The sequence below is a fragment of the Oryctolagus cuniculus genome, chromosome 18 (genome assembly GCF_051225735.1).
Source record: "Oryctolagus cuniculus isolate XC-2025 breed Fujian yellow rabbit chromosome 18, ASM5122573v1, whole genome shotgun sequence".
NCBI classification, from domain to species: domain Eukaryota; kingdom Metazoa; phylum Chordata; class Mammalia; order Lagomorpha; family Leporidae; genus Oryctolagus; species Oryctolagus cuniculus.
This window is the reverse complement of record NC_142884.1, coordinates 34537195-34609283: the sequence shown is the minus strand read 5'-3', so window position 1 is coordinate 34609283 and position 72089 is coordinate 34537195.

The window sequence follows — 72089 nt, the reverse complement described above, 5'->3', positions numbered from 1 at the left end:
TTTCAGTAGTCTGCGTAAAAGAGAAGCAGCTTACAGGATTTCTGTACATTGGAAGTAGTGAGAGGCAGTTTACAGGAGTTTTGCATCCTGAGTGTAGAAAACACTTTATGGGAGTTCTGTAGCATGGGAGTAGTCTTACGCACTATGCGGGTTTTCAGTAGTCTGAGTAAAAGAGAAGCAGCTTACAGGATTTGTGTACATTGGAAGTAGTGAGAGGCAGTTTACAGGAGTTCTGCATCCTGAGTGTACGAAACACTTTACGGGATATCTGTAGCATGGGAGAAGTCTTACGCACTATGCGGGTTTTCAGTAGTCTGAGTAAAAGAGAAGCAGCTTACAGGATTTGTGTACATTGTGAGTAGGGAGAGGCAGTTTACAGGAGTTCTGCATCCTGACTGTAGGAAACACTTTACGGGAGTTCTGTAGCATGGGAGCTCTCTAACGCACTATGCGCGTTTTCAGTTGTCTGAGTAAAAGAGAAGCAGCTTACAGGATTTGTGTACATTGGAAGTAGTGAGAGGCAGTTTACAGGAGTTCTGCATCCTGAGTGTAGGAAACACTTTACGGGAGTTCTGTAGCATGGGAGTAGTCTTACGCACTATGCGGGTTTTCAGTAGTCTGCATAAAAGAGAAGCAGCTTACAGGATTTCTGTACATTGGAAGTAGTGAGAGGCAGTTTACAGGAGTTTTGCATCCTGAGTGTAGGAAACACTTTATGGGAGTTCTGTAGCATGGGAGTAGTCTTACGCATTATGCGGGTTTTCAGCAGTCTGAGTAAAAGAGAAGCAGCTTACAGGATTTGTGTACATTGTGAGTAGGGAGAGCCAGTTTACAGGAGTTCTGCATCCTGACTGTAGGAAACACTTTACGGGAGTTCTGTAGCATGGGAGCTGTCTAACGCACTATGCGCGTTTTCAGTTGTCTCAGTAAAAGAGAAGCAGCTTACAGGATTTCTGTACATTGGAAGTAGTGAGAGGCAGTTTACAGGAGTTCTGCATCCTGAGTGTAGGAAACACTTTATGGGAGTTCTGTAGCATGGGAGTAGTCTCACGCACTATGCGGGTTTTCAGTAGTCTGCGTAAAAGAGAAGCAGCTTACAGGATTTCTGTACATTGGAAGTAGTGAGAGGCAGTTTACAGGAGTTCTGCCTCCTGAGTGTAGGAAACACATTACGGGAGTTCTATAGCATGGGAGTAGTCTCACGCACTATGCGGGTTTTCAGTTGTCTGCGTAAAAGAGAAGCAGCTTACAGGATTTCTGTACATTGGAAGTAGTGAGAGGCAGTTTACAGGAGTTTTGCATCCTGAGTGTAGGAAACACTTTATGGGAGTTCTGTAGCATGGGAGTAGTCTTACGCACTATGCGGGTTTTCAGCAGTCTGAGTAAAAGAGAAGCAGCTTACAGGATTTCTGTACATTGGAAGTAGTGAGAGGCAGTTTACAGGAGTTCTGCATCCTGAGTGTAGGAAACACTTTACGGGAGTTCTGTAGCATGGGAGTAGTCTTACGCACTATGCGGGTTTTCAGTAGTCTGAGTAAAAGAGAAGCAGCTTACAGGATTTCTGTACATTGGAAGTAGTGAGAGGTAGTTTACAGGTGTTCTGCATCCTGAGTGTAGGCAACACTTTATGGGAGTTCTGTAGTATGGGAGTAGTCTTACGCACTATGCGGGTTTTCAGTTGTCTGAGTAAAAGAGAAGCAGCTTACAGGATTTCTGTACATTGGAAGTAGTGAGAGGCAGTTTACAGGAGTTCTGCATCCTGAGTGTAGGAAACACTTTACGGGAGTTCTGTAGCATGGGAGTAGTCTTAGGCATTATGCGGGTTTTCAGTAGTCTGAGTAAAAGAGAAGCAGCTTACAGGATTTCTGTACATTGGAAGTAGTGAGAGGCAGTTTACAGGAGTTCTGCATCCTGAGTGTAGGAAACACTTTACGGGAGTTCTGTAGCATGGGAGTAGTCTTATGCACTATGCGGGTTTTCAGTAGTCTGAGTAAAAGAGAAGCAGCTTACAGGATTTCTGTACATTGGAAGTAGTGAGAGGCAGTTTACAGGAGTTCTGCATCCTGAGTGTAGGAAACACTTTACGGGAGTTCTGTAGTATGGGAGTAGTCTTACGCACTATGCGGGTTTTCAGTTGTCTGAGTAAAAGAGAAGCAGCTTACAGGATTTCTGTACATTGGAAGCAGTGAGAGGCAGTTTACAGGAGTTCTGCATCCTGAGTGTAGGAAACACTTTACGGGTGTTCTGTAGCCTGGGATTAGTCTTACCCTATATGCGGGTTTTCAGTAGTCTGAGTAAAAGAGAAGCAGCTTACAGGATTTCTGTACATTGGAAGTAGTGAGAGGCAGTTTACAGGAGTTCTGCATCCTGAGTGTAGGAAACACTTTACGGGAGTTCTGTAGTATGGGAGTAGTCTTACGCACTATGCGGGTTTTCAGCAGTCTTAGTAAAAGAGAAGCAGCTTACAGGATTTCTGTACATTGGAAGTAGTGAGAGGCAGTTTACAGGAGTTCTGCATCCTGAGTGTAGGAAACACTTTACGGGAGTTCTGTAGCATGGGAGTAGTCTTACGCACTATGCGGGTTTTCAGTAGTCTGCGTAAAAGAGAAGCAGCTTACAGGATTTCTGTACATTGGAAGTAGTGAGAGGTAGTTTACAGGAGTTTTGCATCCTGAGTGTAGGAAACACTTTATGGGAGTTCTGTAGCATGGGAGTAGTCTTACGCACTATGCGGTTTTTCAGTAGTCTGCATAAAAGAGAAGCAGCTTACAGGATTTCTGTACATTGGAAGTAGTGAGAGGCAGTTTACAGGAGTTCTGCATCCTGAGTGTAGGAAACACTTTACGGGAGTTCTGTAGCATGGGAGTAGTCTTACGCACCTTGCGGGTTTTCAGTAGTCTGAGTAAAAGAGAAGCAGCTTACAGGATTTCTGTACATTGGAAGTAGTGAGAGGCAGTTTACAGGAGTTCTGCATCCTGAGTGTAGGAAACACTTTACGGGATATCTGTAGCATGGGAGTAGTCTTACGCACTATGCGGGTTTTCAGTAGTCTGCGTAAAAGAGAAGCAGCTTACAGGATTTCTCTACATTGGAAGTAGTGAGAGGCAGTTTACAGGAGTTTTGCCTCCTGAGTGTAGGAAACACTTTATTGGAGTTCTGTAGCATGGGAGTAGTCTTACGCACTATGCGGGTTTTCAGCAGTCTGAGTAAAAGAGAAGCAGCTTACAGGATTTCTGTACATTGGAAGTAGTGTGAGGCAGTTTACAGGAGTTCTGCATCCTGAGTGTAGGAAACACTTTACGGGAGTTCTGTAATATGGGAGTAGTCTTACGCACTATGCGGGTTTTCAGTTGTCTGAGTAAAAGAGAAGCAGCTTACAGGATTTCTGTACATTGGAAGCAGTGAGAGGCAGTTTACAGGAGTTCTGCATCCTGAGTGTAGGAAACACTTTACGGGTGTTCTGTAGCCTGGGATTAGTCTTACCCTATATGCGGGTTTTCAGTAGTCTGCGTAAAAGAGAAGCAGCTTACAGGATTTCTGTACATTGGAAGTAGTGAGAGGCAGTTTACAGGAGTTCTGCATCCTGAGTGTAGGAAACACTTTACGGGAGTTCTGTAGCATGGGAGTAGTCTTACGCACTATGCGGGTTTTCAGCAGTCTTAGTAAAAGAGAAGCAGCTTACAGGATTTCTGTACATTGGAAGTAGTGAGAGGCAGTTTACAGGAGTTCTGCATCCTGAGTGTAGGAAACACATTACGGGAGTTCTGTAGCATGGGAGTAGTCTTACGCACTATGCGGGTTTTCAGTAGTCTGCGTAAAAGAGAAGCAGCTTACAGGATTTCTGTACATTGGAAGTAGTGAGAGGCAGTTTACAGGGGTTTTGCATCCTGAGTGTAGGAAACACTTTATGGGAGTTCTGTAGCATGGGAGTAGTCTTACGCACTATGCGGGTTTTCAGTAGTCTGCGTAAAAGAGAAGCAGCTTACAGGATTTCTGTACATTGGAAGTAGTGAGAGGCAGTTTACAGGAGTTCTGCATCCTGAGTGTAGGAATCACTTTACAGGAGTTCTGTAGCATGGGAGTAGTCTTACGCACCTTGCGGGTTTTCAGTAGTCTGAGTAAAAGAGAAGCAGCTTACAGGATTTGTGTACATTGGAAGTAGTGAGAGGCAGTTTACAGGAGTTCTGCATCCTGAGTGTAGGAAACACTTTACGGGATATCTGTAGCATGGGAGTAGTCTTAGGCACTATGCGGGTTTTCAGTAGTCTGCGTAAAAGAGAAGCAGCTTACAGGATTTCTCTACATTGGAAGTAGTGAGAGGCAGTTTACAGGAGTTTTGCATCCTGAGTGTAGGAAACACTTTATGGGAGTTCTGTAGCATGGGAGTAGTCTTACGCACTATGCGGGTTTTCAGCAGTCTGAGTAAAAGAGAAGCAGCTTACAGGATTTCTGTACATTGGAAGTAGTGAGAGGCAGTTTACAGGAGTTCTGCATCCTGAGTGTAGGAAACACTTTACGGGAGTTCTGTAGCATGGGAGTAGTCTGACGCACTATGCGGGTTTTCAGTAGTCTGAGTAAAAGAGAAGCAGCTTACAGGATTTCTGTACATTGGAAGCAGTGAGAGGCAGTTTACAGGAGTTCTGCATCCTGAGTGTAGGAAACACTTTACGGGAGTTCTGTAGCATGGGAGTAGTCTTACGCACTATGGGGGTTTTCAGTTGTCTGAGTAAAAGAGAAGCAGCTTACAGGATTTCTGTACATTGGAAGTAGTGAGAGGCAGTTTACAGGAGTTCTGCATCCTGAGTGTAGGAAACACTTTACGGGAGTTCTGTAGCATGGGAGTAGTTTACGCACTATGAGGGTTTTCAGTAGTTTGAGTAAAAGAGAAGCAGCTTACAGGATTTCTGTACATTGGAAGTAGTGAGAGGCAGTTTACAGGAGTTCTGCATCCTGAGTGTAGGAAACACTTTATGGGAGTTCTGTAGTATGGGAGAAGTCTTACGCACTATGCGGGTTTTCAGCAGTCTTAGTAAAAGAGAAGCAGCTTACAGGATTTCTGTACATTGGAAGTAGTGAGAGGCAGTTTACAGGAGTTCTGCATCCTGAGTGTAGGAAACCTTTTACAGGAGTTCTGTAGCATGGGAGTAGTCTTACGCACTATGCGGGTTTTCAGTAGTCTGCGTAAAAGAGAAGCACCTTACAGGATTTCTGTACATTGGAAGTAGTGAGAGGCAGTTTACAGGAGTTTTGCATCCTGAGTGTAGAAAACACTTTATGGGACTTCTGTAGCATGGGAGTAGTCTTACGCACTATGCGGGTTTTCAGCAGTCTGAGTAAAAGAGAAGCAGCTTACAGGATTTGTGTACATTGGAAGTAGTGAGAGGCAGTTTACAGGAGTTCTGCATCCTGACTGTAGGAAACACTTTACGGGAGTTCTGTAGCATGGGAGTAGTCTTACGCACTATGCGGGTTTTCAGTAGTCTGAGTAAAAGAGAAGCAGCTTACAGGATTTCTGTACATTGGAAGTAGTGAGAGGCAGTTTACAGGAGTTCTGCATCCTGAGTGTAGGAAACACTTTACGGGAGTTCTGTAGTATGGGAGTAGTCTTACGCACTATGGGTTTTCAGTTGTCTGAGTAAAAGAGAAGCAGCTTACAGGATTTCTGTACATTGGAAGCAGTGAGAGGCAGTTTACAGGAGTTCTGCATCCTGAGTGTAGGAAACACTTTACGGGTGTTCTGTAGCCTGGGATTAGTCTTACCCTATATGCGGGTTTTCAGTAGTCTGAGTAAAAGAGAAGCAGCTTACAGGATTTGTGTACATTGGAAGTAGTGAGAGGCAGTTTACAGGAGTTCTGCATCCTGAGTGTAGGAAACACTTTACGGGAGTTCTGTAGCATGGGAGTAGTCTTACGCACTATGAGGGTTTTCAGTAGTGTGAGTAAAAGAGAAGCAGCTTACAGGATTTCTGTACATTGGAAGTAGTGAGAGGCAGTTTACAGGAGTTCTGCATCCTGAGTGTAGGAAACACTTTACGGGAGTTCTGTAGCATGGGAGTAGTCTTACGCACTATGCGGGTTTTCAGTAGTCTGCGTAAAAGAGAAGCAGCTTACAGGATTTCTGTACATTGGAAGTAGTGAGAGGCAGTTTACAGGAGTTCTGCATCCTGAGTGTAGGAAACACTTTATGGGAGTTCTGCAGCATGGGAGTAGTCTTACGCACTATGCGGGTTTTCAGTAGTCTGAGTAAAAGAGAAGCAGCTTACAGGATTTCTGTACATTGGAAGTAGTGAGAGGCAGTTTACAGGAGTTCTGCATCCTGAGTGTAGGAAACACTTTACGGGAGTTCTATAGCATGGGAGTAGTCTGACGCACTATGCGGGTTTTCAGTAGTCTGAGTAAAAGAGAAGCAGCTTACAGGATTTCTGTACATTGGAAGTAGTGAGAGGCAGTTTACAGGAGTTTTGCATCCTAAGTGTAGGAAACACTTTACGGGAGTTCTGTAGTATGGGAGTAGTCTTACGCACTATGCGGGTTTTCAGCAGTCTGAGTAAAAGAGAAGCAGCTTACAGGATTTCTGTACATTGGAAGTAGTGAGAGGCAGTTTACAGGAGTTCTGAATCCTGAGTGTAGGAAACACTTTACGGGAGTTCTGTAGCATGGGAGTAGTCTTAAGCACTATGCGGGTTTTCAGTAGTCTGAGTAAAAGAGAAGCAGCTTACAGGATTTCTGTACATTGGAAGTAGTGAGAGGTAGTTTACAGGTGTTCTGCATCCTGAGTGTAGGCAACACTTTATGGGAGTTCTGTAGCATGGGAGTAGTCTTACGCACTATGCGGGTTTTCAGTAGTCTGAGTAAAAGAGAAGCAGCTTACAGGATTTCTGTACATTGGAAGTAGTGAGAGGCAGTTTACAGGAGTTCTGCATCCTGAGTGTAGGAAACACTTTACGGGAGTTCTGTAGTATGGGAGTAGTCTTACGCACCATGCGGGTTTTCAGTTGTCTGAGTAAAAGAGAAGCAGCTTACAGGATTTCTGTACATTGGAAGCAGTGAGAGGCAGTTTACAGGAGTTCTGCATCCTGAGTGTAGGAAACACTTTACGGGTGTTCTGTAGCCTGGGATTAGTCTTACCCTATATGCGGGTTTTCAGTAGTCTGAGTAAAAGAGAAGCAGCTTACAGGATTTCTGTACATTGGAAGTAATGAGAGGCAGTTTACAGGAGTTCTGCATCCTGAGTGTAGGAAACACTTTACGGGAGTTCTGTAGTATGGGAGTAGTCTTACGCACTATGCGGGTTTTCAGCAGTCTGCGTAAAAGAGAAGCAGCTTACAGGATTTCTGTACATTGGAAGTAGTGAGAGGCAGTTTACAGGAGTTCTGCATCCTGAGTGTAGGAAACACATTACGGGAGTTCTGTAGCATGGGAGTAGTCTTACGCACTATGCGGGTTTTCAGTAGTCTGCGTAAAAGAGAAGCAGCTTACAGGATTTCTGTACATTGGAAGTAGTGAGAGGCAGTTTACAGGAGTTTTGCATCCTGAGTGTAGGAAACACTTTATGGGAGTTCTGTAGCATGGGAGTAGTCTTACGCACTATGCGGGTTTTCAGTAGTCTGAGTAAAAGAGAAGCAGCTTACAGGATTTCTGTACATTGGAAGTAGTGAGAGGCAGTTTACAGGAGTTCTGCATCCTGAGTGTAGGAAACACTTTACGGGAGTTCTGTAGCATGGGAGTAGTCTTACGCACTATGCGGGTTTTCAGTAGTCTGCATAAAAGAGAAGCAGCTTACAGGATTTCTGTACATTGGAAGTAGTGAGAGGCAGTTTACAGGAGTTTTGCATCCTGAGTGTAGGAAACACTTTACGGGAGTTCTGTAGCATGGGAGTAGTCTTACGCACTATGCGGGTTTTCAGTAGTCTGCATAAAAGAGAAGCAGCTTACAGGATTTCTGTACATTGGAAGTAGTGAGAGGCAGTTTACAGGAGTTTTGCATCCTGAGTGTAGGAAACACTTTATGGGAGTTCTGTAGCATGGGAGTAGTCTTACGCACTATGCGGGTTTTCAGCAGTCTGAGTAAAAGAGAAGCAGCTTACAGGATTTGTGTACATTGTGAGTAGGGAGAGCCAGTTTACAGGAGTTCTGCATCCTGACTGTAGGAAACACTTTACGGGAGTTCTGTAGCATGGGAGCTGTCTAACGCACTATGCGCGTTTTCAGTTGTCTCAGTAAAAGAGAAGCAGCTTACAGGATTTCTGTACATTGGAAGTAGTGAGACGCAGTTTACAGGAGTTCTGCATCCTGAGTGTAGGAAACACTTTACGGGAGTTCTGTAGCATGGGAGTAGTCTTACCCACTATGCGGGTTTTCAGTAGTCTGAGTAAAAGAGAAGCAGCTTACAGGATTTGTGTACATTGGAAGTAGTGAGAGGCAGTTTACAGGAGTTCTGCATCTTGAGTGTAGGAAACACTTTATGGGAGTTCTGCAGCATGGGAGTAGTCTTACGCACTATGCGGGTTTTCAGTAGTCTGAGTAAAAGAGAAGCAGCTTACAGGATTTCTGTACATTGGAAGTAGTGAGAGGCAGTTTACAGGAGTTCTGCATCCTGAGTGTAGGAAACACTTTACGGGAGTTCTATAGCATGGGAGTAGTCTTACGCACTATGCGGGTTTTCAGTAGTCTGAGTAAAAGAGAAGCAGCTTACAGGATTTCTGTACATTGGAAGTAGTGAGAGGCAGTTTACAGGAGTTTTGCATCCTAAGTGTAGGAAACACTTTACGGGAGTTCTGTAGTATGGGAGTAGTCTTACGCACTATGCGGGTTTTCAGCAGTCTGAGTAAAAGAGAAGCAGCTTACAGGATTTCTGTACATTGGAAGTAGTGAGAGGCAGTTTACAGGAGTTCTGAATCCTGAGTGTAGGAAACACTTTACGGGAGTTCTGTAGCATGGGAGTAGTCTTAAGCACTATGCGGGTTTTCAGTAGTCTGCGTAAAAGAGAAGCAGCTTACAGGATTTCTGTACATTGGAAGTAGTGAGAGGTAGTTTACAGGTGTTCTGCATCCTGAGTGTAGGCAACACTTTATGGGAGTTCTGTAGCATGGGAGTAGTCTTACGCACTATGCGGGTTTTCAGTAGTCTGAGTAAAAGAGAAGCAGCTTACAGGATTTCTGTACATTGGAAGTAGTGAGAGGCAGTTTACAGGAGTTCTGCATCCTGAGTGTAGGAAACACTTTACGGGAGTTCTGTAGTATGGGAGTAGTCTTACGCACCATGCGGGTTTTCAGTTGTCTGAGTAAAAGAGAAGCAGCTTACAGGATTTCTGTACATTGGAAGCAGTGAGAGGCAGTTTACAGGAGTTCTGCATCCTGAGTGTAGGAAACACTTTACGGGTGTTCTGTAGCCTGGGATTAGTCTTACCCTATATGCGGGTTTTCAGTAGTCTGAGTAAAAGAGAAGCAGCTTACAGGATTTCTGTACATTGGAAGTAGTGAGAGGCAGTTTACAGGAGTTCTGCATCCTGAGTGTAGGAAACACTTTACGGGAGTTCTGTAGTATGGGAGTAGTCTTACGCACTATGCGGGTTTTCAGCAGTCTTAGTAAAAGAGAAGCAGCTTACAGGATTTCTGTACATTGGAAGTAGTGAGAGGCAGTTTACAGGAGTTCTGCATCCTGAGTGTAGGAAACACATTACGGGAGTTCTGTAGCATGGGAGTAGTCTTACGCACTATGCGGGTTTTCAGTAGTCTGCGTAAAAGAGAAGCAGCTTACAGGATTTCTGTACATTGGAAGTAGTGAGAGGCAGTTTACAGGAGTTTTGCATCCTGAGTGTAGGAAACACTTTATGGGAGTTCTGTAGCATGGGAGTAGTCTTACGCACTATGCGGGTTTTCAGTAGTCTGAGTAAAAGAGAAGCAGCTTACAGGATTTCTGTACATTGGAAGTAGTGAGAGGCAGTTTACAGGAGTTCTGCATCCTGAGTGTAGGAAACACTTTACGGGAGTTCCGTAGCATGGGAGTAGTCTTACGCACTATGCGGGTTTTCAGTAGTCTGCATAAAAGAGAAGCAGCTTACAGGATTTCTGTACATTGGAAGTAGTGAGAGGCAGTTTACAGGAGTTTTGCATCCTGAGTGTAGGAAACACTTTATGGGAGTTCTGTAGCATGGGAGCTGTCTAACGCACTATGCGCGTTTTCAGTTGTCTCAGTAAAAGAGAAGCAGCTTACAGGATTTGTGTACATTGTGAGTAGTGAGAGGCAGTTTACAGGAGTTCTGCATCCTGAGTGCAGGAAACACTTTACGGGAGTTCTGTAGCATGGGAGTAGTCTTACCCACTATGCGGGTTTTCAGTAGTCTGAGTAAAAGAGAAGCAGCTTACAGGATTTGTGTACATTGGAAGTAGTGAGAGGCAGTTTACAGGAGTTCTGCATCCTGAGTGTAGGAAACACTTTACGGGAGTTCTGTAGTATGGGAGTAGTCTTACGCACTATGCGGGTTTTCAGTTGTCTGAGTAAAAGAGAAGCAGCTTACAGGATTTCTGTACATTGGAAGTAGTGAGAGGCAGTTTACAGGAGTTCTGCATCCTGAGTGTAGGAAACACTTTATGGGAGTTCTGTAGCATGGGAGTAGTCTCACGCACTATGCGGGTTATCAGTAGTCTGCGTAAAAGAGAAGCAGCTTACAGGATTTCTGTACATTGGAAGTAGTGAGAGGCAGTTTACAGGAGTTCTGCCTCCTGAGTGTAGGAAACACTTTACGGGAGTTCTATAGCATGGGAGTAGTCTCACGCACTATGCGGGTTTTCAGTTGTCTGCGTAAAAGAGAAGCAGCTTACAGGATTTCTGTACATTGGAAGTAGTGAGAGGCAGTTTACAGGAGTTTTGCATCCTGAGTGTAGGAAACACTTTATGGGAGTTCTGTAGCATGGGAGTAGTCTTACGCACTATGCGGGTTTTCAGCAGTCTGAGTAAAAGAGAAGCAGCTTACAGGATTTGTGTACATTGGAAGTAGTGAGAGGCAGTTTACAGGAGTTCTGCATCCTGAGTGTAGGAAACACTTTACGGGAGTTCTGTAGCATGGGAGTAGTCTTACGCACTATGCGGGTTTTCAGTAGTCTGAGTAAAAGAGAAGCAGCTTACAGGATTTGTGTACATTGGAAGTAGTGAGAGGTAGTTTACAGGTGTTCTGCATCCTGAGTGTAGGCAACACTTTATGGGAGTTCTGTAGTATGGGAGTAGTCTTACGCACTATGCGGGTTTTCAGTTGTCTGCGTAAAAGAGAAGCAGCTTACAGGATTTCTGTACATTGGAAGTAGTGAGAGGCAGTTTACAGGAGTTCTGCATCCTGAGTGTAGGAAACACTTTACGGGAGTTCTGTAGCATGGGAGTAGTCTTAGGCATTATGCGGGTTTTCAGTAGTCTGAGTAAAAGAGAAGGAGCTTACAGGATTTCTGTACATTGGAAGTAGTGAGAGGCAGTTTACAGGAGTTCTGCATCCTGAGTGTAGGAAACACTTTACGGGAGTTCTGTAGTATGGGAGTAGTCTTACGCACTATGCGGGTTTTCAGTTGTCTGAGTAAAAGAGAAGCAGCTTACAGGATTTCTGTACATTGGAAGCAGTGAGAGGCAGTTTACAGGAGTTCTGCATCCTGAGTGTAGGAAACACTTTACGGGTGTTCTGTAGCCTGGGATTAGTCTTACCCTATATGCGGGTTTTCAGTAGTCTGAGTAAAAGAGAAGCAGCTTACAGGATTTCTGTACATTGGAAGTAGTGAGAGGCAGTTTACAGGAGTTCTGCATCCTGAGTGTAGGAAACACTTTACGGGAGTTCTGTAGTATGGGAGTAGTCTTACGCACTATGCGGGTTTTCAGCAGTCTTAGTAAAAGAGAAGCAGCTTACAGGATTTCTGTACATTGGAAGTAGTGAGAGGCAGTTTACAGGAGTTCTGCATCCTGAGTGTAGGAAACACTTTACGGGAGTTCTGTAGCATGGGAGTAGTCTTACGCACTATGCGGGTTTTCAGTAGTCTGCGTAAAAGAGAAGCAGCTTACAGGATTTCTGTACATTGAAAGTAGTGAGAGGTAGTTTACAGGAGTTTTGCATCCTGAGTGTAGGAAACACTTTATGGGAGTTCTGTAGCATGGGAGTAGTCTTACGCACTATGCGGGTTTTCAGTAGTCTGCATAAAAGAGAAGCAGCTTACAGGATTTCTGTACATTGGAAGTAGTGAGAGGCAGTTTACAGGAGTTCTGCATCCTGAGTGTAGGAAACACTTTACGGGAGTTCTGTAGCATGGGAGTAGTCTTACGCACTATGCGGGTTTTCAGTAGTCTGAGTAAAAGAGAAGCAGCTTACAGGATTTCTGTACATTGGAAGTAGTGAGAGGCAGTTTACAGGAGTTCTGCATCCTGAGTGTAGGAAACACTTTACGGGATATCTGTAGCATGGGAGTAGTCTTACGCACTATGCGGGTTTTCAGTAGTCTGCGTAAAAGAGAAGCAGCTTACAGGATTTCTCTACATTGGAAGTAGTGAGAGGCAGTTTACAGGAGTTTTGCATCCTGAGTGTAGGAAACACTTTATGGGAGTTCTGTAGCATGGGAGTAGTCTTACGCACTATGCGGGTTTTCAGTAGTCTGAGTAAAAGAGAAGCAGCTTACAGGATTTCTGTACATTGGAAGTAGTGAGAGGCAGTTTACAGGAGTTCTGCATCCTGAGTGTAGGAAACACTTTACGGGAGTTCTGTAGCATGGGAGTAGTCTTACGCACTATGCGGGTTTTCAGTAGTCTGCATAAAAGAGAAGCAGCTTACAGGATTTCTGTACATTGGAAGTAGTGAGAGGCAGTTTACAGGAGTTTTGCATCCTGAGTGTAGGAAACACTTTACGGGAGTTCTGTAGCATGGGAGTAGTCTTACGCACTATGCGGGTTTTCAGTAGTCTGCATAAAAGAGAAGCAGCTTACAGGATTTCTGTACATTGGAAGTAGTGAGAGGCAGTTTACAGGAGTTTTGCATCCTGAGTGTAGGAAACACTTTATGGGAGTTCTGTAGCATGGGAGTAGTCTTACGCACTATGCGGGTTTTCAGCAGTCTGAGTAAAAGAGAAGCAGCTTACAGGATTTGTGTACATTGTGAGTAGGGAGAGCCAGTTTACAGGAGTTCTGCATCCTGACTGTAGGAAACACTTTACGGGAGTTCTGTAGCATGGGAGCTGTCTAACGCACTATGCGCGTTTTCAGTTGTCTCAGTAAAAGAGAAGCAGCTTACAGGATTTGTGTACATTGTGAGTAGTGAGAGGCAGTTTACAGGAGTTCTGCATCCTGAGTGTAGGAAACACTTTACGGGAGTTCTGTAGCATGGGAGTAGTCTTACCCACTATGCGGGTTTTCAGTAGTCTGAGTAAAAGAGAAGCAGCTTACAGGATTTGTGTACATTGGAAGTAGTGAGAGGCAGTTTACAGGAGTTCTGCATCCTGAGTGTAGGAAACACATTACGGGAGTTCTGTAGTATGGGAGTATTCTTACGCACTATGCGGGTTTTCAGTTGTCTGAGTAAAAGAGAAGCAGCTTACAGGATTTCTGTACATTGGAAGTAGTGAGAGGCAGTTTACAGGAGTTCTGCATCCTGAGTGTAGGAAACACTTTATGGGAGTTCTGTAGCATGGGAGTAGTCTCACGCACTATGCGGGTTATCAGTAGTCTGCGTAAAAGAGAAGCAGCTTACAGGATTTCTGTACATTGGAAGTAGTGAGAGGCAGTTTACAGGAGTTCTGCCTCCTGAGTGTAGGAAACACTTTACGGGAGTTCTGTAGCATGGGAGTAGTCTCACGCACTATGCGGGTTTTCAGTTGTCTGCGTAAAAGAGAAGCAGCTTACAGGATTTCTGTACATTGGAAGTAGTGAGAGGCAGTTTACAGGAGTTTTGCATCCTGAGTGTAGGAAACACTTTATGGGAGTTCTGTAGCATGGGAGTAGTCTTACGCACTATGCGGGTTTTCAGCAGTCTGAGTAAAAGAGAAGCAGCTTACAGGATTTGTGTACATTGGAAGTAGTGAGAGGCAGTTTACAGGAGTTCTGCATCCTGAGTGTAGGAAACACTTTACGGGAGTTCTGTAGCATGGGAGTAGTCTTACGCACTATGCGGGTTTTCAGTAGTCTGAGTAAAAGAGAAGCAGCTTACAGGATTTGTGTACATTGGAAGTAGTGAGAGGTAGTTTACAGGTGTTCTGCATCCTGAGTGTAGGCAACACTTTATGGGAGTTCTGTAGTATGGGAGTAGTCTTACGCACTATGCGGGTTTTCAGTTGTCTGCGTAAAAGAGAAGCAGCTTACAGGATTTCTGTACATTGGAAGTAGTGAGAGGCAGTTTACAGGAGTTCTGCATCCTGAGTGTAGGAAACACTTTACGGGAGTTCTGTAGCATGGGAGTAGTCTTAGGCATTATGCGGGTTTTCAGTAGTCTGAGTAAAAGAGAAGGAGCTTACAGGATTTCTGTACATTGGAAGTAGTGAGAGGCAGTTTACAGGAGTTCTGCATCCTGAGTGTAGGAAACACTTTACGGGAGTTCTGTAGTATGGGAGTAGTCTTACGCACTATGCGGGTTTTCAGTTGTCTGAGTAAAAGAGAAGCAGCTTACAGGATTTCTGTACATTGGAAGCAGTGAGAGGCAGTTTACAGGAGTTCTGCATCCTGAGTGTAGGAAACACTTTACGGGTGTTCTGTAGCCTGGGATTAGTCTTACCCTATATGCGGGTTTTCAGTAGTCTGAGTAAAAGAGAAGCAGCTTACAGGATTTCTGTACATTGGAAGTAGTGAGAGGCAGTTTACAGGAGTTCTGCATCCTGAGTGTAGGAAACACTTTACGGGAGTTCTGTAGTATGGGAGTAGTCTTACGCACTATGCGGGTTTTCAGCAGTCTTAGTAAAAGAGAAGCAGCTTACAGGATTTCTGTACATTGGAAGTAGTGAGAGGCAGTTTACAGGAGTTCTGCATCCTGAGTGTAGGAAACACTTTACGGGAGTTCTGTAGCATGGGAGTAGTCTTACGCACTATGCGGGTTTTCAGTAGTCTGCGTAAAAGAGAAGCAGCTTACAGGATTTCTGTACATTGGAAGTAGTGAGAGGCAGTTTACAGGAGTTCTGCATCCTGAGTGTAGGAAACACTTTATGGGAGTTCTGCAGCATGGGAGTAGTCTTACGCACTCTGCGGGTTTTCAGTAGTCTGAGTAAAAGAGAAGCAGCTTACAGGATTTCTGTACATTGGAAGTAGTGAGAGGCAGTTTACAGGAGTTCTGCATCCTGAGTGTAGGAAACACTTTACGGGAGTTCTGTGGCATGGGAGTAGTCTTACGCACTATGCGGTTTTTCAGTTGTCTGAGTAAAAGAGAAGCAGCTTACAGGATTTCTGTACATTGGAAGTAGTGAGAGGCAGTTTACAGGAGTTCTGCATCCTGAGTGTAGGAAACACTTTATGGGAGTTCTGTAGCATGGGAGTAGTCTTACGCACTATGCGGGTTTTCAGTAGTCTGAGTAAAAGAGAAGCAGCTTACAGGATTTCTGTACATTGGAAGTAGTGAGAGGCAGTTTACAGGAGTTCTGCATCCTGAGTGTAGGAAACACTTTACGGGAGTTCTATAGCATGGGAGTAGTCTCACGCACTATGCGGGTTTTCAGTAGTCTGAGTAAAAGAGAAGCAGCTTACAGGATTTCTGTACATTGGAAGTAGTGAGAGGCAGTTTACAGGAGTTTTGCATCCTAAGTGTAGGAAACACTTTATGGGAGTTCTGTAGCATGGGAGTAGTCTTACGCACTATGCGGGTTTTCAGCAGTCTGAGTAAAAGAGAAGCAGCTTACAGGATTTGTGTACATTGGAAGTAGTGAGAGGTAGTGTACAGGAGTTCTGCATCCTGAGTGTAGGCAACACTTTATGGGAGTTCTGTAGTATGGGAGTAGTCTTACGCACTATGCGGGTTTTCAGTTGTCTGAGTAAAAGAGAAGCAGCTTACAGGATTTCTGTACATTGGAAGTAGTGAGAGGCAGTTTACAGGAGTTCTGCATCCTGACTGTAGGAAACACTTTACGGGAGTTCTGTAGCATGGGAGTAGTCTTACGCACTATGCGGGTTTTCAGTAGTCTGAGTAAAAGAGAAGCAGCTTACAGGATTTCTGTACATTGGAAGTAGTGAGAGGCAGTTTACAGGAGTTCTGCATCCTGAGTGTAGGAAACACTTTACGGGAGTTCTGTAGTATGGGAGTAGTCTTACGCACTATGCGGGTTTTCAGTTGTCTGAGTAAAAGAGAAGCAGCTTACAGGATTTCTGTACATTGGAAGCAGTGAGAGGCAGTTTACAGGAGTTCTGCATCCTGAGTGTAGGAAACACTTTACGGGTGTTCTGTAGCCTGGGATTAGTCTTACCCTATATGCGGGTTTTCAGTAGTCTGAGTAAAAGAGAAGCAGCTTACAGGATTTCTGTACATTGGAAGTAGTGAGAGGCAGTTTACAGGAGTTCTGCATCCTGAGTGTAGGAAACACTTTACGGGAGTTCTGTAGTATGGGAGTAGTCTTACGCACTATGCGGGTTTTCAGCAGTCTTAGTAAAAGAGAAGCAGCTTACAGGATTTCTGTACATTGGAAGTAGTGAGAGGCAGTTTACAGGAGTTCTGCATCCTGAGTGTAGGAAACACTTTACGGGAGTTCTGTAGCATGGGAGTAGTCTTACGCACTATGCGGGTTTTCAGTAGTCTGCGTAAAAGAGAAGCAGCTTACAGGATTTCTGTACATTGGAAGTAGTGAGAGGCAGTTTACAGGAGTTCTGCATCCTGAGTGTAGGAAACACTTTATGGGAGTTCTGCAGCATGGGAGTAGTCTTACGCACTCTGCGGGTTTTCAGTAGTCTGAGTAAAAGAGAAGCAGCTTACAGGATTTCTGTACATTGGAAGTAGTGAGAGGCAGTTTACAGGAGTTCTGCATCCTGAGTGTAGGAAACACTTTACGGGAGTTCTGTGGCATGGGAGTAGTCTTACGCACTATGCGGTTTTTCAGTTGTCTGAGTAAAAGAGAAGCAGCTTACAGGATTTCTGTACATTGGAAGTAGTGAGAGGCAGTTTACAGGAGTTCTGCATCCTGAGTGTAGGAAACACTTTATGGGAGTTCTGTAGCATGGGAGTAGTCTTACGCACTATGCGGGTTTTCAGCAGTCTGAGTAAAAGAGAAGCAGCTTACAGGATTTCTGTACATTGGAAGTAGTGAGAGGCAGTTTACAGGAGTTCTGCATCCTGAGTGTAGGAAACACTTTACGGGAGTTCTATAGCATGGGAGTAGTCTCACGCACTATGCGGGTTTTCAGTAGTCTGAGTAAAAGAGAAGCAGCTTACAGGATTTCTGTACATTGGAAGTAGTGAGAGGCAGTTTACAGGAGTTTTGCATCCTAAGTGTAGGAAACACTTTATGGGAGTTCTGTAGCATGGGAGTAGTCTTACGCACTATGCGGGTTTTCAGCAGTCTGAGTAAAAGAAAAGCAGCTTACAGGATTTGTGTACATTGGAAGTAGTGAGAGGTAGTGTACAGGAGTTCTGCATCCTGAGTGTAGGCAACACTTTATGGGAGTTCTGTAGTATGGGAGTAGTCTTACGCACTATGCGGGTTTTCAGTTGTCTGAGTAAAAGAGAAGCAGCTTACAGGATTTCTGTACATTGGAAGTAGTGAGAGGCAGTTTACAGGAGTTCTGCATCCTGACTGTAGGAAACACTTTACGGGAGTTCTGTAGCATGGGAGTAGTCTTACGCACTATGCGGGTTTTCAGTAGTCTGAGTAAAAGAGAAGCAGCTTACAGGATTTCTGTACATTGGAAGTAGTGAGAGGCAGTTTACAGGAGTTCTGCATCCTGAGTGTAGGAAACACTTTACGGGAGTTCTGTAGTATGGGAGTAGTCTTACGCACTATGCGGGTTTTCAGTTGTCTGAGTAAAAGAGAAGCAGCTTACAGGATTTCTGTACATTGGAAGCAGTGAGAGGCAGTTTACAGGAGTTCTGCATCCTGAGTGTAGGAAACACTTTACGGGAGTTCTATAGCATGGGAGTAGTCTCACGCACTATGCGGGTTTTCAGTAGTCTGAGTAAAAGAGAAGCAGCTTACAGGATTTCTGTACATTGGAAGTAGTAAGAGGCAGTTTACAGGAGTTTTGCATCCTAAGTGTAGGAAACACTTTATGGGAGTTCTGTAGCATGGGAGTAGTCTTACGCACTATGCGGGTTTTCAGCAGTCTGAGTAAAAGAGAAGCAGCTTACAGGATTTGTGTACATTGGAAGTAGTGAGAGGTAGTGTACAGGAGTTCTGCATCCTGAGTGTAGGAAACACTTTACGGGAGTTCTGTAGTATGGGAGTAGTCTTACGCACTATGCGGGTTTTCAGTTGTCTGAGTAAAAGAGAAGCAGCTTACAGGATTTCTGTACATTGGAAGTAGTGAGAGGCAGTTTACAGGAGTTCTGCATCCTGACTGTAGGAAACACTTTACGGGAGTTCTGTAGCATGGGAGTAGTCTTACGCACTATGCGGGTTTTCAGTAGTCTGAGTAAAAGAGAAGCAGCTTACAGGATTTCTGTACATTGGAAGTAGTGAGAGGCAGTTTACAGGAGTTCTGCATCCTGAGTGTAGGAAACACTTTACGGGAGTTCTGTAGTATGGGAGTAGTCTTACGCACTATGCGGGTTTTCAGTTGTCTGAGTAAAAGAGAAGCAGCTTACAGGATTTCTGTACATTGGAAGCAGTGAGAGGCAGTTTACAGGAGTTCTGCATCCTGAGTGTAGGAAACACTTTACGGGTGTTCTGTAGCCTGGGATTAGTCTTACCCTATATGCGGGTTTTCAGTAGTCTGAGTAAAAGAGAAGCAGCTTACAGGATTTCTGTACATTGGAAGTAGTGAGAGGCAGTTTACAGGAGTTCTGCATCCTGAGTGTAGGAAACACTTTACGGGAGTTCTGTAGTATGGGAGTAGTCTTACGCACTATGCGGGTTTTCAGCAGTCTTAGTAAAAGAGAAGCAGCTTACAGGATTTCTGTACATTGGAAGTAGTGAGAGCCAGTTTACAGGAGTTCTGCATCCTGAGTGTAGGAAACACATTACGGGAGTTCTGTAGCATGGGAGTAGTCTTACGCACTATGCGGGTTTTCAGTAGTCTGCGTAAAAGAGAAGCAGCTTACAGGATTTCTGTACATTGGAAGTAGTGAGAGGCAGTTTACAGGAGTTTTGCATCCTGAGTGTAGGAAACACTTTATGGGAGTTCTGTAGCATGGGAGTAGTCTTACGCACTATGCGGGTTTTCAGTAGTCTGCGTAAAAGAGAAGCAGCTTACAGGATTTCTGTACATTGGAAGTAGTGAGAGGCAGTTTACAGGAGTTCTGCATCCTGAGTGTAGGAAACACTTTACGGGAGTTCTATAGCATGGGAGTAGTCTGACGCACTATGCGGGTTTTCAGTAGTCTGAGTAAAAGAGAAGCAGCTTACAGGATTTCTGTACATTGGAAGTAGTGAGCGGCAGTTTACAGGAGTTTTGCATCCTGAGTGTAGGAAACACTTTATGGGAGTTCTGTAGCATGGGAGTAGTCTTACGCACTATGCGGGTTTTCAGCAGTCTGAGTAAAAGAGAAGCAGCTTACAGGATTTCTGTACATTGGAAGTAGTGAGAGGCAGTTTAAAGGAGTTCTGAATCCTGAGTGTAGGAAACACTTTACGGGAGTTCTGTAGCATGGGAGTAGTCTTACGCACTATGCGGGTTTTCAGTAGTCTGAGTAAAAGAGAAGCAGCTTACAGGATTTCTGTACATTGGAAGTAGTGAGAGGTAGTGTACAGGTGTTCTGCATCCTGAGTGTAGGCAACACTTTATGGGAGTTCTGTAGTATGGGAGTAGTCTTACGCACTATGCGGGTTTTCAGTTGTCTGAGTAAAAGAGAAGCAGCTTACAGGATTTCTGTACATTGGAAGCAGTGAGAGGCAGTTTACAGGAGTTCTGCATCCTGACTGTAGGAAACACTTTACGGGAGTTCTGTAGCATGGGAATAGTCTTACGCATTATGCGGGTTTTCAGTAGTCTGAGTAAAAGAGAAGCAGCTTACAGGATTTCTGTACATTGGAAGTAGTGAGAGGCAGTTTACATTAGTTTTGCATCCTGAGTGTAGGAAACACTTTACGGGAGTTCTGTAGTATGGCAGTAGTCTTACGCACTATGCGGGTTTTCAGCAGTCTTAGTAAAAGAGAAGCAGCTTACAGGATTTCTGTACATTGGAAGTAGTGAGAGGCAGTTTACAGGAGTTCTGCATCCTGAGTGTAGGAAACACTTTACGGGATATCTGTAGCATGGGAGTAGTCTTACGCACTATGCGGGTTTTCAGTAGTCTGCGTAAAAGAGAAGCAGCGTACAGGATTTCTCTACATTGGAAGTAGTGAGAGGCAGTTTACAGGAGTTTTGCATCCTGAGTGTAGGAAACACTTTATGGGAGTTCTGTAGCATGGGAGTAGTCTTACGCACTATGCGGGTTTTCAGCAGTCTTAGTAAAAGAGAAGCAGCTTACAGGATTTCTGTACATTGGAAGTAGTGAGAGGCAGTTTACAGGAGTTCTGCATCCTGAGTGTAGGAAACACTTTACGGGAGTTCTGTAGTATGGGAGTAGTCTTACGCACTATGCGGGTTTTCAGTTGTCTGAGTAAAAGAGAAGCAGCTTACAGGATTTCTGTACATTGGAAGTAGTGAGAGGCAGTTTACAGGAGTTCTGCATCCTGAGTGTAGGAAACACTTTACTGGAGTTCTGTAGCATGGGAGTAGTCTTACGCACTATGCGGGTTTTCAGTAGTTTGAGTAAAAGAGAAGCAGCTTACAGGATTTCTGTACATTGGAAGTAGTGAGAGGCAGTTTACAGGAGTTCTGCATCCTGAGTGTAGGAAACACTTTATGGGAGTTCTGTAGTATGGGAGTAGTCTTACGCACTATGCGGGTTTTCAGCAGTCTTAGTAAAAGAGAAGCAGCTTACAGGATTTCTGTACATTGGAAGTAGTGAGAGGCAGTTTACAGGAGTTCTGCATTCTGAGTGTAGGAAACCTTTTACGGGAGTTCTGTAGCATGGGAGTAGTCTTACGCACTATGCGGGTTTTCAGTAGTCTGCGTAAAAGAGAAGCAGCTTACAGGATTTCTGTACATTGGAAGTAGTGAGAGGCAGTTTACAGGAGTTTTGCATCCTGAGTGTAGGAAACACTTTATGGGAGTTCTGTAGCATGGGAGTAGTCTTACGCACTATGCGGGTTTTCAGCAGTCTGAGTAAAAGAGAAGCAGCTTACAGGATTTCTGTACATTGGAAGTAGTGAGAGGCAGTTTACAGGAGTTCTGCATCCTGAGTGTAGGAAACACTTTACGGGAGTTCTGTAGCATGGGAGTAGTCTTACGCACTATGCGGGTTTTCAGTTGTCTGAGTAAAAGAGAAGCAGCTTACAGGATTTCTGTACATTGGAAGTAGTGAGAGGCAGTTTACAGGAGTTCTGCATCCTGAGTGTAGGAAACACTTTACAGGAGTTCTGTAGTATGGGAGTAGTCTTACGCACTATGCGGGTTTTCAGTTGTCTGAGTAAAAGAGAAGCAGCTTACAGGATTTCTCTACATTGGAAGTAGTGAGAGGCAGTTTACAGGAGTTCTGCATCCTGAGTGTAGGAAACACTACATGGGAGTTTTGCAGCATGGGAGTAGTCTGACGCACTATGCGGGTTTTCAGCACTCTGAGTAAAAGAGAAGCAGCTTACAGGATTTCTGTACATTGGAAGTAGTGAGAGGCAGTTTACAGGAGTTCTGCATGCTGAGTGTAAGAAACACTACACAGGAGTTCTGTAGCATGGGATTAGTCTTACGCACTATGCGGGTTTTTAGTAGTCTGAGTAAAAGAGAAGCAGCTTACAGGATTTGTGTACATTGTGAGTAGGGAGAGGCAGTTTACAAGAGTTCTGCATCCTGACTGTAGGAAACACTTTACGGGAGTTCTGTAGCATGGGAGCTGTCTAAAGCACTATGCGCGTTTTCAGTTGTCTGAGTAAAAGAGAAGCAGCTTACAGGATTTGTATACATTGTGAGTAGGGAGAGGCAGTTTACAGGAGTTCTGCATCCTGAGTGCAGGAAACACTTTACGGGAGTTCTGTAGCATTGGAGCTGTCTTACGCACTATGCGGGTTTTCAGTTGTCTGAGTAAAAGAGAAGCAGCTTACAGGATTTCTGTACATTGGAAGTAGTGAGATGCAGTTTACAGGAGTTCTGCATCCTGAGTGTAGGAAACACTTTACGGGAGTTCTGCAGCATGGGAGTAGTCTTACGCACTATGCGGGTTTTCAGTAGTCTGAGTAAAAGAGAAGCAGCTTACAGGATTTCTGTACATTGGAAGTAGTGAGAGGCAGTTTACAGGAGTTCTGCATCCTGAGTGTAGGAAAAACTTTATGGGAGATCTGTAGCATGGGAGTAGTCTTACGCACTATGCGGGTTTTCAGTAGTCTGCGTAAAAGAGAAGCAGCTTTCAGGATTTCTGTACATTGGAAGTAGTGAGAGGCAGTTTACAGGAGTTCTGCATCCTGAGTGTAGGAAACACTTTACGGGAGTTCTATAGCATGGGAGTAGTCTTACGCACTATGCGGGTTTTCAGTTGTCTGCGTAAAAGAGAAGCAGCTTACAGGATTTCTGTACATTGGAAGTAGTGAGAGGCAGTTTACAGGAGTTCTGCATCCTGAGTGTAGGAAACACTTTACGGGAGTTCTGTAGTATGGGAGTAGTCTTACGCACTATGCGGGTTTTCAGCGGTCTTAGTAAAAGAGAAGCAGCTTACAGGATTTCTGTACATTGGAAGTAGTGAGAGGCAGTTTACAGGAGTTCTGCATCCTGAGTGTAGGAAACACATTACGGGAGTTCTGTAGTATGGGAGTAGTCTTACGCACCTTGCGGGTTTTCAGTAGTCTGAGTAAAAGAGAAGCAGCTTACAGGATTTCTGTACATTGGAAGTAGTGAGAGGCAGTTTACAGGAGTTCTGCATCCTGAGTGTAGGAAACACTTTACGGGAGTTCTGTAGTATGGGAGTAGTCTTACGCACTATGCGGGTTTTCAGTTGTCTGAGTAAAAGAGAAGCAGCTTACAGGATTTCTGTACATTGGAAGTAGTGAGAGGCAGTTTACAGGAGTTCTGCATCCTGAGTGTAGGAAACACATTACGGGAGTTCTGTAGCATGGGAGTAGTCTTACGCACTATGCGGGTTTTCAGTAGTCTGAGTAAAAGAGAAGCAGCTTACAGGATTTCTCTACATTGGAAGTAGTGAGAGGCAGTTTACAGGAGTTCTGCATCCTGAGTGTAGGAAACACTACATGGGAGTTTTGCAGCATGGGAGTAGTCTGACGCACTATGCGGGTTTTCTGCAGTCTGAGTAAAAGAGAAGCAGCTTACAGGATTTCTGTACATTGCAAGTAGTGAGAGGCAGTTTACAGGAGTTCTGCATCCTGAGTGTAGGAAACACTTTACGGGAGTTCTGTAGTATGGGAGTAGTCTTACGCACCTTGCGGGTTTTCAGTTGTCTGAGTAAAAGAGATGCAGCTTACAGGTTTTCTGTACATTGGTAGTAGTGAGAGGCAGTTTACAGGAGTTCTGCATCCTGAGTGTGGGAAACACTCTACGGGAGTTCTGTAGCATGGGAGTAGTCTTACGCACTATGCGGGTTTTCAGTAGTCTGAGTAAAAGAGAAGCAGCTTACAGGATTTCTCTACATTGGAAGTAGTGAGAGGCAGTTTACAGGAGTTCTGCATCCTGAGTGTAGGAAACACTACATGGGAGTTTTGCAGCATGGGAGCTGTCTTACGCACTATGCGGGTTTTCAGTTGTCTGAGTAAAAGAGAAGCAGCTTACAGTATTTCTGTACATTGGAAGTAGTGAGAGGCAGTTTACAGGAGTTCTGCATCCTGAGTGTAGGAAACACTTTACGGGATATCTGTAGCATGGGAGTAGTCTTACGCACTATGCGGGTTTTCAGTAGTCTGCGTAAAAGAGAAGCAGCTTACAGGATTTCTGTACATTGGAAGTAGTGAGAGGCAGTTTACAGGAGTTTTGCATCCTGAGTGTAGGAAACACTTTATGGGAGTTCTGTAGCATGGGAGTAGTCTTACGCACTATGCGGGTTTTCAGTTGTCTGAGTAAAAGAGAAGCAGCTTACAGGATTTCTGTACATTGGAAGTAGTGAGAGGCAGTTTACAGGAGTTCTGCATCCTGAGTGTAGGAAACACTTTACGGGAGTTCTGTAGCATGGGAGTAGTCTTACGCACCTTGCGGGTTTTCAGTAGTCTGAGTAAAAGAGAAGCAGCTTACAGGATTTCTGTACATTGGAAGTAGTGAGAGGCAGTTTACAGGAGTTCTGCATCCTGAGTGTAGGAAACACTTTACGGGAGTTCTGTAGTATGGGAGTAGTCTTACGCACTATGCGGGTTTTCAGCAGTCTTAGTAAAAGAGAAGCAGCTTACAGGATTTCTGTACATTGTGAGTAGGGAGAGGCAGTTTACAGGAGTTCTGCATCCTGAGTGTAGGAAACACATTACAGGAGTTCTGTAGCATGGGAGTAGTCTTACGCACTATGCGGGTTTTCAGTAGTCTGCGTAAAAGAGAAGCAGCTTACAGGATTTCTGTACATTGGAAGTAGTGAGAGGCAGTTTACAGGAGTTTTGCATCCTGAGTGTAGGAAACACTTTATGGGAGTTCTGTAGCATGGGCGTAGTCTTACGCACCTTGCGGGTTTTCAGTAGTCTGAGTAAAAGAGAAGCAGCTTACAGGATTTCTGTACATTGGAAGTAGTGAGAGGCAGTTTACAGGAGTTCTGCATCCTGAGTGTAGGAAACACTTTATGGGAGTTCTGTAGCATGGGCGTAATCTTACGCACCTTGCGGGTTTTCAGTAGTCTGAGTAAAAGAGAAGCAGCTTACAGGATTTCTGTACATTGGAAGTAGTGAGAGGCATTTTACAGGAGTTCTGCATCCTGAGTGTAGGAAACACTTTACGGGAGTTCTGTAGTATGGGAGTAGTCTTACGCACAATGCGGGTTTTCAGTTGTCTGAGTAAAAGAGAAGCAGCTTACAGGATATCTGTACATTGGAAGTAGTGAGAGGCAGTTTACAGGAGTTCTGCATCCTGAGTGTAGGAAACACTTTACGGGAGTTCTGTAGCATGGGAGTAGTCTTACGCACTATGCGGGTTTTCAGTAGTCTGAGTAAAAGAGAAGCAGCTTACAGGATTTCTCTACATTGGAAGTAGTGAGAGGCAGTTTACAGGAGTTCTGCATCCTGAGTGTAGGAAACACTACATGGGAGTTTTGCAGCATGGGAGTAGTCTGACGCACTATGTGGGTTTTCAGCAGTCTGAGTAAAAGAGAAGCAGCTTACAGGATTTCTGTACATTGGAAGTAGTGAGAGGCAGTTTACAGGAGTTCTGCATCCTGAGTGTAAGAAACACTACAAAGGAGTTCTGTAGCATGGGATTAGTCTTACGCACTATGCGGGTTTTTAGTAGTCTGAGTAAAAGAGAAGCAGCTTACAGGATTTGTGTACGTTGTGAGTAGGGAGAGGCAGTTTACAGGAGTTCTGCATGCTGACTGTAGGAAACACTTTACGGGAGTTCTGTAGCATAGGAGCTAACGCACTATGCACGTTTTCAGTTGTCTGAGTAAAAGAGAAGCAGCTTACAGGATTTGTGTACATTGTGAGTAGGGAGAGGCAGTTTCCAGGAGTTCTGCATCCTGAGTGCAGGAAACACTTTACGGGAGTTCTGTAGCATGGGAGTAGTCTTACGCACTATGCGGGTTTTCAGTAGTCTGAGTAAAAGGGAAGCAGCTTACAGTATTTCTGTACATTGGAAGTAGTGAGAGGCAGTTTACAGGAGTTCTGCATCCTGAGTGTAGGAAACACTTTACGGGATATCTGTAGCATGGGAGTAGTCTTACGCACTATGCGGGTTTTCAGTAGTCTGCGTAAAAGAGAAGCAGCTTACAGTATTTCTGTACATTGGAAGTAGTGAGAGGCAGTTTACAGGAGTTCTGCATCCTGAGTGTAGGAAACACTTTACGGGAGTTCTGTAGCATGGGAGTAGTCTTACGCACTATGCGGGTTTTCAGTAGTCTGCGTAAAAGAGAAGCAGCTTACAGGATTTCTGTACATTGGAAGTAGTGAGAGGCAGTTTACAGGAGTTCTGCATCCTGAGTGTAGGAAACACTTTACGGGAGTTCTGTAGCATGGGAGTAGTCTTACGCACCTTGCGGGTTTTCAGTAGTCTGAGTAAAAGAGAAGCAGCTTACAGGATTTCTGTACATTGGAAGTAGTGAGAGGCAGTTTACAGGAGTTCTGCATCCTGAGTGTAGGAAACACTTTACGGGAGTTCTGTAGTATGGGAGTAGTCTTACGCACTATGCGGGTTTTCAGTAGTCTGAGTAAAAGAGAAGCAGCTTACAGGATTTCTGTACATTGGAAGTAGTGAGAGGCAGTTTACAGGAGTTCTGCATCCTGAGTGTAGGAAACACTTTACGGGAGTTCTGTAGCATGGGAGTAGTCTTACGCACTATGCGGGTTTTCAGTAGTCTGAGTAAAAGAGAAGCAGCTTACAGGATTTCTCTACATTGGAAGTAGTGAGAGGCAGTTTACAGGAGTTCTGCATCCTGAGTGTAGGAAACACTACATGGGAGTTTTGCAGCATGGGAGTAGTCTGACGCACTATGCGGGTTTTCAGCAGTCTGAGTAAAAGAGAAGCAGCTTACAGGATTTCTGTACATTGGAAGTAGTGAGAGGCAGTTTACAGGAGTTCTGCATCCTGAGTGTAAGAAACACTACAAAGGAGTTCTGTAGCATGGGATTAGTCTTACGCACTATGCGGGTTTTTAGTAGTCTGAGTAAAAGAGAAGCAGCTTACAGGATTTGTGTACGTTGTGAGTAGGGAGAGGCAGTTTACAGGAGTTCTGCATCCTGACTGTAGGAAACACTTTACGGGAGTTCTGTAGCATAGGAGCTAACGCACTATGCACGTTTTCAGTTGTCTGAGTAAAAGAGAAGCAGCTTACAGGATTTGTGTACATTGTGAGTAGGGAGAGGCAGTTTCCAGGAGTTCTGCATCCCGAGTGCAGGAAACACTTTACGGGAGTTCTGTAGCATGGGAGCTGTCTTACGCACTATGCGGGTTTTCAGTAGTCTGAGTAAAAGGGAAGCAGCTTACAGTATTTCTGTACATTGGAAGTAGTGAGAGGCAGTTTACAGGAGTTCTGCATCCTGAGTGTAGGAAACACTTTACGGGATATCTGTAGCATGGGAGTAGTCTTACGCACTATGCGGGTTTTCAGTAGTCTGCGTAAAAGAGAAGCAGCTTACAGTATTTCTGTACATTGGAAGTAGTGAGAGGCAGTTTACAGGAGTTCTGCATCCTGAGTGTAGGAAACACTTTACGGGAGTTCTGTAGCATGGGAGTAGTCTTACGCACCTTGCGGGTTTTCAGTAGTCTGCGTAAAAGAGAAGCAGCTTACAGGATTTCTGTACATTGGAAGTAGTGAGAGGCAGTTTACAGGAGTTCTGCATCCTGAGTGTAGGAAACACTTTACGGGAGTTCTGTAGCATGGGAGTAGTCTTACGCACCTTGCGGGTTTTCAGTAGTCTGAGTAAAAGAGAAGCAGCTTACAGGATTTCTGTACATTGGAAGTAGTGAGAGGCAGTTTACAGGAGTTCTGCATCCTGAGTGTAGGAAACACTTTACGGGAGTTCTGTAGTATGGGAGTAGTCTTACGCACTATGCGGGTTTTCAGTAGTCTGAGTAAAAGAGAAGCAGCTTACAGGATTTCTGTACATTGGAAGTAGTGAGAGGCAGTTTACAGGAGTTCTGCATCCTGAGTGTAGGAAACACTTTACGGGAGTTCTGTAGCATGGGAGTAGTCTTACGCACTATGCGGGTTTTCAGTAGTCTGAGTAAAAGAGAAGCAGCTTACAGGATTTCTCTACATTGGAAGTAGTGAGAGGCAGTTTACAGGAGTTCTGCATCCTGAGTGTAGGAAACACTACATGGGAGTTTTGCAGCATGGGAGTAGTCTGACGCACTATGCGGGTTTTCAGTAGTTTGAGTAAAAGAGAAGCAGCTTACAGGATTTCTGTACATTGGAAGTAGTGAGAGGCAGTTTACAGGAGTTCTGCATCCTGAGTGTAAGAAACACTACACAGGAGTTCTGTAGCATGGGATTAGTCTTACGCACTATGCGGGTTTTTAGTAGTCTGAGTAAAAGAGAAGCAGCTTACAGGATTTGTGTACATTGTGAGTAGGGAGAGGCAGTTTACAGGAGTTCTGCATCCTGACTGTAGGAAACACTTTACGGGAGTTCTGTAGCATGGGAGCTGTCTAAAGCACTATGCGCGTTTTCAGTTGTCTGAGTAAAAGAGAAGCAGCTTACAGGATTTGTGTACATTGTGAGTAGGGAGAGGCAGTTTACAGGAGTTCTGCATCCTGAGTGCAGGAAACACTTTACGGGAGTTCTGTAGCATTGGAGCTGTCTTACGCACTATGCGGGTTTTCAGTTGTCTGAGTAAAAGAGAAGCAGCTTACAGGATTTCTGTACATTGGAAGTAGTGAGATGCAGTTTACAGGAGTTCTGCATCCTGAGTGTAGGAAACACTTTACGGGAGTTCTGTAGCATGGGAGTAGTCTTACGCACCTTGCGGGTTTTCAGTAGTCTGAGTAAAAGAGAAGCAGCTTACAGGATTTCTGTACATTGGAAGTAGTGAGAGGCAGTTTACAGGAGTTCTGCATCCTGAGTGTAGGAAACACTTTATGGGAGATCTGTAGCATGGGAGTAGTCTTACGCACTATGCGGGTTTTCAGTAGTCTGCGTAAAAGAGAAGCAGCTTTCAGGATTTCTGTACATTGGAAGTAGTGAGAGGCAGTTTACAGGAGTTCTGCATCCTGAGTGTAGGAAACACTTTACGGGAGTTCTATAGCATGGGAGTAGTCTTACGCACTATGCGGGTTTTCAGTTGTCTGCGTAAAAGAGAAGCAGCTTACAGGATTTCTGTACATTGGAAGTAGTGAGAGGCAGTTTACAGGAGTTCTGCATCCTGAGTGTAGGAAACACTTTACGGGAGTTCTGTAGTATGGGAGTAGTCTGACGCACTATGCGGGTTTTCAGCAGTCTGAGTAAAAGAGAAGCAGCTTACAGGATTTCTGTACATTGGAAGTAGTGAGAGGCAGTTTACAGGAGTTCTGCATCCTGAGTGTAAGAAACACTGCACAGGAGTTCTGTAGCATGGGATTAGTCTTACGCACTATGCGGGTTTTTAGTAGTCTGAGTAAAAGAGAAGCAGCTTACAGGATTTGTGTACATTGTGAGTAGGGAGAGGCAGTTTACAGGAGTTCTGCATCCTGACTGTAGGAAACACTTTACGGGATTTCTGTAGCATGGGAGCTGTCTAACGCACTATGCGCGTTTTCAGTTGTCTGAGTAAAAGAGAAGCAGCTTACAGGATTTGTGTACATTGTGAGTAGGGAGAGGCAGTTTACAGGAGTTCTGCATCCTGAGTGCAGGAAACACTTTACGGGAGTTCTGTAGCATGGGAGCTGTCTTACGCCCTATGCGGGTTTTCAGTTGTCTGAGTAAAAGAGAAGCAGCTTACAGTATATCTGTACATTGGAAGTAGTGAGAGGCAGTTTACAGGAGTTCTGCATCCTGAGTGTAGGAAACACTTTACGGGATATCTGTAGCATGGGAGTAGTCTTACGCACTATGCGGGTTTTCAGTAGTCTGCGTAAAAGAGAAGCAGCTTACAGGATTTCTGTACATTGGAAGTAGTGAGAGGCAGTTTACAGGAGTTTTGCATCCTGAGTGTAGGAAACACTTTATGGGAGTTCTGTAGCATGGGAGTAGTCTTACGCACTATGCGGGTTTTCAGTTGTCTGAGTAAAAGAGAAGCAGCTTACAGGATTTCTGTACATTGGAAGTAGTGAGAGGCAGTTTACAGGAGTTCTGCATCCTGAGTGTAGGAAACACTTTACGGGAGTTCTGTAGCATGGGAGTAGTCTTACGCACCTTGCGGGTTTTCAGTAGTCTGAGTAAAAGAGAAGCAGCTTACAGGATTTCTGTACATTGGAAGTAGTGAGAGGCAGTTTACAGGAGTTCTGCATCCTGAGTGTAGGAAACACTTTACGGGAGTTCTGTAGTATGGGAGTAGTCTTACGCACTATGCGGGTTTTCAGCAGTCTTAGTAAAAGAGAAGCAGCTTACAGGATTTGTGTACATTGTGAGTAGGGAGAGGCAGTTTACAGGAGTTCTGCATCCTGAGTGTAGGAAACACATTACGGGAGTTCTGTAGCATGGGAGTAGTCTTACGCACTATGCGGGTTTTCAGTAGTCTGCGTAAAAGAGAAGCAGCTTACAGGATTTCTGTACATTGGAAGTAGTGAGAGGCAGTTTACAGGAGTTTTGCATCCTGAGTGTAGGAAACACTTTATGGGAGTTCTGTAGCATGGGCGTAATCTTACGCACTATGCGGGTTTTCAGTAGTCTGAGTAAAAGAGAAGCAGCTTACAGGATTTCTGTACATTGGAAGTAGTGAGAGGCATTTTACAGGAGTTCTGCATCCTGAGTGTAGGAAACACTACATGGGAGTTTTGCAGCATGGGAGTAGTCTGACGCACTATGCGGGTTTTCAGCAGTCTGAGTAAAAGAGAAGCAGCTTACAGGATTTCTGTACATTGGAAGTAGTGAGAGGCAGTTTACAGGAGTTCTGCATCCTGAGTGTAGGAAACACTTTACGGGAGTTCTGTAGTATGGGAGTAGTCTTACGCACCTTGCGGGTTTTCAGTTGTCTGAGTAAAAGAGAAGCAGCTTACAGGTTTTCTGTACATTGGTAGTAGTGAGAGGCAGTTTACAGGAGTTCTGCATCCTGAGTGTGGGAAACACTCTACGGGAGTTCTGTAGCATGGGAGTAGTCTTACGCACTATGCGGGTTTTCAGTAGTCTGAGTAAAAGAGAAGCAGCTTACAGGATTTCTCTACATTGGAAGTAGTGAGAGGCAGTTTACAGGAGTTCTGCATCCTGAGTGTAGGAAACACTACATGGGAGTTTTGCAGCATGGGAGTAGTCTGACGCACTATGCGGGTTTTCAGCAGTCTGAGTAAAAGAGAAGCAGCTTACAGGATTTCTGTACATTGGAAGTAGTGAGAGGCAGTTTACAGGAGTTCTGCATCCTGAGTGTAAGAAACACTACACAGGAGTTCTGTAGCATGGGATTAGTCTTACGCACTATGCGGGTTTTTAGTAGTCTGAGTAAAAGAGAAGCAGCTTACAGGATTTGTGTACGTTGTGAGTAGGGAGAGGCAGTTTACAGGAGTTCTGCATCCTGACTGTAGGAAACACTTTACGGGAGTTCTGTAGCATGGGAGCTAACGCACTATGCGGGTTTTCAGTTGTCTGAGTAAAAGAGAAGCAGCTTACAAGATTTGTGTACATTGTGAGTAGGGAGAGGCAGTTTCCAGGAGTTCTGCATCCTGAGTGCAGGAAACACTTTACGGGAGTTCTGTAGCATGGGAGCTGTCTTACGCACTATGCGGGTTTTCAGTAGTCTGAGTAAAAGGGAAGCAGCTTACAGTATTTCTGTACATTGGAAGTAGTGAGAGGCAGTTTACAGGAGTTCTGCATCCTGAGTGTAGGAAACACTTTACGGGATATCTGTAGCATGGGAGTAGTCTTACGCACTATGCGGGTTTTCAGTAGTCTGCGTAAAGGAGAAGCAGCTTACAGGATTTCTGTACATTGGAAGTAGTGAGAGGCAGTTTACAGGAGTTCTGCATCCTGAGTGTAGGAAACACTACATGGGAGTTCTGTAGCATGGGAGTAGTCTTACGCACTATGGGGGTTTTCAGTTGTCTGAGTAAAAGAGAAGCAGCTTACAGGATTTCTGTACATTGGAAGTAGTGAGAGGCAGTTTACAGGAGTTCTGCATCCTGAGTGTAGGAAACACTTTACGGGAGTTCTGTAGCATGGGAGTAGTCTTACGCACTATGCGGGTTTTCAGTAGTCTGAGTAAAAGAGAAGCAGCTTACAGGATTTCTGTACATTGGAAATAGTGAGAGGCAGTTTACAGGAGTTCTGCATCCTGAGTGTAGGAAACACTTTACGGGAGTTCGGTAGCATGGGAGTAGTCTTATGCACTATGCGGGTTTTCAGTAGTCTGAGTAAAAGAGAAGCAGCTTACAGGATTTCTGTACATTGGAAGTAGTGAGAGGCAGTTTACAGGAGTCCTGCATCCTGAGGGTAGGAAATACTTTACGGGAGTTCTGTAGCATGGGAGTAGTCTTACGCACTATGCGGGTTTTCAGTAGTCTGAGTAAAAGAGAAGCACCTACAGGATTTCTGTACATTGGAAGTAGTGAGAGGCAGTTTACAGGAGTTCTGCATCCTGAGTGTAGGAAACCTTTTACAGGAGTTCTGTAGTATGGGAGTAGTCTTACGCACTATGCGGGTTTTCACTAGTCTGCGTAAAAGAGAAGCAGCTTACAGGATTTCTGTACATTGGAAGTAGTGAGAGGCAGTTTACAGGAGTTCTGCATCCTGAGTGTAGGAAACACTTTACGGGAGTTCTGTAATATGGGAGTAGTCTTACGCACTATGCGGGTTTTCAGTAGTCTGAGTAAAAGAGAAGCACCCTACAGGAATAACAGCCTCTGTGTGTGTTTGTGTTTTCTGGACATTCTCTATGGACTTTACGGTTTTGCATGCATTTTATCAGGACCCTTTTTGTTTTCTGCTGGCAAACGCTAATTGGTTCCACCTGGAGTAAAATACTCCACACATTCGAGTTTTCTAGGAAGAAAGCTTCAGAAACCTGAGAAAACATGATATTTCTTTCTGTAAACATGACATTGGATGCATTTGCCGAACAGGAAGATTGTGCTTTTCTCCAAAACCACTTTCACGGTGATTTTTTGGTAAAATTTCACCCTGATACTACAACATTTTGTCCAGATACTCTGGATGAAAACAAAACTATCTGGTGTGTTGTGGCTATCTCAATCCCAGATCTTGCTATAGCCTCTGTGTGTGTTTGTGTTTTCTGGACATTCTCTATGGACTTTACGGTTTTGAATGCATTTGAGCAGGACCCTTTTTGTTTTCTGCTGGCAGACACTCATTGGTACCACATGGGGTCAAATCCTCCACACATTCGAGTTTTCTAGGAAGAAAGCTTCAGAAACCTGATAAAACATGATATTTGCATTTGTAAACATGACACTGGATTCAGTCGCTGAACAGAAAGATTGTGCTTTTCTCCAAAACCACTTTCACGGTGATTTTTTTGTTAAATATCACTTCAAAACTACAATAATTTCTCCAGATACTCTTAGATGAAAACAAAAGTATCTGGTGATTTGTAGCTATCTCAATCCCAGATATTGCTATAGCCTCTGTGTGTGTTTGTGTTTTCTGGACATTTTCTATGGACTTTATGGTTTTGAATGCATTTTAGCAGGACTCTTTTTGTTTTCTGCTGGCAAACGCTAATTGGTTCCACCTGGAGTAAAATACTCCACATATTCGAGTTTTCCAGGAAGAAAGCTTCAGAAACCTGAGAAAACATGACATTTCTTTCTGTAGTCATGACATTGGATGCATTTGCTGTACAGGAAGATTGTGCTTTTCTCCAAAACCACTTTCACGGTGGTTTTTTGGTAAAATTTCACCTTGATACTACAACATTTTGTCCAGATACTCTGGATGAAAACAAAACTATCTGGTGTGTTGTGGCTATCTCAATCCCAGATGTTGCTACAGCCTCTGGGTGTGTTTGTGTTTTCTGGACATTCTCTATGGACTTTACGGTTTTGAATGCATTTTAGCAGGACCCTTTTTGTTTTCTGCTGGCAAACGCTAATTGCTGCGACCTGGAGTCAAATCCTCCGCACATTCGAGTTTTCGAGGAAGAAAGCTCCAGAAACCTGAGAAAACATGATATTTCTTTCTGTAAACATAACATTGGATGCATTTGGCGAACAGGAAAATTGTGCTTTTCTCCCAAACGACTTTCACGGTGATTTTTGTTTAAATTTCACTTGAAATCCACAACAATTTCCAGATACTCCTGGAAGAAATCAAAACTATCTGGTGTGTTGTGGCTATCTCAATCCCAGATCTTGCTATAGCCTCTGTGTGTGTTTGTGTTTTCTGGACATTCTCTATGGTTCACGGTTTTGAATGCATTTTAGCATGTAAGTTTTTATTTTTAGCTGCCAAACGCTCGTTGGTTTTACCTGGATTCAAATCCTCGAACCATTCAAGTTTTCTAGGAAGATAGCTACAGAAACCTGAGAAAACATGATATTTGTATTTCTAAACATGACGTTGGATTCATTTGCTGAACAGAAAGATAGTGCTTTTCCCCAAAACCACTTTCACGGTGATTTTTTGGTTATATTTCACCCGCATACTACAACATTTAGTCCAGATACTCTGGACATACAACAGATACTCTGTTGGTTCCACCTGGAGTCAAATCCTCCACACATTCGAGTTTTCTAGGAAGAATGCCCCAGAAACCTGAGAAAACATGATATTTCTTTCTGTAAACATGACATTGGATGCATTTGCCGAACAGGAAGATTGTGCTTTTCTCTAAAACCACTGTCACGGTGATTTTTGTTTAAATTTCACCCGAAATCCACAACAATTTGTCCAGATAGTCTGGATGAAAACAAAACAATCTGGTGTGTTGTGGCTATCTCAATCCCAGATCTTGCTATAGCCTCTGTGTTTGTTTGTGTTTTCTGGACATTCTCTATGGACTTTATGGTTTTGAATGCATTTGAGCAGGACCCTTTTTGTTTTCTGCTGGCAGACACTCATTGGTACCACATGGGGTCAAATCCTCCACACATTCGAGTTTTCTAGGAAGAAAGCTTCAGAAACCTGATAAAACATGATATTTGTATTTGTAAACATGACACTGGATTCAGTCGCTGAACAGAAAGATTGTGCTTTTCTCCAAAACCACTTTCACGGTGATTTTTTTGTTAAATATCACTTCAAAACTACAATAATTTCTCCAGATACTCTTAGATGAAAACAAAAGTATCTGGTGATTTGTAGCTATCTCAATCCCAGATATTGCTATAGCCTCTGTGTGTGTTTGTGTTTTCTGGACATTCTCTATGGACTTTAAGGTTTTGCATGCATTTTAGCAGGACCCTTTTTGTTTTCTGCTGGCAAACGCTAATTGGTTCCACCTGGAGTAAAATCCTCCACACATTCGAGTTTTCTAGGAAGAATGCTCCAGAAACCTGAGAAAACATGATATTTCTTTCTGTAAACATGACATTGGATGCATTTGCAGAACAGGAAGATTGTGCTTTTCTCCAATACCGCTTTCACTGTGATTTTTTGGTTAAATTTCACCCGAAATCCACAACAATTTGTCCAGATACTCCTGGATGAAAACAAAACTATCTGGTGTGTTGTGGCTATCTCAATCCCAGATGTTGCTACAGCCTCTGGGTGTGTTTGTGTTTTCTGGACATTCTCTATGGACTTTACGGTTTTGAATGCATTTTAGCAGGACCCTTTTTGTTTTCTGCTGGCAAACGCTAATTGGTTCCACCTGGAGTCAAATCCTCCACACATTCGAGTTTTCTAGGAAGAATGCTCCAGAAACCTGAGAAAACATGATATTTCTTTCTGTAAACATGACATTGGATGCATTTGCCGAACAGGAAGATTGTGCTTTTCTCCAAAACCACTTTCACGGTGATCTTTTGGTTAAATTTCACCCGAAATCCACAACAATTTGTCCAGATACTCCTGGATGAAAACAAAACTATCTGATGTGTTGTGGCTATCTCAAGCCCAGATCTTGCTACAGCCTCTGTGTGTGTTTGTGTTTTCTGGACATTCTCTATGGACTTTAAGATTTTACATGCATTTTAGCAGGACCCTTTTTGTTTTCTGCTGGCAAACGCTAATTGGTTCCACCTGGAGTCAAATCCTCCACACATTCGAGTTTTCTAGGAAGAAAGCTCCAGAAACCTGAGAAAACAGCATATTTCTTTCTGTAAACATGACATTGGATGCATTTGCAGAACAGGAAGATTGTGCTTTTCTCCAATACCGCTTTCACTGTGATTTTTTGGTTAAATTTCACCCGAAATCCACAACAATTTGTCAATTTACACCTGGATGAAAACAAAACTATCTGGTGTGTTGTGGCTATCTCAATCCCAGATCTTGCTACAGCCTCTGTGTGTGTTTGTGTTTTCTGGACATTCTCTATGGACTTAACGGTTTTGAATGCATTTTAGCAGGACCCTTTTTGTTTTCTGCTGGCAAACGCTAATTGGTTCCACCTGGAGTCAAATCCTCCACACATTCGAGTTTTCTACCAAGAAAGCTCAAGAAACCTGAGAAAACATGATATTTCTTTCTGTAAACATGACATTGGATGCATTTGCCGAACAGGAAGATTGTGCTTTTCTCCAAAACCACTTTCTCTGTGATTTTTTGGTTAAATTATACTTCAAAACTACAACAATTTGTCCAGATACTCCTGGATGAAAACAAAAGTATCTGGTGTGTTGTGGCTATCTCAATCCCAGATCTTGCTATAGCCTCTGAGTGTGTTTGTGTTTTCTGGACATTCTCTATGGACTTGACGGTTTTGAATGCATTTTAGCAGGACCCTTTTTGTTTTCTGCTGGCAAACGCTAATTGGTTTCACCTGGAGTCAATATCTCCACACATTCGAATTTTCTAGGAAGAATGCTCCAGAAACCTGAGAAAACATGATATTTCTTTCTGTAAACATGACATTGGATGCATTTGCCGAACAGGAAGATTGTGCTTTTCTCCAAAACCACTTTCACGGTGATTTTTTGGTAAAATTTCACCCTGATACTACAACATTTTGTCCAGATACTCTGGATGAAAACAAAAGTATCTGGTGTGTTGTGGCTATCTCAATCCCAGATCTTGCTATAGCCTCTGTGTTTGTTTGTGTTTTCTGGACATTCTCTATGGACTTTACGGTTTTGAATGCATTTAGGCAGTTAAGTTTTTCTTTTTATCTGGCAAACGCTTATTGGTTCCACCTGGAGTCAATATCTCCACACAATCGAGTTTTCTAGGAAGAATGCTCCAGAAACCTGAGAAAACATGATATTTCTTTCTGTAAACATAACATTGGATGCATTTGCCGAACAGGAAGATTGTGCTTTTCACCAAAACCACTTTCACGGTGATTTTTTGGTTAAATTTCACCCGAAATCCACAACAATTTGTCCAGATACTCCTGGATGAAAACAAAACTATCTGGTGTGTTGTGGCTATCTCAATCCCAGATCTTGCTACAGCCTCTGTGTGTTTGTGTTTTCTGGACATTCTCTATGGACTTTACGGTTTTGAATGCATTTTAGCAGGACCCTTTTTGTTTTCTGCTGGCAAATGCTAATTGGTTCCACCTGGAGTCAAATCCTCCACACATTCGAGGTTTCTAGGAAGAAAGCTCCAGAAACCTGAGAAAACATGATATTTCTTTCTGTAAACATGACATTGGATGCATTTGCCGAACAGGAAGATTGTGCTTTTCTCCAAAACCACTGTCACGGTGATTTTTGTTTAAATTTCACCCGAAATCCACAACAATTTGTCCAGATAGTCTGGATGAAAACAAAACTATCTGGTGTGTTGTGGCTATCTCAATCACAGATCTTGCTATAGCCTCTGTGTTTGTTTGTGTTTTCTGGACATTCTCTATGGACTTTACGGTTTTGAATGCATTTGAGCAGGACCCTTTTTGTTTTCTGCTGGCAGACACTCATTGGTACCACATGGGGTCAAATCCTCCACACATTCGAGTTTTCTAGGAAGAAAGCTTCAGAAACCTGATAAAACATGATATTTGCATTTGTAAACATGACACTGGATTCAGTCGCTGAACAGAAAGATTGTGCTTTTCTCCAAAACCACTTTCACGGTGATTTTTTTGTTAAATATCACTTCAAAACTACAATAATTTCTCCAGATACTCTTAGATGAAAACAAAAGTATCTGGTGATTTGTAGCTATCTCAATCCCAGATATTGCTATAGCCTCTGTGTGTGTTTGTGTTTTCTGGACATTCTCTATGGACTTTACGGTTTTGCATGCATTTTAGCAGGACCCTTTTTGTTTTCTGCTGGCAAACGCTAATTGGTTCCACCTGGAGTAAAATACTCCACACATTCGAGTTTTCCAGGAAGAAAGCTTCAGAAACCTGAGAAAACATGATATTTCTTTCTGTAAACATGACATTGGATGCATTTGCTGTACAGGAAGATTGTGCTTTTCTCCAAAACCACTTTCACGGTGATTTTTGGTTAAATTTCACCCGAAATGCACAATAATTTGTCCAGATACTCCTGGATGAAAACAAAACTATCTGGTGTGTTGTGGCTATCTCAATCCCAGATCTTGCTACAGCCTCTGTGTGTTTGTGTTTTCTGGACATTCTCTATGGACTTTACGGTTTTGAATGCATTTTAGCAGGACCCTTTTTGTTTTCTGCTGGCAAACGCTAATTGGTTCCACCTGGAGTCAAATCCTCCACACATTCGAGTTTTCTAGGAAGAAAGCTTCAGAAACCTGAGAAAACATGATATTTCTTTCTGTAAACATGACATTGGATGCATTTGCCGAACAGGAAGATTGTGCTTTTCTCCAAAACCACTTTCACGGTGATTTTTTGGTAAAATTTCACCCTGATACTACAACATTTTGTCCAGATACTCTGGATGAAAACAAAACTATCTGGTGTGTTGTGGCTATCTCAATCCCAGATCTTGCTACAGCCTCTGTGTTTGTGTTTTCTGGACATTCTCTATGGACTTTACGGTTTTGAATGCATTTAGGCATTTAAGTTTTTGTTTTTAGCTGCCAAACGCTAATTGGTTCCACCTGGAGTCAAATCCTCCACACATTCGAGTTTTCTAGGAAGAGAGCTCCAGAAACCTGATAAAACATGATATTTCTTTCTGTAAACATGACATTGGATGCATTTGCAGAACAGGAAGATTGTGCTTTTCTCCAATACCGCTTTCACTGTGATTTTTTGGTGAAATTTCACACGAAATCCACAACAATTTGTCCAGATACTCCTGGATGAAAACAAAACTATCTGGTGTGTTGTGGCTATCTCAATCCCAGATCTTGCTATAGCCTCTGAGTGTGTTTGTGTTTTCTGGACATTCTCTATGGACTTAACGGTTTTGAATGCATTTTAGCAGGACCCTTTTTGTTTTCTGCTGGCAAACGCTAATTGGTTCCACCTGGAGTCAAATCCTCCACACATTCGAGTTTTCTAGGAAGAATGCTCCAGAAACCTGAGAAAACATGATATTTCTTTCTGTAAACATGACATTGGATGCATTTGCCAAACAGGAAGATTGTGCTTTTCTCCAAAACCACTTTCACTGTGATTTCTTGGTAAAATTTCACCTGATACTACAACATTTTGTCCAGATACTCTGGATGAAAACAAAACTATCTGGTGTGTTGTGGCTATCTCAATCCCAGATCTTGCTACAGCCTCTGTGTTTGTGTTTTCTGGACATTCTCTATGGACTTTACGGTGTTGAATGCATTTAGGCATTTAAGTTTTTGTTTCTAGCTGCCAAACGCTAATTGGTTCCACCTGGAGTCAAATCCTCCACACATTCGAGTTTTCTATCAAGAAAGCTCCAGAAACCTGAGAAAACATGATATTTCTTTCTGTAAACATGCCATTGGATGCATTTGACGAACAGGAAGATTGTGCTTTTCTCCAAAACCACTTTCACTGTGATTTTTTGGTTAAATTTCACCCGAAATCCACAACAATTTGTCCAGATACTCCTCGATGAAAACAAAACTATCTGGTGTGTTGTGGCTATCTCAATCCCAGATCTTGCTACAGCCTCTGTGTGTGTTTGTGTTTTCTGGATATTCTCTATGGACTTTAAGGTTTTGCATGCATTTTAGGAGGACCCTTTTTGTTTTCTGCTGGCAAACGCTAATTGGTTCCACCTGGAGTAAAATACTCCACACATTCGAGTTTTCCAGAAAGAAAGCTTCAGAAACCTGAGAAAACATGATATTTCTTTCTGTAAACATGACATTGGATGCATTTGCTGTACAGGAAGATTGTGCTTTTCTCCAAAACCACTTTCACGGTGATTTTTGGTAAAATTTCACCCTGATACTAAACATTTTGTCCAGATACTCCTGGATGAAAACAAAACTATCTGATGTGTTGTGGCTATCTCAAGCCCAGATCTTGCTACAGCCTCTGTGTGTGTTTGTGTTTTCTGGACATTCTCTATGGACTTTAAGATTTTGCATGCATTTTAGCAGGACCCTTTTTGTTTTCTGCTGGCAAACGCTAATTGGTTCCACCTGGAGTCAAATCCTCCACACATTCGAGTTTTCTAGGAAGAAAGCTCCAGAAACCTGAGAAAACATGATATTTCTTTCTGTAAACATGACATTGGATGCATTTGCAGAACAGGAAGATTGTGCTTTTCTCCAATACCGCTTTCACTGTGATTTTTTGGTTAAATTTCACCCGAAATCCACAACAATATGTCAATTTACACCTGGATGAAAACAAAACTATCTGGTGTGTTGTGGCTATCTCAATCCCAGATCTTGCTACAGCCTCTGTGTGTGTTTGTGTTTTCTGGACATTCTCTATGGACTTAACGGTTTTGAATGCATTTTAGGAGGACCCTTTTTGTTTTCTGCTGGCAAACGCTAATTGGTTCCACCTGGAGTCAAATCCTCCACACATTCGAGTTTTCTAGGAAGAAAGCTCCAGAAACCTGAGAAAACATGATATTTCTTTCTGTAAACATGACATTGGATGCATATGCCGAACAGGAAGAGTGTGCTTTTCTCCAAAACCACTTTCTCTGTGATTTTTTGGTTAAATTATACTTCAAAATTACAACAATTTGTCCAGATACTCCTGGATGAAAACAAAAGTATCTGGTGTGTTGTGGCTATCTCAATCCCAGATCTTGCTATAGCCTCTGAGTGTGTTTGTGTTTTCTGGACATTCTCTATGGACTTTACGGTTTTGAATGCATTTTAGCAGGACCCTTTTTGTTTTCTGCTGGCAAACGCTAATTGATTTCACCTGTAGTCAATATCTCCACACATTCGAGTTTTCTAGGAAGAATGCTCCAGAAACCTGAGAAAACATGATATTTCTTTCTGTAAACATGACATTGGATGCATTTGCCGAACAGGAAGATTGTGCTTTTCTCCAAAACCACTTTCACGGTGATTTTTTGGTAAAATTTCACCCTGATACTACAACATTTTGTCCAGATACTCTGGATGAAAACAAAACTATCCGGTGTGTTGTGGCTATCTCAATCCCAGATGTTGCTATAGCCTCTGTGTTTGTTTGTGTTTTCTGGACATTCTCTATGGACTTTACGGTTTTGAATGCATTTAGGCATTTAAGTTTTTGTTTTTAGCTGGCAAACGCTAATTGGTTCCACCTGGAGTCAAATCCTCCACACATTCGAGTTTTCTAGGAAGAAAGCTCCAGAAACCTGAGAAAACATGATATTTCTTTCTGTAAACATGACATTGGATGCATTTGCAGAACAGGAAGATTGTGCTTTTCTCCAATACCGCTTTCACTGTGATTTTTTGGTTAAATTTCACCCAAAATCCACAACAATTTGTCAATTTACACCTGGATGAAAACAAAACTATCTGGTGTGTTGTGGCTATCTCAATCCCAGATCTTGCTACAGCCTCTGTGTGTGTTTGTGTTTTCTGGACATTCTCTATGGACTTAACGGTTTTGAATGCATTTTAGCAGGACCCTTTTTGTTTTCTGCTGGCAAACGCTAATTGGTTCCAGCTGGAGTCAAATCCTCCACACATTCGAGCTTTCTAGGAAGAAAGCTCCAGAAACCTGAGAAAACATGATATTTCCTTCTGTAAACATGACATTGCATGCATTTGCAGAATAGGAAGATTGTGCTTTTCTCCAATACCGCTTTCACTGTGATTTTTTGGTTAAATTTCACCCGAAATCCACAACAATTTGTCAATTTACACCTGGATGAAAACAAAACTATCTGGTGTGTTGTGGCTATCTCAATCCCAGATCTTGCTACAGCCTCTGTGTGTGTTTGTGTTTTCTGGACATTCTCTATGGACTTTACGGTTTTGAATGCATTTTAGGAGGACCCTTTTTGTTTTCTGCTGGCAAACGCTAATTGGTTCCACCTGGAGTCAAATCCTCCACACATTCGAGTTTTCTAGGAAGAAAGCTCCAGAAACCTGAGAAAACATGATATTTCTTTCTGTAAACATGACATTGGATGCATTTGCCGAACAGGAAGATTGTGCTTTTCTCCAAAACCACTTTCTCTGTGATTTTTTGGTTAAATTATACTTCAAAACTACAACAATTTGTCCAGATACTCCTGGATGAAAACAAAAGTATCTGGTGTGTTGTGGCTATCTCAATCCCAGATCTTGCTATAGCCTCTGAGTGTGTTTGTTTTTTCTGGACATTCTCTATGGACTTGACGGTTTTGAATGCATTTTAGCAGGAGCCTTTTTGTTTTCTGCTGGCAAACGCTAATTGGTTTCACCTGGAGTCAATATCTCCACACATTCGAGTTTTCTAGGAAGAATGCTCCAGAAACCTGAGAAAACATGATATTTCTTTCTGTAAACATGACATTGGATGCATTTGCCGAACAGGAAGATTGTGCTTTTCTCCAAAACCACTTTCACGGTGATTTTTGGTAAAATTTCACCCTGATACTACAACATTTTGTCCAGATACTCTGGATGAAAACAAAACTATCTGGTGTGTTGTGGCTATCTCAATCCCAGATCTTGCTACAGCCTCTGTGTGTGTTTGTGTTTTCTGGACATTCTCTATGGACTTTACGGTTTTGAATGCATTTAGGCAGTTAAGTTTTTCTTTTTATCTGGCAAACGCTTATTGGTTCCACCTGGAGTCAATATCTCCACACAATCGAGTTTTCTAGGAAGAATGCTCCAGAAACCTGAGAAAACATGATATTTCTTTCTGTAAACATGACATTGGATGCATTTGCCAAACAGGAAGATTGTGCTTTTCACCAAAACCACTTTCACGGTGATTTTTTGGTTAAATTTCACCCGAAATCCACAACAATTTGTCCAGATACTCCTGGATGAAAACAAAACTATCTGGTGTGTTGTGGCTATCTCAATCCCAGATCTTGCTACAGCCTCTGTGTGTGTTTGTGTTTTCTGGACATTCTCTATGGACTTAACGGTTTTGAATGCATTTTAGCAGGACCCTTTTTGTTTTTAGCTGCCAAACGCTAATTGGTTCCACCTGGAGTCAAATCCTCCACACATTCGAGTTTTCTAGGAAGAAAGCTCCAGAAACCTGAGAAAACATGATATTTCTTTCTGTAAACATGACATTGGATGCATTTGCCGAACAGGAAGATTGTGCTTTTCTCCAAAACCACTTTCTCTGTGACTTTTGGTTAAATTATACTTCAAAACTACAACAATTTGTCCAGATACTCCTGGATGAAAACAAAAGTATCTGGTGTGTTGTGGCTATCTCAATCCCAGATCTTGCTATAGCCTCTGAGTGTGTTTGTTTTTTCTGGACATTCTCTATGGACTTTACGGTTTTGAATGCATTTTAGCAGGACCCTTTTTGTTTTCTGCTGGCAAATGCTAATTGGTTCCACCTGGAGTCAATATCTCCACACATTCGAGTTTTCTAGGAAGAATGCTCCAGAAACCTGAGAAAACATGATATTTCTTTCTGTAAACATGACATTGGATGCATTTGCCGAACAGGAAGATTGTGCTTTTCTCCAAAACCACTGTCACGGTGATTTTTGTTTAAATTTCACCCGAAATCCACAACAATTTGTCCAGATAGTCTGGATGAAAACAAAACTATCTGGTGTGTTGTGGCTATCTCAATCACAGATCTTGCTATAGCCTCTGTGTTTGTTTGTGTTTTCTGGACATTCTCTATGGACTTTACGGTTTTGAATGCATTTGAGCAGGACCCTTTTTGTTTTCTGCTGGCAGACACTCATTGGTACCACATGGGGTCAAATCCTCCACACATTCGAGTTTTCTAGGAAGAAAGCTCCAGAAACCTGATAAAACATGATATTTGTATTTGTAAACATGACACTGGATTCAGTCGCTGAACAGAAAGATTGTGCTTTTCTCCAAAACCACTTTCACTGTGATTTTTTGGTTAAATATCACTTCAAAACTACAATAATTTCTCCAGATACTCTTAGATGAAAACAAAAGTATCTGGTGATTTGTAGCTATCTCAATCCCAGATATTGCTATAGCCTCTGTGTGTGTTTGTGTTTTCTGGACATTCTCTATGGACTTTACGGTTTTGCATGCATTTTATCAGGACCCTTTTTGTTTTCTGCTGGCAAACGCTAATTGGTTCCACCTGGAGTAAAATACTCCACACATTCGAGTTTTCCAGGAAGAAAGCTTCAGAAACCTGAGAAAACATGATATTTCTTTCTGTAAACATGATATTGGATGCATTTGCTGTACAGGAAGATTGTGCTTTTCTCCAAAACCACTTTCACGGTGATTTTTGGTTAAATTTCACCCGAAATGCACAATAATTTTCCAGATACTCCTGGATGAAAACAAAACTATCTGATGTGTTGTGGCTATCTCAAGCCCAGATCTTGCTACAGCCTCTGTGTGTGTTTGTGTTTTCTGGACATTCTCTATGGACTTTAAGATTTTGCATGCATTTTAGCAGGACCCTTTTTGTTTTCTGCTGGCAAACGCTAATTGGTTCCACCTGGAGTCAAATCCTCCACACATTCGAGTTTTCTAGGAAGAAAGCTCCAGAAACCTGAGAAAACATGATATTTCTTTCTGTAAACATGACATTGGATGCATTTGCAGAACAGGAAGATTGTGCTTTTCTCCAATACCGCTTTCACTGTGATTTTTTGGTTAAATTTCACCCGTAATCCACAACAATATGTCAATTTACACCTGGATGAAAACAAAACTATCTGGTGTGTTGTGGCTATCTCAATCCCAGATCTTGCTACAGCCTCTGTGTGTGTTTGTGTTTTCTGGACATTCTCTATGGACTTAACGGTTTTGAATGCATTTTAGGAGGACCCTTTTTGTTTTCTGCTGGCAAACGCTAATTGGTTCCACCTGGAGTCAAATCCTCCACACATTCGAGTTTTCTAGGAAGAAAGCTCCAGAAACCTGAGAAAACATGATATTTCTTTCTGTAAACATGACATTGGATGCATATGCCGAACAGGAAGAGTGTGCTTTTCTCCAAAACCACTTTCTCTGTGATTTTTTGGTTAAATTATACTTCAAAATTACAACAATTTGTCCAGATACTCCTGGATGAAAACAAAAGTATCTGGTGTGTTGTGGCTATCTCAATCCCAGATCTTGCTATAGCCTCTGAGTGTGTTTGTGTTTTCTGGACATTCTCTATGGACTTTACGGTTTTGAATGCATTTTAGCAGGACCCTTTTTGTTTTCTGCTGGCAAACGCTAATTGATTTCACCTGTAGTCAATATCTCCACACATTCGAGTTTTCTAGGAAGAATGCTCCAGAAACCTGAGAAAACATGATATTTCTTTCTGTAAACATGACATTGGATGCATTTGCCGAACAGGAAGATTGTGCTTTTCTCCAAAACCACTTTCACGGTGATTTTTTGGTAAAATTTCACCCTGATACTACAACATTTTGTCCAGATACTCTGGATGAAAACAAAACTATCCGGTGTGTTGTGGCTATCTCAATCCCAGATGTTGCTATAGCCTCTGTGTTTGTTTGTGTTTTCTGGACATTCTCTATGGACTTTACGGTTTTGAATGCATTTAGGCATTTAAGTTTTTGTTTTTAGCTGGCAAACGCTAATTGGTTCCACCTGGAGTCAAATCCTCCACACATTCGAGTTTTCTAGGAAGAAAGCTCCAGAAACCTGAGAAAACATGATATTTCTTTCTGTAAACATGACATTGGATGCATTTGCAGAACAGGAAGATTGTGCTTTTCTCCAATACCGCTTTCACTGTGATTTTTTGGTTAAATTTCACCCAAAATCCACAACAATTTGTCAATTTACACCTGGATGAAAACAAAACTATCTGGTGTGTTGTGGCTATCTCAATCCCAGATCTTGCTACAGCCTCTGTGTGTGTTTGTGTTTTCTGGACATTCTCTATGGACTTAACGGTTTTGAATGCATTTTAGCAGGACCCTTTTTGTTTTCTGCTGGCAAACGCTAATTGGTTCCAGCTGGAGTCAAATCCTCCACACATTCGAGCTTTCTAGGAAGAAAGCTCCAGAAACCTGAGAAAACATGATATTTCCTTCTGTAAACATGACATTGCATGCATTTGCAGAATAGGAAGATTGTGCTTTTCTCCAATACCGCTTTCACTGTGATTTTTTGGTTAAATTTCACCCGAAATCCACAACAATTTGTCAATTTACACCTGGATGAAAACAAAACTATCTGGTGTGTTGTGGCTATCTCAATCCCAGATCTTGCTACAGCCTCTGTGTGTGTTTGTGTTTTCTGGACATTCTCTATGGACTTTACGGTTTTGAATGCATTTTAGGAGGACCCTTTTTGTTTTCTGCTGGCAAACGCTAATTGGTTCCACCTGGAGTCAAATCCTCCACACATTCGAGTTTTCTAGGAAGAAAGCTCCAGAAACCTGAGAAAACATGATATTTCTTTCTGTAAACATGACATTGGATGCATTTGCCGAACAGGAAGATTGTGCTTTTCTCCAAAACCACTTTCTCTGTGATTTTTTGGTTAAATTATACTTCAAAACTACAACAATTTGTCCAGATACTCCTGGATGAAAACAAAAGTATCTGGTGTGTTGTGGCTATCTCAATCCCAGATCTTGCTATAGCCTCTGAGTGTGTTTGTTTTTTCTGGACATTCTCTATGGACTTGACGGTTTTGAATGCATTTTAGCAGGAGCCTTTTTGTTTTCTGCTGGCAAACGCTAATTGGTTTCACCTGGAGTCAATATCTCCACACATTCGAGTTTTCTAGGAAGAATGCTCCAGAAACCTGAGAAAACATGATATTTCTTTCTGTAAACATGACATTGGATGCATTTGCTGTACAGGAAGATTGTGCTTTTCTCCAAAACCACTTTCACGGTGATTTTTGGTAAAATTTCACCCTGATACTAAACATTTTGTCCAGATACTCCTGGATGAAAACAAAACTATCTGATGTGTTGTGGCTATCTCAAGCCCAGATCTTGCTACAGCCTCTGTGTGTGTTTGTGTTTTCTGGACATTCTCTATGGACTTTAAGATTTTGCATGCATTTTAGCAGGACCCTTTTTGTTTTCTGCTGGCAAACGCTAATTGGTTCCACCTGGAGTCAAATCCTCCACACATTCGAGTTTTCTAGGAAGAAAGCTCCAGAAACCTGAGAAAACATGATATTTCTTTCTGTAAACATGACATTGGATGCATTTGCAGAACAGGAAGATTGTGCTTTTCTCCAATACCGCTTTCACTGTGATTTTTTGGTTAAATTTCACCCGAAATCCACAACAATATGTCAATTTACACCTGGATGAAAACAAAACTATCTGGTGTGTTGTGGCTATCTCAATCCCAGATCTTGCTACAGCCTCTGTGTGTGTTTGTGTTTTCTGGACATTCTCTATGGACTTAACGGTTTTGAATGCATTTTAGGAGGACCCTTTTTGTTTTCTGCTGGCAAACGCTAATTGGTTCCACCTGGAGTCAAATCCTCCACACATTCGAGTTTTCTAGGAAGAAAGCTCCAGAAACCTGAGAAAACATGATATTTCTTTCTGTAAACATGACATTGGATGCATATGCCGAACAGGAAGAGTGTGCTTTTCTCCAAAACCACTTTCTCTGTGATTTTTTGGTTAAATTATACTTCAAAATTACAACAATTTGTCCAGATACTCCTGGATGAAAACAAAAGTATCTGGTGTGTTGTGGCTATCTCAATCCCAGATCTTGCTATAGCCTCTGAGTGTGTTTGTGTTTTCTGGACATTCTCTATGGACTTTACGGTTTTGAATGCATTTTAGCAGGACCCTTTTTGTTTTCTGCTGGCAAACGCTAATTGATTTCACCTGTAGTCAATATCTCCACACATTCGAGTTTTCTAGGAAGAATGCTCCAGAAACCTGAGAAAACATGATATTTCTTTCTGTAAACATGACATTGGATGCATTTGCCGAACAGGAAGATTGTGCTTTTCTCCAAAACCACTTTCACGGTGATTTTTTGGTAAAATTTCACCCTGATACTACAACATTTTGTCCAGATACTCTGGATGAAAACAAAACTATCCGGTGTGTTGTGGCTATCTCAATCCCAGATGTTGCTATAGCCTCTGTGTTTGTTTGTGTTTTCTGGACATTCTCTATGGACTTTACGGTTTTGAATGCATTTAGGCATTTAAGTTTTTGTTTTTAGCTGGCAAACGCTAATTGGTTCCACCTGGAGTCAAATCCTCCACACATTCGAGTTTTCTAGGAAGAAAGCTCCAGAAACCTGAGAAAACATGATATTTCTTTCTGTAAACATGACATTGGATGCATTTGCAGAACAGGAAGATTGTGCTTTTCTCCAATACCGCTTTCACTGTGATTTTTTGGTTAAATTTCACCCAAAATCCACAACAATTTGTCAATTTACACCTGGATGAAAACAAAACTATCTGGTGTGTTGTGGCTATCTCAATCCCAGATCTTGCTACAGCCTCTGTGTGTGTTTGTGTTTTCTGGACATTCTCTATGGACTTAACGGTTTTGAATGCATTTTAGCAGGACCCTTTTTGTTTTCTGCTGGCAAACGCTAATTGGTTCCAGCTGGAGTCAAATCCTCCACACATTCGAGCTTTCTAGGAAGAAAGCTCCAGAAACCTGAGAAAACATGATATTTCCTTCTGTAAACATGACATTGCATGCATTTGCAGAATAGGAAGATTGTGCTTTTCTCCAATACCGCTTTCACTGTGATTTTTTGGTTAAATTTCACCCGAAATCCACAACAATTTGTCAATTTACACCTGGATGAAAACAAAACTATCTGGTGTGTTGTGGCTATCTCAATCCCAGATCTTGCTACAGCCTCTGTGTGTGTTTGTGTTTTCTGGACATTCTCTATGGACTTTACGGTTTTGAATGCATTTTAGGAGGACCCTTTTTGTTTTCTGCTGGCAAACGCTAATTGGTTCCACCTGGAGTCAAATCCTCCACACATTCGAGTTTTCTAGGAAGAAAGCTCCAGAAACCTGAGAAAACATGATATTTCTTTCTGTAAACATGACATTGGATGCATTTGCCGAACAGGAAGATTGTGCTTTTCTCCAAAACCACTTTCTCTGTGATTTTTTGGTTAAATTATACTTCAAAACTACAACAATTTGTCCAGATACTCCTGGATGAAAACAAAAGTATCTGGTGTGTTGTGGCTATCTCAATCCCAGATCTTGCTATAGCCTCTGAGTGTGTTTGTTTTTTCTGGACATTCTCTATGGACTTGACGGTTTTGAATGCATTTTAGCAGGAGCCTTTTTGTTTTCTGCTGGCAAACGCTAATTGGTTTCACCTGGAGTCAATATCTCCACACATTCGAGTTTTCTAGGAAGAATGCTCCAGAAACCTGAGAAAACATGATATTTCTTTCTGTAAACATGACATTGGATGCATTTGCCGAACAGGAAGATTGTGCTTTTCTCCAAAACCACTGTCACGGTGGTTTTTTGGTAAAATTTCACCCTGATACTACAACATTTTGTCCAGATACTCTGGATGAAAACAAAACTATCTGGTGTGTTGTGGCTATCTCAATCCCAGATCTTGCTACAGCCTCTGTGTGTGTTTGTGTTTTCTGGACATTCTCTATGGACTTTACGGTTTTGAATGCATTTAGGCAGTTAAGTTTTTCTTTTTATCTGGCAAACGCTTATTGGTTCCACCTGGAGTCAATATCTCCACACAATCGAGTTTTCTAGGAAGAATGCTCCAGAAACCTGAGAAAACATGATATTTCTTTCTGTAAACATGACATTGGATGCATTTGCCAAACAGGAAGATTGTGCTTTTCACCAAAACCACTTTCACGGTGATTTTTTGGTTAAATTTCACCCGAAATCCACAACAATTTGTCCAGATACTCCTGGATGAAAACAAAACTATCTGGTGTGTTGTGGCTATCTCAATCCCAGATCTTGCTACAGCCTCTGTGTGTGTTTGTGTTTTCTGGACATTCTCTATGTACTTAACGGTTTTGAATGCATTTTAGCAGGACCCTTTTTGTTTTTAGCTGCCAAACGCTAATTGGTTCCACCTGGAGTCAAATCCTCCACACATTCGAGTTTTCTAGGAAGAAAGCTCCAGAAACCTGAGAAAACATGATATTTCTTTCTGTAAACATGACATTGGATGCATTTGCCGAACAGGAAGATTGTGCTTTTCTCCAAAACCACTTTCTCTGTGACTTTTGGTTAAATTATACTTCAAAACTACAACAATTTGTCCAGATACTCCTGGATGAAAACAAAAGTATCTGGTGTGTTGTGGCTATCTCAATCCCAGATCTTGCTATAGCCTCTGAGTGTGTTTGTTTTTTCTGGACATTCTCTATGGACTTTACGGTTTTGAATGCATTTTAGCAGGACCCTTTTTGTTTTCTGCTGGCAAATGCTAATTGGTTCCACCTGGAGTCAATATCTCCACACATTCGAGTTTTCTAGGAAGAATGCTCCAGAAACCTGAGAAAACATGATATTTCTTTCTGTAAACATGACATTGGATGCATTTGCCGAACAGGAAGATTGTGCTTTTCTCCAAAACCACTGTCACGGTGATTTTTGTTTAAATTTCACCCGAAATCCACAACAATTTGTCCAGATAGTCTGGATGAAAACAAAACTATCTGGTGTGTTGTGGCTATCTCAATCACAGATCTTGCTATAGCCTCTGTGTTTGTTTGTGTTTTCTGGACATTCTCTATGGACTTTACGGTTTTGAATGCATTTGAGCAGGACCCTTTTTGTTTTCTGCTGGCAGACACTCATTGGTACCACATGGGGTCAAATCCTCCACACATTCGAGTTTTCTAGGAAGAAAGCTCCAGAAACCTGATAAAACATGATATTTGTATTTGTAAACATGACACTGGATTCAGTCGCTGAACAGAAAGATTGTGCTTTTCTCCAAAACCACTTTCACTGTGATTTTTTGGTTAAATATCACTTCAAAACTACAATAATTTCTCCAGATACTCTTAGATGAAAACAAAAGTATCTGGTGATTTGTAGCTATCTCAATCCCAGATATTGCTATAGCCTCTGTGTGTGTTTGTGTTTTCTGGACATTCTCTATGGACTTTACGGTTTTGCATGCATTTTAGCAGGACCCTTTTTGTTTTCTGCTGGCAAACGCTAATTGGTTCCACCTGGAGTAAAATACTCCACACATTCGAGTTTTCCAGGAAGAAAGCTTCAGAAACCTGAGAAAACATGATATTTCTTTCTGTAAACATGATATTGGATGCATTTGCTGTACAGGAAGATTGTGCTTTTCTCCAAAACCACTTTCACGGTGATTTTTGGTTAAATTTCACCCGAAATGCACAATAATTTTCCAGATACTCCTGGATGAAAACAAAACTATCTGGTGTGTTGTGGCTATCTCAATCCCAGATCTTGCTACAGCCTCTGTGTGTGTTTGTGTTTTCTGGACATTCTCTATGGACTTTACGGTTTTGAATGCATTTTAGCAGGACCCTTTTTGTTTTCTGCTGGCAAACGCTAATTGGTTTCACCTGGAGTCAAATCCTCCACACATTCGAGTTTTCTAGGAAGAAAGCTTCAGAAACCTGAGAAAACATGATATTTCTTTCTGTAAACATGACATTGGATGCATTTGCCGAACAGGAAGATTGTGCTTTTCTCCAAAACCACTTTCACGGTGATTTTTTGGTAAAATTTCACCCTGATACTACAACATTTTGTCCAGATACTCTGGATGAAAACAAAACTATCTGGTGTGTTGTGGCTATCTCAATCCCAGATCTTGCTATAGCCTCTGTGTTTGTGTTTTCTGGACATTCTCTATGGACTTTACGGTTTTGAATGCATTTAGGCATTTAAGTTTTTGTTTTTAGCTGGCAAACGCTAATTGGTTCCACCTGGAGTCAAATCCTCCACACATTCGAGTTTTCTAGGAAGAAAGCTCCAGAAACCTGAGAAAACATGATATTTCTTTCTGTAAACATGACATTGGATGCATTTGCAGAACAGGAAGATTGTGCTTTTCTCCAATACCGCTTTCACTGTGATTTTTTGGTGAAATTTCACACGAAATCCACAACAATTTGTCCAGATACTCCTGGATGAAAACAAAAGTATCTGGTGTGTTGTGGCTATCTCAATCCCAGATCTTGCTATAGCCTCTGAGTGTGTTTGTGTTTTCTGGACATTCTCTATGGACTTAACGGTTTTGAATGCATTTTAGCAGGACCCTTTTTGTTTTCTGCTGGCAAACGCTAATTGGTTCCACCTGGAGTCAAATCCTCCACACATTCGAGTTTTCTAGGAAGAATGCTCCAGAAACCTGAGAAAACAGGATATTTCTTTCTGTAAACATGACATTGGATGCATTTGCCGAACAGGAAGATTGTGCTTTTCTCCAAAACCACTTTCACTGTGATTTCTTGGTAAAATTTCACCTGATACTACAACATTTTGTCCAGATACTCTGGATGAAAACAAAACTATCTGGTGTGTTGTGGCTATCTCAATCCCAGATCTTGCTACAGCCTCTGTGTTTGTTTGTGTTTTCTGGACATTCTCTATGGACTTTACGGTGTTGAATGCATTTAGGCATTTAAGTTTTTGTTTTTAGCTGCCAAACGCTAATTGGTTCCACCTGGAGTCAAATCCTCCACACATTCGAGTTTTCTACCAAGAAAGCTCAAGAAACCTGAGAAAACATGATATTTCTTTCTGAAAACATGCCATTGGATGCATTTGACGAACAGGAAGATTGTGCTTTTCTCCAAAACCACTTTCACTGTGATTTTTTGGTTAAATTTCACCCGAAATCCACAACAATTTGTCCAGATACTCCTCGATGAAAACAAAACTATCTGGTGTGTTGTGGCTATCTCAATCCCAGATCTTGCTACAGCCTCTGTGTGTGTTTGTGTTTTCTGGATATTCTCTATGGACTTTAAGGTTTTGCATGCATTTTAGCAGGACCCTTTTTGTTTTCTGCTGGCAAACGCTAATTGGTTCCACCTGGAGTAAAATACTCCACACATTCGAGTTTTCCAGAAAGAAAGCTTCAGAAACCTGAGAAAACATGATATTTCTTTCTGTAAACATGACATTGGATGCATTTGCTGTACAGGAAGATTGTGCTTTTCTCCAAAACCACTTTCACGGTGATTTTTGGTAAAATTTCACCCTGATACTAAACATTTTGTCCAGATACTCCTGGATGAAAACAAAACTATCTGATGTGTTGTGGCTATCTCAAGCCCAGATCTTGCTACAGCCTCTGTGTGTGTTTGTGTTTTCTGGACATTCTCTATGGACTTTAAGATTTTGCATGCATTTTAGCAGGACCCTTTTTGTTTTCTGCTGGCAAACGCTAATTGGTTCCACCTGGAGTCAAATCCTCCACACATTCGAGTTTTCTAGGAAGAAAGCTCCAGAAACCTGAGAAAACATGATATTTCTTTCTGTAAACATGACATTGGATGCATTTGCAGAACAGGAAGATTGTGCTTTTCTCCAATACCGCTTTCACTGTGATTTTTTGGTGAAATTTCACACGAAATCCACAACAATTTGTCCAGATACTCCTGGATGAAAACAAAAGTATCTGGTGTGTTGTGGCTATCTCAATCCCAGATCTTGCTATAGCCTCTGAGTGTGTTTGTGTTTTCTGGACATTCTCTATGGACTTAACGGTTTTGAATGCATTTTAGCAGGACCCTTTTTGTTTTCTGCTGGCAAACGCTAATTGGTTCCACCTGGAGTCAAATCCTCCACACATTCGAGTTTTCTAGGAAGAATGCTCCAGAAACCTGAGAAAACAGGATATTTCTTTCTGTAAACATGACATTGGATGCATTTGCCAAACAGGAAGATTGTGCTTTTCTCCAAAACCACTTTCACTGTGATTTCTTGGTAAAATTTCACCTGATACTACAACATTTTGTCCAGATACTCTGGATGAAAACAAAACTATCTGGTGTGTTGTGGCTATCTCAATCCCAGATCTTGCTACAGCCTCTGTGTTTGTTTGTGTTTTCTGGACATTCTCTATGGACTTTACGGTGTTGAATGCATTTAGGCATTTAAGTTTTTGTTTTTAGCTGCCAAACGCTAATTGGTTCCACCTGGAGTCAAATCCTCCACACATTCGAGTTTTCTACCAAGAAAGCTCAAGAAACCTGAGAAAACATGATATTTCTTTCTGAAAACATGCCATTGGATGCATTTGACGAACAGGAAGATTGTGCTTTTCTCCAAAACCACTTTCACTGTGATTTTTTGGTTAAATTTCACCCGAAATCCACAACAATTTGTCCAGATACTCCTCGATGAAAACAAAACTATCTGGTGTGTTGTGGCTATCTCAATCCCAGATCTTGCTACAGCCTCTGTGTGTGTTTGTGTTTTCTGGATATTCTCTATGGACTTTAAGGTTTTGCATGCATTTTAGCAGGACCCTTTTTGTTTTCTGCTGGCAAACGCTAATTGGTTCCACCTGGAGTAAAATACTCCACACATTCGAGTTTTCCAGAAAGAAAGCTTCAGAAACCTGAGAAAACATGATATTTCTTTCTGTAAACATGACATTGGATGCATTTGCTGTACAGGAAGATTGTGCTTTTCTCCAAAACCACTTTCACGGTGATTTTTGTAAAATTTCACCCTGATACTAAACATTTTGTCCAGATACTCCTGGATGAAAACAAAACTATCTGATGTGTTGTGGCTATCTCAAGCCCAGATCTTGCTACAGCCTCTGTGTGTGTTTGTGTTTTCTGGACATTCTCTATGGACTTTAAGATTTTGCATGCATTTTAGCAGGACCCTTTTTGTTTTCTGCTGGCAAACGCTAATTGGTTCCACCTGGAGTCAAATCCTCCACACATTCGAGTTTTCTAGGAAGAAAGCTCCAGAAACCTGAGAAAACATGATATTTCTTTCTGTAAACATGACATTGGATGCATTTGCAGAACAGGAAGATTGTGCTTTTCTCCAATACCGCTTTCACTGTGATTTTTTGGTTAAATTTCACCCGAAATCCACAACAATTTGTCAATTTACACCTGGATGAAAAGAAAACTATCTGGTGTGTTGTGGCTATCTCAATCCCAGATCTTGCTACAGCCTCTGTGTGTGTTTGTCTTTTCTGGACATTCTCTATGGACTTAACGGTTTTGAATGCATTTTAGCAGGACCCTTTTTGTTTTCTGCTGGCAAACGCTAATTGGTTCCACCTGGAGTCAAATCCTCCACACATTCGAGTTTTCTAGGAAGAAAGCTCCAGAAACCTGAGAAAACATGATATTTCTTTCTGTAAACATGACATTGGATGCATTTGCCGAACAGGAAGATTGTGCTTTTCTCCAAAACCACTTTCTCTGTGACTTTTGGTTAAATTATACTTCAAAACTACAACAATTTGTCCAGATACTCCTGGATGAAAACAAAAGTATCTGGTGTGTTGTGGCTATCTCAATCCCAGATCTTGCTATAGCCTCTGAGTGTGTTTGTTTTTTCTGGACATTCTCTATGGACTTTACGGTTTTGCATGCATTTTAGCAGGACCCTTTTTGTTTTCTGCTGGCAAACGCTAATTGGTTCCACCTGGAGTAAAATACTCCACACATTCGAGTTTTCCAGAAAGAAAGCTTCAGAAACCTGAGAAAACATGATATTTCTTTCTGTAAACATGACATTGGATGCATTTGCTGTACAGGAAGATTGTGCTTTTCTCCAAAACCACTTTCACGGTGATTTTTGGTAAAATTTCACCCTGATACTAAACATTTTGTCCAGATACTCCTGGATGAAAACAAAACTATCTGATGTGTTGTGGCTATCTCAAGCCCAGATCTTGCTACAGCCTCTGTGTGTGTTTGTGTTTTCTGGACATTCTCTATGGACTTTAAGATTTTGCATGCATTTTAGCAGGACCCTTTTTGTTTTCTGCTGGCAAACGCTAATTGGTTCCACCTGGAGTCAAATCCTCCACACATTCGAGTTTTCTAGGAAGAAAGCTCCAGAAACCTGAGAAAACATGATATTTCTTTCTGTAAACATGACATTGGATGCATTTGCAGAACAGGAAGATTGTGCTTTTCTCCAATACCGCTTTCACTGTGATTTTTTGGTGAAATTTCACACGAAATCCACAACAATTTGTCCAGATACTCCTGGATGAAAACAAAAGTATCTGGTGTGTTGTGGCTATCTCAATCCCAGATCTTGCTATAGCCTCTGAGTGTGTTTGTGTTTTCTGGACATTCTCTATGGACTTAACGGTTTTGAATGCATTTTAGCAGGACCCTTTTTGTTTTCTGCTGGCAAACGCTAATTGGTTCCACCTGGAGTCAAATCCTCCACACATTCGAGTTTTCTAGGAAGAATGCTCCAGAAACCTGAGAAAACAGGATATTTCTTTCTGTAAACATGACATTGGATGCATTTGCCAAACAGGAAGATTGTGCTTTTCTCCAAAACCACTTTCACTGTGATTTCTTGGTAAAATTTCACCTGATACTACAACATTTTGTCCAGATACTCTGGATGAAAACAAAACTATCTGGTGTGTTGTGGCTATCTCAATCCCAGATCTTGCTACAGCCTCTGTGTTTGTTTGTGTTTTCTGGACATTCTCTATGGACTTTACGGTGTTGAATGCATTTAGGCATTTAAGTTTTTGTTTTTAGCTGCCAAACGCTAATTGGTTCCACCTGGAGTCAAATCCTCCACACATTCGAGTTTTCTACCAAGAAAGCTCAAGAAACCTGAGAAAACATGATATTTCTTTCTGAAAACATGCCATTGGATGCATTTGACGAACAGGAAGATTGTGCTTTTCTCCAAAACCACTTTCACTGTGATTTTTTGGTTAAATTTCACCCGAAATCCACAACAATTTGTCCAGATACTCCTCGATGAAAACAAAACTATCTGGTGTGTTGTGGCTATCTCAATCCCAGATCTTGCTACAGCCTCTGTGTGTGTTTGTGTTTTCTGGATATTCTCTATGGACTTTAAGGTTTTGCATGCATTTTAGCAGGACCCTTTTTGTTTTCTGCTGGCAAACGCTAATTGGTTCCACCTGGAGTAAAATACTCCACACATTCGAGTTTTCCAGAAAGAAAGCTTCAGAAACCTGAGAAAACATGATATTTCTTTCTGTAAACATGACATTGGATGCATTTGCTGTACAGGAAGATTGTGCTTTTCTCCAAAACCACTTTCACGGTGATTTTTGTAAAATTTCACCCTGATACTAAACATTTTGTCCAGATACTCCTGGATGAAAACAAAACTATCTGATGTGTTGTGGCTATCTCAAGCCCAGATCTTGCTACAGCCTCTGTGTGTGTTTGTGTTTTCTGGACATTCTCTATGGACTTTAAGATTTTGCATGCATTTTAGCAGGACCCTTTTTGTTTTCTGCTGGCAAACGCTAATTGGTTCCACCTGGAGTCAAATCCTCCACACATTCGAGTTTTCTAGGAAGAAAGCTCCAGAAACCTGAGAAAACATGATATTTCTTTCTGTAAACATGACATTGGATGCATTTGCAGAACAGGAAGATTGTGCTTTTCTCCAATACCGCTTTCACTGTGATTTTTTGGTTAAATTTCACCCGAAATCCACAACAATTTGTCAATTTACACCTGGATGAAAAGAAAACTATCTGGTGTGTTGTGGCTATCTCAATCCCAGATCTTGCTACAGCCTCTGTGTGTGTTTGTCTTTTCTGGACATTCTCTATGGACTTAACGGTTTTGAATGCATTTTAGCAGGACCCTTTTTGTTTTCTGCTGGCAAACGCTAATTGGTTCCACCTGGAGTCAAATCCTCCACACATTCGAGTTTTCTAGGAAGAAAGCTCCAGAAACCTGAGAAAACATGATATTTCTTTCTGTAAACATGACATTGGATGCATTTGCCGAACAGGAAGATTGTGCTTTTCTCCAAAACCACTTTCTCTGTGACTTTTGGTTAAATTATACTTCAAAACTACAACAATTTGTCCAGATACTCCTGGATGAAAACAAAAGTATCTGGTGTGTTGTGGCTATCTCAATCCCAGATCTTGCTATAGCCTCTGAGTGTGTTTGTTTTTTCTGGACATTCTCTATGGACTTTACGGTTTTGAATGCATTTTAGCAGGACCCTTTTTGTTTTCTGCTGGCAAATGCTAATTGGTTCCACCTGGAGTCAAATCCTCCACACATTCGAGTTTTCTACCAAGAAAGCTCAAGAAACCTGAGAAAACATGATATTTCTTTCTGTAAACATGACATTGGATGCATTTGCCGAACAGGAAGATTGTGCTTTTCTCCAAAACCACTGTCACGGTGATTTTTGTTTAAATTTCACCCGAAATCCACAACAATTTGTCCAGATAGTCTGGATGAAAACAAAACTATCTGGTGTGTTGTGGCTATCTCAATCACAGATCTTGCTATAGCCTCTGTGTTTGTTTGTGTTTTCTGGACATTCTCTATGGACTTTACGGTTTTGAATGCATTTGAGCAGGACCCTTTTTGTTTTCTGCTGGCAGACACTCATTGGTACCACATGGGGTCAAATCCTCCACACATTCGAGTTTTCTAGGAAGAAAGCTCCAGAAACCTGATAAAACATGATATTTGTATTTGTAAACATGACACTGGATTCAGTCGCTGAACAGAAAGATTGTGCTTTTCTCCAAAACCACTTTCACTGTGATTTTTTGGTTAAATATCACTTCAAAACTACAATAATTTCTCCAGATACTCTTAGATGAAAACAAAAGTATCTGGTGTGTTGTGGCTATCTCAATCCCAGATATTGCTATAGCCTCTGTGTGTGTTTGTGTTTTCTGGACATTCTCTATGGACTTTACGGTTTTGCATGCATTTTAGCAGGACCCTTTTTGTTTTCTGCTGGCAAACGCTAATTGGTTCCACCTGGAGTAAAATACTCCACACATTCGAGTTTTCCAGGAAGAAAGCTTCAGAAACCTGAGAAAACATGATATTTCTTTCTGTAAACATGACATTGGATGCATTTGCTGTACAGGAAGATTGTGCTTTTCTCCAAAACCACTTTCACGGTGATTTTTGGTTAAATTTCACCAGAAATGCACAATAATTTGTCCAGATACTCCTGGATGAAAACAAAAGTATCTGGTGTGTTGTGGCTATCTCAATCCCAGATCTTGCTACAGCCTCTGTGTGTTTGTGTTTTCTGGACATTCTCTATGGACTTTACGGTGTTGAATGCATTTTAGCAGGACCCTTTTTGTTTTCTGCTGGCAAACGCTAATTGGTTCCACCTGGAGTCAAATCCTCCACACATTCGAGTTTTCTAGGAAGAAAGCTTCAGAAACCTGAGAAAACATGATATTTCTTTCTGTAAACATGACATTGGATGCATTTGCCGAACAGGAAGATTGTGCTTTTCTCCAAAACCACTTTCACGGTGATTTTTTGGTAAAATTTCACCCTGATACTACAACATTTTGTCCAGATACTCTGGATGAAAACAAAACTATCTGGTGTGTTGTGGCTATCTCAATCCCAGATCTTGCTATAGCCTCTGTGTTTGTGTTTTCTGGACATTCTCTATGGACTTTACGGTTTTGAATGCATTTAGGCATTTAAGTTTTTGTTTTTAGCTGCCAAACGCTAATTGGTTCCACCTGGATTCAAATCCTCCACACATTCGAGTTTTCTAGGAAGAAAGCTCCAGAAACCTGATAAAACATGATATTTCTTTCTGTAAACATGACATTGGATGCATTGGCAGAACAGGAAGATTGTGCTTTTCTCCAATACCGCTTTCACTGTGATTTTTTGGTGAAATTTCACACGAAATCCACAACAATTTGTCCAGATACTCCTGGATGAAAACAAAAGTATCTGGTGTGTTGTGGCTATCTCAATCCCAGATCTTGCTATAGCCTCTGAGTGTGTTTGTGTTTTCTGGACATTCTCTATGGACTTAACGGTTTTGAATGCATTTTAGCAGGACCCTTTTTGTTTTCTGCTGGCAAACGCTAATTGGTTCCACTTGGAGTCAAATCCTCCACACATTCGAGTTTTCTAGGAAGAATGCTCCAGAAACCTGAGAAAACAGGATATTTCTTTCTGTAAACATGACATTGGATGCATTTGCCAAACAGGAAGATTGTGCTTTTCTCCAAAACCATTTTCACTGTGATTTCTTGGTAAAATTTCACCTGATACTACAACATTTTGTCCAGATACTCTGGATGAAAACAAAACTATCTGGTGTGTTGTGGCTATCTCAATCCCAGATCTTGCTACAGCCTCTGTGTTTGTTTGTGTTTTCTGGACATTCTCTATGGACTTTACGGTGTTGAATGCATTTAGGCATTTAAGTTTTTGTTTTTAGCTGCCAAACGCTAATTGGTTCCACCTGGAGTCAAATCCTCCACACATTCGAGTTTTCTACCAAGAAAGCTCCAGAAACCTGAAAAAACATGATATTTCTTTCTGTAAACATGCCATTGGATGCATTTGACGAACAGGAAGATTGTGCTTTTCTCCAAAACCACTTTCACTGTGATTTTTTGGTTAAATTTCACCCGAAATCCACAACAATTTGTCCAGATACTCCTCGATGAAAACAAAACTATCTGGTGTGTTGTGGCTATCTCAATCCCAGATCTTGCTACAGCCTCTGTGTGTGTTTGTGTTTTCTGGATATTCTCTATGGACTTTAAGGTTTTGCATGCATTTTGGCAGGACCCTTTTTGTTTTCTGCTGGCAAACGCTAATTGGTTCCACCTGGAGTAAAATACTCCACACATTCGAGTTTTCCAGAAAGAAAGCTTCAGAAACCTGAGAAAACATGATATTTCTTTCTGTAAACATGACATTGGATGCATTTGCCCAACAGGAAGATTGTGCTTTTCTCCAAAACCACTTTCACGGTGATTTTTGTAAAATTTCACCCTGATACTAAACATTTTGTCCAGATACTCCTGGATGAAAACAAAACTATCTGATGTGTTGTGGCTATCTCAAGCCCAGATCTTGCTACAGCCTCTGTGTGTGTTTGTGTTTTCTGGACATTCTCTATGGACTTTAAGATTTTGCATGCATTTTAGCAGGACCCTTTTTGTTTTCTGCTGGCAAACGCTAATTGGTTCCACCTGGAGTCAAATCCTCCACACATTCGAGTTTTCTAGGAAGAAAGCTCCAGAAACCTGAGAAAACACGATATTTCTTTCTGTAAACATGACATTGGATGCATTTGCAGAACAGGAAGATTGTGCTTTTCTCCAATACCGCTTTCACTGTGATTTTTTGGTTAAATTTCACCCGAAATCCACAACAATTTGTCAATTTACACCTGGATGAAAACAAAACTATCTGGTGTGTTGTGGCTATCTCAATCCCAGATCTTGCTACAGCCTCTGTGTGTGTTTGTCTTTTCTGGACATTCTCTATGGACTTAACGGTTTTGAATGCATTTTAGCAGGACCCTTTTTGTTTTCTGCTGGCAAACGCTAATTGGTTCCACCTGGAGTCAAATCCTCCACACATTCGAGTTTTCTAGGAAGAAAGCTCCAGAAACCTGAGAAAACATGATATTTCTTTCTGTAAACATGACATTGGATGCATTTGCCCAACAGGAAGAGTGTGCTTTTCTCCAAAACCACTTTCTCTGTGATTTTTTGGTTAAATTATACTTCAAAATTACAACAATTTGTCCAGATACTCCTGGATGAAAACAAAAGTATCTGGTGTGTTGTGGCTATCTCAATCCCAGATCTTGCTATAGCCTCTGAGTGTGTTTGTGTTTTCTGGACATTCTCTATGGACTTTATGGTTTTGAATGCATTTTAGCAGGACCCTTTTTGTTTTCTGCTGGCAAACGCTAATTGATTTCACCTGTAGTCAATATCTCCACACATTCGAGTTTTCTAGGAGGAATGCTCCAGAAACCTGAGAAAACATGATATTTCTTTCTGTAAACATGACATTGGATGCATTTGCCGAACAGGAAGATTGTGCTTTTCTCCAAAGCCACTTTCACGGTGATTTTTTGGTAAAATTTCACCCTGATACTACAACATTTTGTCCAGATACTCTGGATGAAAACAAAACTATCCGGTGTGTTGTGGCTATCTCAATCCCAGATCTTGCTATAGCCTCTGTGTTTGTTTGTGTTTTCTGGACATTCTCTATGGACTTTACGGTTTTGAATGCATTTAGGCATTTAAGTTTTTGTTTTTAGCTGGCAAACGCTTATTGGTTCCACCTGGAGTCAAATCCTCCACACATTCGAGTTTTCTAGGAAGAAAGCTCCAGAAACCTGAGAAAACATGATATTTCTTTCTGTAAACATGATATTGGATGCATTTGCAGAACAGGAAGATTGTGCTTTTCTCCAATACCGCTTTCACTGTGATTTTTTGGTTAAATTTCACCCGAAATCCACAACAATTTGTCAATTTACACCTCAATGAAAACAAAACTATCTGGTGTGTTGTGGCTATCTCAATCCCAGATCTTGCTACAGCCTCTGTGTGTGTTTGTGTTTTCTGGACATTCTCTATGGACTTAACGGTTTTGAATGCATTTTAGCAGGACCCTTTTTGTTTTCTGCTGGCAAACGCTAATTGGTTCCACCTGGAGTCAAATCCTCCACACATTCGAGTTTTCTAGGAAGAAAGCTCCAGAAACCTGAGAAAACATGATATTTCTTTCTGTAAACATGACATTGGATGCATATGCCGAACAGGAAGAGTGTGCTTTTCTCCAAAACCACTTTCTCTGTGATTTTTTGGTTAAATTATACTTCAAAATTACAACAATTTGTCCAGATACTCCTGGATGAAAACAAAAGTATCTGGTGTGTTGTGGCTATCTCAATCCCAGATCTTGCTATAGCCTCTGAGTGTGTTTGTGTTTTCTGGACATTCTCTATGGACTTTATGGTTTTGAATGCATTTTAGCAGGACCCTTTTTGTTTTCTGCTGGCAAACGCTAATTGATTTCACCTGTAGTCAATATCTCCACACATTCGAGTTTTCTAGGAAGAATGCTCCAGAAACCTGAGAAAACATGATATTTCTTTCTGTAAACATGACATTGGATGCATTTGCCGAACAGGAAGATTGTGCTTTTCTCCAAAACCACTTTCACGGTGATTTTTTGGTAAAATTTCACCCTGATACTACAACATTTTGTCCAGATACTCTGGATGAAAACAAAACTATCCGGTGTGTTGTGGCTATCTCAATCCCAGATCTTGCTATAGCCTCTGTGTTTGTTTGTGTTTTCTGGACATTCTCTATGGACTTTACGGTTTTGAATGCATTTAGGCATTTAAGTTTTTGTTTTTAGCTGGCAAACGCTTATTGGTTCCACCTGGAGTCAAATCCTCCACACATTCGAGTTTTCTAGGAAGAAAGCTCCAGAAACCTGAGAAAACATGATATTTCTTTCTGTAAACATGATATTGGATGCATTTGCAGAACAGGAAGATTGTGCTTTTCTCCAATACCGCTTTCACTGTGATTTTTTGGTTAAATTTCACCCGAAATCCACAACAATTTGTCAATTTACACCTCAATGAAAACAAAACTATCTGGTGTGTTGTGGCTATCTCAATCCCAGATCTTGCTACAGCCTCTGTGTGTGTTTGTGTTTTCTGGACATTCTCTATGGACTTTACGGTTTTGAATGCATTTTAGCAGGACCCTTTTTGTTTTCTGCTGGCAAACGCTAATTGGTTCCACCTGGAGTCAAATCCTCCACACATTCGAGTTTTCTAGGAAGAAAGCTCCAGAAACCTGAGAAAACATGATATTTCTTTCTGTAAACATGACATTGGATGCATTTGCCCAACAGGAAGATTGTGCTTTTCTCCAATACCGCTTTCACTGTGATTTTTTGGTTAAATTTCACCCGAAATCCACAACAATTTGTCAATTTACACCTGGATGAAAACAAAACTATCTGGTGTGTTGTGGCTATCTCAATCCCAGATCTTGCTACAGCCTCTGTGTGTGTTTGTGTTTTCTGGACATTCTCTATGGACTTTACGGTTTTGAATGCATTTTAGGAGGACCCTTTTTGTTTTCTGCTGGCAAACGCTAATTGGTTCCACCTGGAGTCAAATCCTCCACACATTCGAGTTTTCTAGGAAGAAAGCTCCAGAAACCTGAGAAAACATGATATTTCTTTCTGTAAACATGACATTGGATGCATTTGCCCAACAGGAAGATTGTGCTTTTCTCCAAAACCACTTTCACGGTGATTTTTGTAAAATTTCACCCTGATACTAAACATTTTGTCCAGATACTCCTGGATGAAAACAAAACTATCTGATGTGTTGTGGCTATCTCAAGCCCAGATCTTGCTACAGCCTCTGTGTGTGTTTGTGTTTTCTGGACATTCTCTATGGACTTTAAGATTTTGCATGCATTTTAGCAGGACCCTTTTTGTTTTCTGCTGGCAAACGCTAATTGGTTCCACCTGGAGTCAAATCCTCCACACATTCGAGTTTTCTAGGAAGAAAGCTCCAGAAACCTGAGAAAACATGATATTTCTTTCTGTAAACATGACATTGGATGCATTTGCAGAACAGGAAGATTGTGCTTTTCTCCAATACCGCTTTCACTGTGATTTTTTGGTTAAATTTCACCCGTAATCCACAACAATATGTCAATTTACACCTGGATGAAAACAAAACTATCTGGTGTGTTGTGGCTATCTCAATCCCAGATCTTGCTACAGCCTCTGTGTGTGTTTGTGTTTTCTGGACATTCTCTATGGACTTAACGGTTTTGAATGCATTTTAGGAGGACCCTTTTTGTTTTCTGCTGGCAAACGCTAATTGGTTCCACCTGGAGTCAAATCCTCCACACATTCGAGTTTTCTAGGAAGAAAGCTCCAGAAACCTGAGAAAACATGATATTTCTTTCTGTAAACATGACATTGGATGCATATGCCGAACAGGAAGAGTGTGCTTTTCTCCAAAACCACTTTCTCTGTGATTTTTTGGTTAAATTATACTTCAAAATTACAACAATTTGTCCAGATACTCCTGGATGAAAACAAAAGTATCTGGTGTGTTGTGGCTATCTCAATCCCAGATCTTGCTATAGCCTCTGAGTGTGTTTGTGTTTTCTGGACATTCTCTATGGACTTTACGGTTTTGAATGCATTTTAGCAGGACCCTTTTTGTTTTCTGCTGGCAAACGCTAATTGATTTCACCTGTAGTCAATATCTCCACACATTCGAGTTTTCTAGGAAGAATGCTCCAGAAACCTGAGAAAACATGATATTTCTTTCTGTAAACATGACATTGGATGCATTTGCCGAACAGGAAGATTGTGCTTTTCTCCAAAACCACTTTCACGGTGATTTTTTGGTAAAATTTCACCCTGATACTACAACATTTTGTCCAGATACTCTGGATGAAAACAAAACTATCCGGTGTGTTGTGGCTATCTCAATCCCAGATGTTGCTATAGCCTCTGTGTTTGTTTGTGTTTTCTGGACATTCTCTATGGACTTTACGGTTTTGAATGCATTTAGGCATTTAAGTTTTTGTTTTTAGCTGGCAAACGCTAATTGGTTCCACCTGGAGTCAAATCCTCCACACATTCGAGTTTTCTAGGAAGAAAGCTCCAGAAACCTGAGAAAACATGATATTTCTTTCTGTAAACATGACATTGGATGCATTTGCAGAACAGGAAGATTGTGCTTTTCTCCAATACCGCTTTCACTGTGATTTTTTGGTTAAATTTCACCCAAAATCCACAACAATTTGTCAATTTACACCTGGATGAAAACAAAACTATCTGGTGTGTTGTGGCTATCTCAATCCCAGATCTTGCTACAGCCTCTGTGTGTGTTTGTGTTTTCTGGACATTCTCTATGGACTTAACGGTTTTGAATGCATTTTAGCAGGACCCTTTTTGTTTTCTGCTGGCAAACGCTAATTGGTTCCAGCTGGAGTCAAATCCTCCACACATTCGAGCTTTCTAGGAAGAAAGCTCCAGAAACCTGAGAAAACATGATATTTCCTTCTGTAAACATGACATTGCATGCATTTGCAGAATAGGAAGATTGTGCTTTTCTCCAATACCGCTTTCACTGTGATTTTTTGGTTAAATTTCACCCGAAATCCACAACAATTTGTCAATTTACACCTGGATGAAAACAAAACTATCTGGTGTGTTGTGGCTATCTCAATCCCAGATCTTGCTACAGCCTCTGTGTGTGTTTGTGTTTTCTGGACATTCTCTATGGACTTTACGGTTTTGAATGCATTTTAGGAGGACCCTTTTTGTTTTCTGCTGGCAAACGCTAATTGGTTCCACCTGGAGTCAAATCCTCCACACATTCGAGTTTTCTAGGAAGAAAGCTCCAGAAACCTGAGAAAACATGATATTTCTTTCTGTAAACATGACATTGGATGCATTTGCCGAACAGGAAGATTGTGCTTTTCTCCAAAACCACTTTCTCTGTGATTTTTTGGTTAAATTATACTTCAAAACTACAACAATTTGTCCAGATACTCCTGGATGAAAACAAAAGTATCTGGTGTGTTGTGGCTATCTCAATCCCAGATCTTGCTATAGCCTCTGAGTGTGTTTGTTTTTTCTGGACATTCTCTATGGACTTGACGGTTTTGAATGCATTTTAGCAGGAGCCTTTTTGTTTTCTGCTGGCAAACGCTAATTGGTTTCACCTGGAGTCAATATCTCCACACATTCGAGTTTTCTAGGAAGAATGCTCCAGAAACCTGAGAAAACATGATATTTCTTTCTGTAAACATGACATTGGATGCATTTGCTGTACAGGAAGATTGTGCTTTTCTCCAAAACCACTTTCACGGTGATTTTTGGTAAAATTTCACCCTGATACTAAACATTTTGTCCAGATACTCCTGGATGAAAACAAAACTATCTGATGTGTTGTGGCTATCTCAAGCCCAGATCTTGCTACAGCCTCTGTGTGTGTTTGTGTTTTCTGGACATTCTCTATGGACTTTAAGATTTTGCATGCATTTTAGCAGGACCCTTTTTGTTTTCTGCTGGCAAACGCTAATTGGTTCCACCTGGAGTCAAATCCTCCACACATTCGAGTTTTCTAGGAAGAAAGCTCCAGAAACCTGAGAAAACATGATATTTCTTTCTGTAAACATGACATTGGATGCATTTGCAGAACAGGAAGATTGTGCTTTTCTCCAATACCGCTTTCACTGTGATTTTTTGGTTAAATTTCACCCGAAATCCACAACAATATGTCAATTTACACCTGGATGAAAACAAAACTATCTGGTGTGTTGTGGCTATCTCAATCCCAGATCTTGCTACAGCCTCTGTGTGTGTTTGTGTTTTCTGGACATTCTCTATGGACTTAACGGTTTTGAATGCATTTTAGGAGGACCCTTTTTGTTTTCTGCTGGCAAACGCTAATTGGTTCCACCTGGAGTCAAATCCTCCACACATTCGAGTTTTCTAGGAAGAAAGCTCCAGAAACCTGAGAAAACATGATATTTCTTTCTGTAAACATGACATTGGATGCATATGCCGAACAGGAAGAGTGTGCTTTTCTCCAAAACCACTTTCTCTGTGATTTTTTGGTTAAATTATACTTCAAAATTACAACAATTTGTCCAGATACTCCTGGATGAAAACAAAAGTATCTGGTGTGTTGTGGCTATCTCAATCCCAGATCTTGCTATAGCCTCTGAGTGTGTTTGTGTTTTCTGGACATTCTCTATGGACTTTACGGTTTTGAATGCATTTTAGCAGGACCCTTTTTGTTTTCTGCTGGCAAACGCTAATTGATTTCACCTGTAGTCAATATCTCCACACATTCGAGTTTTCTAGGAAGAATGCTCCAGAAACCTGAGAAAACATGATATTTCTTTCTGTAAACATGACATTGGATGCATTTGCCGAACAGGAAGATTGTGCTTTTCTCCAAAACCACTTTCACGGTGATTTTTTGGTAAAATTTCACCCTGATACTACAACATTTTGTCCAGATACTCTGGATGAAAACAAAACTATCCGGTGTGTTGTGGCTATCTCAATCCCAGATGTTGCTATAGCCTCTGTGTTTGTTTGTGTTTTCTGGACATTCTCTATGGACTTTACGGTTTTGAATGCATTTAGGCATTTAAGTTTTTGTTTTTAGCTGGCAAACGCTAATTGGTTCCACCTGGAGTCAAATCCTCCACACATTCGAGTTTTCTAGGAAGAAAGCTCCAGAAACCTGAGAAAACATGATATTTCTTTCTGTAAACATGACATTGGATGCATTTGCAGAACAGGAAGATTGTGCTTTTCTCCAATACCGCTTTCACTGTGATTTTTTGGTTAAATTTCACCCAAAATCCACAACAATTTGTCAATTTACACCTGGATGAAAACAAAACTATCTGGTGTGTTGTGGCTATCTCAATCCCAGATCTTGCTACAGCCTCTGTGTGTGTTTGTGTTTTCTGGACATTCTCTATGGACTTAACGGTTTTGAATGCATTTTAGCAGGACCCTTTTTGTTTTCTGCTGGCAAACGCTAATTGGTTCCACCTGGAGTCAAATCCTCCACACATTCGAGCTTTCTAGGAAGAAAGCTCCAGAAACCTGAGAAAACATGATATTTCCTTCTGTAAACATGACATTGCATGCATTTGCAGAATAGGAAGATTGTGCTTTTCTCCAATACCGCTTTCACTGTGATTTTTTGGTTAAATTTCACCCGAAATCCACAACAATTTGTCAATTTACACCTGGATGAAAACAAAACTATCTGGTGTGTTGTGGCTATCTCAATCCCAGATCTTGCTACAGCCTCTGTGTGTGTTTGTGTTTTCTGGACATTCTCTATGGACTTTACGGTTTTGAATGCATTTTAGGAGGACCCTTTTTGTTTTCTGCTGGCAAACGCTAATTGGTTCCACCTGGAGTCAAATCCTCCACACATTCGAGTTTTCTAGGAAGAAAGCTCCAGAAACCTGAGAAAACATGATATTTCTTTCTGTAAACATGACATTGGATGCATTTGCCGAACAGGAAGATTGTGCTTTTCTCCAAAACCACTTTCTCTGTGATTTTTTGGTTAAATTATACTTCAAAACTACAACAATTTGTCCAGATACTCCTGGATGAAAACAAAAGTATCTGGTGTGTTGTGGCTATCTCAATCCCAGATCTTGCTACAGCCTCTGTGTGTGTTTGTGTTTTCTGGACATTCTCTATGGACTTGACGGTTTTGAATGCATTTTAGCAGGAGCCTTTTTGTTTTCTGCTGGCAAACGCTAATTGGTTTCACCTGGAGTCAATATCTCCACACATTCGAGTTTTCTAGGAAGAATGCTCCAGAAACCTGAGAAAACATGATATTTCTTTCTGTAAACATGACATTGGATGCATTTGCCGAACAGGAAGATTGTGCTTTTCTCCAAAACCACTGTCACGGTGGTTTTTTGGTAAAATTTCACCCTGATACTACAACATTTTGTCCAGATACTCTGGATGAAAACAAAACTATCTGGTGTGTTGTGGCTATCTCAATCCCAGATCTTGCTACAGCCTCTGTGTGTGTTTGTGTTTTCTGGACATTCTCTATGGACTTTACGGTTTTGAATGCATTTAGGCAGTTAAGTTTTTCTTTTTATCTGGCAAACGCTTATTGGTTCCACCTGGAGTCAATATCTCCACACAATCGAGTTTTCTAGGAAGAATGCTCCAGAAACCTGAGAAAACATGATATTTCTTTCTGTAAACATGACATTGGATGCATTTGCCAAACAGGAAGATTGTGCTTTTCACCAAAACCACTTTCACGGTGATTTTTTGGTTAAATTTCACCCGAAATCCACAACAATTTGTCCAGATACTCCTGGATGAAAACAAAACTATCTGGTGTGTTGTGGCTATCTCAATCCCAGATCTTGCTACAGCCTCTGTGTGTGTTTGTGTTTTCTGGACATTCTCTATGTACTTAACGGTTTTGAATGCATTTTAGCAGGACCCTTTTTGTTTTTAGCTGCCAAACGCTAATTGGTTCCACCTGGAGTCAAATCCTCCACACATTCGAGTTTTCTAGGAAGAAAGCTCCAGAAACCTGAGAAAACATGATATTTCTTTCTGTAAACATGACATTGGATGCATTTGCCGAACAGGAAGATTGTGCTTTTCTCCAAAACCACTTTCTCTGTGACTTTTGGTTAAATTATACTTCAAAACTACAACAATTTGTCCAGATACTCCTGGATGAAAACAAAAGTATCTGGTGTGTTGTGGCTATCTCAATCCCAGATCTTGCTATAGCCTCTGAGTGTGTTTGTTTTTTCTGGACATTCTCTATGGACTTTACGGTTTTGAATGCATTTTAGCAGGACCCTTTTTGTTTTCTGCTGGCAAATGCTAATTGGTTCCACCTGGAGTCAATATCTCCACACATTCGAGTTTTCTAGGAAGAATGCTCCAGAAACCTGAGAAAACATGATATTTCTTTCTGTAAACATGACATTGGATGCATTTGCCGAACAGGAAGATTGTGCTTTTCTCCAAAACCACTGTCACGGTGATTTTTGTTTAAATTTCACCCGAAATCCACAACAATTTGTCCAGATAGTCTGGATGAAAACAAAACTATCTGGTGTGTTGTGGCTATCTCAATCACAGATCTTGCTATAGCCTCTGTGTTTGTTTGTGTTTTCTGGACATTCTCTATGGACTTTACGGTTTTGAATGCATTTGAGCAGGACCCTTTTTGTTTTCTGCTGGCAGACACTCATTGGTACCACATGGGGTCAAATCCTCCACACATTCGAGTTTTCTAGGAAGAAAGCTCCAGAAACCTGATAAAACATGATATTTGTATTTGTAAACATGACACTGGATTCAGTCGCTGAACAGAAAGATTGTGCTTTTCTCCAAAACCACTTTCACTGTGATTTTTTGGTTAAATATCACTTCAAAACTACAATAATTTCTCCAGATACTCTTAGATGAAAACAAAAGTATCTGGTGATTTGTAGCTATCTCAATCCCAGATATTGCTATAGCCTCTGTGTGTGTTTGTGTTTTCTGGACATTCTCTATGGACTTTACGGTTTTGCATGCATTTTAGCAGGACCCTTTTTGTTTTCTGCTGGCAAACGCTAATTGGTTCCACCTGGAGTAAAATACTCCACACATTCGAGTTTTCCAGGAAGAAAGCTTCAGAAACCTGAGAAAACATGATATTTCTTTCTGTAAACATGATATTGGATGCATTTGCTGTACAGGAAGATTGTGCTTTTCTCCAAAACCACTTTCACGGTGATTTTTGGTTAAATTTCACCCGAAATGCACAATAATTTTCCAGATACTCCTGGATGAAAACAAAACTATCTGGTGTGTTGTGGCTATCTCAATCCCAGATCTTGCTACAGCCTCTGTGTGTGTTTGTGTTTTCTGGACATTCTCTATGGACTTTACGGTTTTGAATGCATTTTAGCAGGACCCTTTTTGTTTTCTGCTGGCAAACGCTAATTGGTTCCACCTGGAGTCAAATCCTCCACACATTCGAGTTTTCTAGGAAGAAAGCTTCAGAAACCTGAGAAAACATGATATTTCTTTCTGTAAACATGACATTGGATGCATTTGCCGAACAGGAAGATTGTGCTTTTCTCCAAAACCACTTTCACGGTGATTTTTTGGTAAAATTTCACCCTGATACTACAACA